Source organism: Engystomops pustulosus, chromosome 2 (assembly GCF_040894005.1).
Source record: "Engystomops pustulosus chromosome 2, aEngPut4.maternal, whole genome shotgun sequence".
In the NCBI taxonomy this organism is placed as follows: domain Eukaryota; kingdom Metazoa; phylum Chordata; class Amphibia; order Anura; family Leptodactylidae; genus Engystomops; species Engystomops pustulosus.
This window is the reverse complement of record NC_092412.1, coordinates 105,711,639-105,783,727: the sequence shown is the minus strand read 5'-3', so window position 1 is coordinate 105,783,727 and position 72,089 is coordinate 105,711,639. Positions and strand designations below refer to the sequence as shown.

Sequence of the window (72,089 nt, the reverse complement as noted above, 5' to 3'; positions counted from 1 at the left end):
AAATAATACCCCCTTTATAAATTAATGCTCCCAGTCCACAGTAATCCCCCCTTTATAAAATAATGCCCCCAGTCCATAAAATGCCCCCTTTATAAAGAAATGCTACTAGTCCACAGTAATGCCCCCTTTATAAAATAATGCCCTCAGTCTGTAGTAATGTCCCCTTTATAAAGTAATGTCTCCAGTCCATAGCAATGCCCCTTTTATAAAGTAATGTTCCAGTGCACAGTAATGACCCCTTTGTAAAGTAATGCCCCTGGTCCCTAGAAATGCTGCCTTTATAAAACCTGCCCCCAGCCCACAGTAATGCCCCCTTTATAAAGTAATGCCCCAAGCAACACCCCTTTTATAAAGTAATGCCTTCCATAGTAAATCCCCCTTTATATAGTGATAGTTCCACTGCACAGTAATGGCCCCAGTCCATAATTATGCCCACACTGTCTAATAATAAACCAAAAAAATACACCAATACTCACCAGTCTTCCCTCCTTACCCTTTCAGTCTTCTGTGCAGGAGGATCGGCGGTGACGTCATCACATCGCGTCTCCTGCTCCCGGCTGCTGTCTTAAGCTGCTCCAAGCAGGAGACGCGATGTAGTCACATTATCGCATCTCCGGTTCTGTGTAGTGTTGCACGGAGCTGACAGCTCAGTGCTCCACTACACTACTCATCTCTGTGTCCTGATGACACAGATAGGGATGAGAGTGAGGAAAAATCCCCGGTCAGCGGGACCAGTGACCTGCTGATCCAGGGCACAAGCCCCGGATCTTTTGACATAGTGACGCCCCTGGTCCTGACTAAAGATAAATGATCCCCATAGTAAGACCATGTTCTCAAGATGCAATTGAATTGCGTTTTAAAATGGATTTTCAGTGCATCTCGAGAACCTTCTCAGTGACCACAGATGTTTACAGCTAAACACTTGTGTTTGGTAAGTAGCAACAAGGGTTTTTCCATGTAAAAAAAAAAAACACTTGTGCTTGAATTGCATTTTAAAATGCAACCCAATCACAATCTGTGATTATAGACATAAGGCAGGACCTCTTAATAAACTCTTTTCGCAAGCTCCCCTTCACATTGTGGTTTTTATCTACTCCTCATATTGTGGCCCCCTCATATTGTGCCCCTCATTTCTCCCTCTTTTTGTGGCCCATCATCTGCCCCTTATATTGTGGCATCTTCTCTTCTCCTCATATTTTGGCCTCTCAACACCCGCTCATATTGTGGCCCTATATATTGTGCTTCTCATTTCCCCCTCATATTGTAACCCCTCTCATCTGCTTTTCATATTGTATCCCCTTATCTCCCTTTCACATTTTGGTCCCTCATCTCCCCCTCATCTTGTGGCCCCAGTCACCCACTTATATATTGGTGCCCCTCATCTTATGGCCCCCATCATCTCCCCATAATATTCTGCCCTGTCTCAACCAGTGCGTCCCCTCACCCTGTGGGCACACATCTTCTCTCCCTCATATTGTGGACCCCCATCACCTCCTCATATTGTGGGCCCCCATATCCCCTTCATATTGTGGATCCCTCTCATCTCTCACTCATATTATAGATCCTCATCATATTATAGATCCTCATAATCCTCATATTGTTGCCCCCTTCAAATCCACTCATATTGTAGGCGCCCATTACATTACACCAACCCTCATAATGCACCACTCTATACCCCCTATATATTGTAGCCCCCTCATTTGTGGCCACCCTCAACCCCACCATGTGGCCTCTCATGTCCCCCTCATATTGTGCTACGTTCACTCATCTCCCACTCACCTTCTGGCCCCTCATATTCCCCTCATATCATGCTACTCTTATGCTACTCTCACCCCCCAATATTGTGGCCCCTTCTTCTCATCCAGCTCTCGTCTTCATTCTGTCTGTGTGCAGTAATGCAGGCAGACGTGATGACATCACCACACAGATGCAGCAGGTGAACAGTAAAGATGCAGAGAGCTCATAGCTCTCTGTGCCGCCAACCTAATGAACTCTATTTGTGTCTGGAGAAGGGATATGGAGTCATCGGCGACAGGGGCAGGGCCGAAATGAGTTGGATCCCACTGGTGTTTTCTTCGATATACCGGTTGGCTAGTCTGACCCTATTATCACCCCTCCTGAATTATTTTGAGATAATTAGCAGCTACAAACCAAATGCAAAAAAGATACATTACTTGTATGACTGCATGTTGCAGACTGGGCCACATTTCAAGATTTTATGAAATTCCTAGGCATATAAAAGTACAATGGAAGTGAGCAGTAGGAGTTGTGCTCCGATAAAAATAACACATAGCTGAAAACCATACATAAAATTGCTACATTTTTCAAAATTCTTTTTTGCTTTTTAAATAGGACCTTGCACCCGTTTTATCTATTTCAACTCTTTTATAAGGTGCCAATACCTAGCCCCATACCTTTTCCAAGCAATCAACATAATTTTTTTCAAATCTCTACCATCAGGTGGACAGGACCATAATTTAAACAGAATATAAATTACAGACTATAAATTTAACAGAATATCTAATATGCCAAAATATTACACCGAATGAACATGTTGGGGACATGTCCTATTGTGGCTCCATTTTTAATAGGACCACCTAACTAGTATAGCATTACCACACACTAAGATACTGGCACAGTACTGTGGCATACATAAACATTTATGAATATGATTACAGGTATTGTTTAATTGGACATAGGGTGTTACCACAGTAGAGCGTAAAAGTCTTCCCTATTAAATGGCCATCAGAAGCTACTTTTGGGTATGTGCCTCTTTGAGAAAGATCATTGACTGCTAACCATGCTTCTATGAAGACTTAAAACCAGATGGGTGCATCATTGGACTGAGAGAAACAAGACATTTTGACAAATTGGACATGGGCTATAGCATTCTTACCGAGCTGTTGGAAGAAAAAGGGCAGTAGTTACGTGACGGCACTCAAAGCAAACAACCATTGGAACAGTCCAGAGGATTGTTTGATCAGCTGATAAGCAAGAGCTGCTTTGTTGTTCACAATCTACACACAAGTGGCATCTCCATTACACACTGCAATGAATGAAGGATGAAGTAACGCTTCATACAACCAGAATATGAAAACGATCTTTATTACACATACAAGTATAAAAACATGTCATAAAATTAAGTGCATCTCAAGAAGAAAAAGTAAATGCACGCCAGGTAATAGGTCCAAAAGTAAATGTACAGTACTATGATATAATAGTAATGAAGTACTGTAAGCCAAAAACACACAAAGAGTAATAAATAAATACAAAAGTAAATAATAACATAAAGTGTGAATGGCAAAAAGAATAAAGTGGCCCACAAAACACTAGAGTACAGAAAAATGGGTAATGGGAGTCAGCAAAAAGACAGCGGTAAGTACTGTATATGCACATAAGATAAATGAAAAGGGCCGAGAGGACTAGCTATTACCTGGCATGCAAACCCCGACGCATGTTTCAACAACAGCAGGTCTTTATCAAGGGATAGTAGTCAGGAATGAGAAACTGGTCTGCTAAAGGCAGCAAATATATCGTTTTTAGGGACAAATTCAGGTTCTACTTGAGATCCTATGATGGTTGAGTTTGAATATGGGATAAGTGTTTCTTTTCTGCCTTTTTTGTGCCTCAACTGCTGTGATGATCTAGGAAACAATTCCATACTACAGTTTGTTGCCCCACAACTACCCACAAAAACATGGCTAACGCCTTGGTAACGTCTGTCCCATATACTGTATAGAATATATACTATGCACTATACATCTGTCTCATATACTGTATAGTGTACTGCTGCCATTGCGTTAGTGTAATACATCATACATGTACATAAAGATAATAAACACACAGAATTGGTAGTGGGTCTCATCTGTCTTGTAGCACTCAGCTGTCATTACAGTAGTTAGGATTTTTAGATACAGGTTTGCATTTTCACTTGTGTAGCACATAGTATATTTATTTGTATGACATCTATGTCAAAAAGTTAAAGTAAACCAGTCAACAGGAATGTCATTTTTAGCTGGTGACAGGTTCCAATAGCCTGTTTATTTCTTTTATTTCACATTACCTGGCTCCTTGCCAGCAGTGTGTGGTGAGTTCTAAGGGAAGAGTGGCAGCTGCACCAGACTGTTTCAGTCTCATCGATGCATTCTTCCTCTGCTCCTCTCACATCCAGATCCCACCACCCCCTCTCCCTCTCCTGCCTGATCAATGCACATGACCTGAAAAGAGAGATTGTGATGGTGAGCTGAAGGGGGAGGGGTGGAGGGAGCTGGAAGAATATGGAGGAGAAGAAGAATGTATTCAGGAGACTGGTGCAGATGCCCTCACGCTGCAGGCAGGGAGCCATGTAATGTGAAATAAAGTTTTATAAAGTTCTGAAAAAGGCATTTTTTTAAAATCAGCATAGCATAGGCTAATGGAACCTGTCACAAGCTAGAAATGACATTCATGGTGACAGGTTTTCTTTAAGTACATATATAGATATGATTTTCAAAATAATTTAATTTAAATCCCTCTTTGCAATAGAAACATTTTTCCAGTTACGCGTTGTAAGATTATATTTAGTAGTGCAGGCTTCAACAATAATACTTTATAATACACCCTTATTGTGGTCCTCACATTTTATGAATAACCTTCCAACCCCCCCAGTAGTCCCATACATTATATTACCCCTCTCTCTTGTGTTATTTGCATTTAATAATGTCCCCTAATTGTGCCACCCACCCAATTAATGTTCCATTAATATGTCCAGACATGCTATAACGCCATCCACACTTAATCCCTGTGGACCCCACTAATGTCCTCTCACTGTGACCCCTACACTAAATAATACCCCCTCCACAATTGGTTTCACCTTCCTAATAATTCCCCTTCCCCAATTGAGGCTCCCATCCTAACATTGTCCACTGAAAGGAGCCCCCTGCCTAATAGTGCCTTCACACCAAATAAGTCCACACGCCACAGTAAAGCCCAGATTAATGCCCAGAGTCCACATAAAAATGCCCACAGTAATTACCTGCAGTCCACATTATTATCCACAGTCTACAGTAATGCCCCCTCTATATAGTAATGCCTCCAGGCCAAAATAATACCCCCTTTATAAATTAATGCTCCCAGTCCACAGTAATCCCCCCTTTATAAAATAATGCCCCCAGTCCATAAAATGCCCCCTTTATAAAGAAATGCTACTAGTCCACAGTAATGCCCCCTTTATAAAATAATGCCCTCAGTCTGTAGTAATGTCCCCTTTATAAAGTAATGTCTCCAGTCCATAGCAATGCCCCTTTTATAAAGTAATGTTCCAGTGCACAGTAATGACCCCTTTGTAAAGTAATGCCCCTGGTCCCTAGAAATGCTGCCTTTATAAAACCTGCCCCCAGCCCACAGTAATGCCCCCTTTATAAAGTAATGCCCCAAGCAACACCCCTTTTATAAAGTAATGCCTTCCATAGTAAATCCCCCTTTATATAGTGATAGTTCCACTGCACAGTAATGGCCCCAGTCCATAATTATGCCCACACTGTCTAATAATAAACCAAAAAAATACACCAATACTCACCAGTCTTCCCTCCTTACCCTTTCAGTCTTCTGTGCAGGAGGATCGGCGGTGACGTCATCACATCGCGTCTCCTGCTCCCGGCTGCTGTCTTAAGCTGCTCCAAGCAGGAGACGCGATGTAGTCACATTATCGCATCTCCGGTTCTGTGTAGTGTTGCACGGAGCTGACAGCTCAGTGCTCCACTACACTACTCATCTCTGTGTCCTGATGACACAGATAGGGATGAGAGTGAGGAAAAATCCCCGGTCAGCGGGACCAGTGACCTGCTGATCCAGGGCACAAGCCCCGGATCTTTTGACATAGTGACGCCCCTGGTCCTGACTAAAGATAAATGATCCCCATAGTAAGACCATGTTCTCAAGATGCAATTGAATTGCGTTTTAAAATGGATTTTCAGTGCATCTCGAGAACCTTCTCAGTGACCACAGATGTTTACAGCTAAACACTTGTGTTTGGTAAGTAGCAACAAGGGTTTTTCCATGTAAAAAAAAAAAACACTTGTGCTTGAATTGCATTTTAAAATGCAACCCAATCACAATCTGTGATTATAGACATAAGGCAGGACCTCTTAATAAACTCTTTTCGCAAGCTCCCCTTCACATTGTGGTTTTTATCTACTCCTCATATTGTGGCCCCCTCATATTGTGCCCCTCATTTCTCCCTCTTTTTGTGGCCCATCATCTGCCCCTTATATTGTGGCATCTTCTCTTCTCCTCATATTTTGGCCTCTCAACACCCGCTCATATTGTGGCCCTATATATTGTGCTTCTCATTTCCCCCTCATATTGTAACCCCTCTCATCTGCTTTTCATATTGTATCCCCTTATCTCCCTTTCACATTTTGGTCCCTCATCTCCCCCTCATCTTGTGGCCCCAGTCACCCACTTATATATTGGTGCCCCTCATCTTATGGCCCCCATCATCTCCCCATAATATTCTGCCCTGTCTCAACCAGTGCGTCCCCTCACCCTGTGGGCACACATCTTCTCTCCCTCATATTGTGGACCCCCATCACCTCCTCATATTGTGGGCCCCCATATCCCCTTCATATTGTGGATCCCTCTCATCTCTCACTCATATTATAGATCCTCATCATATTATAGATCCTCATAATCCTCATATTGTTGCCCCCTTCAAATCCACTCATATTGTAGGCGCCCATTACATTACACCAACCCTCATAATGCACCACTCTATACCCCCTATATATTGTAGCCCCCTCATTTGTGGCCACCCTCAACCCCACCATGTGGCCTCTCATGTCCCCCTCATATTGTGCTACGTTCACTCATCTCCCACTCACCTTCTGGCCCCTCATATTCCCCTCATATCATGCTACTCTTATGCTACTCTCACCCCCCAATATTGTGGCCCCTTCTTCTCATCCAGCTCTCGTCTTCATTCTGTCTGTGTGCAGTAATGCAGGCAGACGTGATGACATCACCACACAGATGCAGCAGGTGAACAGTAAAGATGCAGAGAGCTCATAGCTCTCTGTGCCGCCAACCTAATGAACTCTATTTGTGTCTGGAGAAGGGATATGGAGTCATCGGCGACAGGGGCAGGGCCGAAATGAGTTGGATCCCACTGGTGTTTTCTTCGATATACCGGTTGGCTAGTCTGACCCTATTATCACCCCTCCTGAATTATTTTGAGATAATTAGCAGCTACAAACCAAATGCAAAAAAGATACATTACTTGTATGACTGCATGTTGCAGACTGGGCCACATTTCAAGATTTTATGAAATTCCTAGGCATATAAAAGTACAATGGAAGTGAGCAGTAGGAGTTGTGCTCCGATAAAAATAACACATAGCTGAAAACCATACATAAAATTGCTACATTTTTCAAAATTCTTTTTTGCTTTTTAAATAGGACCTTGCACCCGTTTTATCTATTTCAACTCTTTTATAAGGTGCCAATACCTAGCCCCATACCTTATCCAAGCAATCAACATAATTTTTTTCAAATCTCTACCATCAGGTGGACAGGACCATAATTTAAACAGAATATAAATTACAGACTATAAATTTAACAGAATATCTAATATGCCAAAATATTACACCGAATGAACATGTTGGGGACATGTCCTATTGTGGCTCCATTTTTAATAGGACCACCTAACTAGTATAGCATTACCACACACTAAGATACTGGCACAGTACTGTGGCATACATAAACATTTATGAATATGATTACAGGTATTGTTTAATTGGACATAGGGTGTTACCACAGTAGAGCGTAAAAGTCTTCCCTATTAAATGGCCATCAGAAGCTACTTTTGGGTATGTGCCTCTTTGAGAAAGATCATTGACTGCTAACCATGCTTCTATGAAGACTTAAAACCAGATGGGTGCATCATTGGACTGAGAGAAACAAGACATTTTGACAAATTGGACATGGGCTATAGCATTCTTACCGAGCTGTTGGAAGAAAAAGGGCAGTAGTTACGTGACGGCACTCAAAGCAAACAACCATTGGAACAGTCCAGAGGATTGTTTGATCAGCTGATAAGCAAGAGCTGCTTTGTTGTTCACAATCTACACACAAGTGGCATCTCCATTACACACTGCAATGAATGAAGGATGAAGTAACGCTTCATACAACCAGAATATGAAAACGATCTTTATTACACATACAAGTATAAAAACATGTCATAAAATTAAGTGCATCTCAAGAAGAAAAAGTAAATGCACGCCAGGTAATAGGTCCAAAAGTAAATGTACAGTACTATGATATAATAGTAATGAAGTACTGTAAGCCAAAAACACACAAAGAGTAATAAATAAATACAAAAGTAAATAATAACATAAAGTGTGAATGGCAAAAAGAATAAAGTGGCCCACAAAACACTAGAGTACAGAAAAATGGGTAATGGGAGTCAGCAAAAAGACAGCGGTAAGTACTGTATATGCACATAAGATAAATGAAAAGGGCCGAGAGGACTAGCTATTACCTGGCATGCAAACCCCGACGCACGTTTCAACAACAGCAGGTCTTTATCAAGGGATAGTAGTCAGGAATGAGAAACTGGTCTGCTAAAGGCAGCAAATATATCGTTTTTAGGGACAAATTCAGGTTCTACTTGAGATCCTATGATGGTTGAGTTTGAATATGGGATAAGTGTTTCTTTTCTGCCTTTTTTGTGCCTCAACTGCTGTGATGATCTAGGAAACAATTCCATACTACAGTTTGTTGCCCCACAACTACCCACAAAAACATGGCTAACGCCTTGGTAACGTCTGTCCCATATACTGTATAGAATATATACTATGCACTATACATCTGTCTCATATACTGTATAGTGTACTGCTGCCATTGCGTTAGTGTAATACATCATACATGTACATAAAGATAATAAACACACAGAATTGGTAGTGGGTCTCATCTGTCTTGTAGCACTCAGCTGTCATTACAGTAGTTAGGATTTTTAGATACAGGTTTGCATTTTCACTTGTGTAGCACATAGTATATTTATTTGTATGACATCTATGTCAAAAAGTTAAAGTAAACCAGTCAACAGGAATGTCATTTTTAGCTGGTGACAGGTTCCAATAGCCTGTTTATTTCTTTTATTTCACATTACCTGGCTCCTTGCCAGCAGTGTGTGGTGAGTTCTAAGGGAAGAGTGGCAGCTGCACCAGACTGTTTCAGTCTCATCGATGCATTCTTCCTCTGCTCCTCTCACATCCAGATCCCACCACCCCCTCTCCCTCTCCTGCCTGATCAATGCACATGACCTGAAAAGAGAGATTGTGATGGTGAGCTGAAGGGGGAGGGGTGGAGGGAGCTGGAAGAATATGGAGGAGAAGAAGAATGTATTCAGGAGACTGGTGCAGATGCCCTCACGCTGCAGGCAGGGAGCAATGTAATGTGAAATAAAGTTTTATAAAGTTCTGAAAAAGGCATTTTTTTAAAATCAGCATAGCATAGGCTAATGGAACCTGTCACAAGCTAGAAATGACATTCATGGTGACAGGTTTTCTTTAAGTACATATATAGATATGATTTTCAAAATAATTTAATTTAAATCCCTCTTTGCAATAGAAACATTTTTCCAGTTACGCGTTGTAAGATTATATTTAGTAGTGCAGGCTTCAACAATAAATATTCATGTAAGGATTTTATGCTGAATGACTGAATTATTTCCAGCATACACAATGTAGCTATATACAGATACTGTCTTAGTGGAAGAGTTCTACTGTTTTAGGACTATTCATTGACTATGTTTAAAAATTGATGATAAATTATCAAGATACATTTACAAAAATGTTGCAATCTTTTAAACTGTAAAACTAACATGTTATTTTTACAAAATTGTACAAAAAGTTTTCAAACAACATGAACATTTTTTCAAGTTGAGAAGAAGCAGTAGGAAGCAAAAGCTGCAACATCCTTCTACTACAAAAGACCTACCTTCTACCTACAATTTTCATGCAGGACAATGCCCCCTGTCACACAGCAAAAAGGTTAAGGCAGTTAATTGAAACAGAAAACATTAAAACATCAGGCCTTCCCAGAGTAATGATCTAAACCCACAATAGCCACGTAACTGTGGAAGAGACTGGAACTAGAGTAAACCAAAATCACACCAGAACAATATGAGAGACGAGTGATGTCTTGTGGCCACAAATGTGCAGAAGTCATTCAAAGCAAAGACTTGTACACTTCCTACTGATTGGTGACTATAGTAAAAAAATTGTTATAATCTTTCTCTGTGCAACAGTGATTTCTTCTGTGAACCATACATTGTTCTCTGATTTTGATGTCTAGTGTATATATAACATATGACAATTGATAAGCACAGTTAAGGATTTTTCACGTTGGTCCGCAAGTTTCAAGTTGTGCTTCTAATAGGGTAAACCTTAACCCCTTACCGATGTGTGAATCCTTGAATTCCTAACCTTTATAGCATACCTGGAAGAAATCTAGAGTAAATAGGGCATCAGTTGGACTTCAGAACCAGAAAGTTAGATCGAAATAGTATATATAGCTACAGTAAAACAAATGCAAAACAAAAAGAAAGTCCAAGGCAACACAATGGGAGAATTTACTATGTGGTTTTGCCAGAAAAAAAAAAAATTCTGTCTCCCTCCAGTTCTGCTCTGAAAAGTGGCATGGTTTTCATGGTGTGGTAACTACACCAATGAGTATGCTTCTTTTTCATTTTTTTTACACTGTAAAGTGGCAAAGAGAAAATTGCTCTACCAGAATACAAACTTTCACTTGGAAGTCTGTCAAGTCACAGCTCTCCAAACCAGCGGAGGTAACAACACTTTAGAAACTTGTCCCCCAATGTGAATAAAGCCCTAACAAGGGGGGTGCAGAACCAGAATCCATCAATATTTCCAAATAAATACGGTAGCACTCTAATTCCATGATAAAATAATACAGGTGAAGTTTGATTCCATGAGAGACGTTTCTATGTAGCACCTTTCTCATGGAGTGTTGCTTTATTTCTTTTGCTATATATATATTTCACCGTCAGTTAAATCCTATTGAAATGCATTATGCTATATTTTCTTTATCAGATATACTATTTAGGATTTGGAAGAAGTCACATTAGTTTTCTGGCTAAACCTTTACAGTATCTCTACAGGTAGTAAATACCTTTACAATAATATTTGATGTTCTTATTTTATATATTTCCCATGGCATCACCAGTCATGCCATGCTGCTTTGCTCGTGCAGGGTTAACAGAGTATGCCACACAAGGGGTAAAAGGCATTCACATTATGCCATAGTGGTGGATACTGAACTTTCAATATTTCCTTATCCCTTTGTCACTCATATGAACTGCGGCTTATAGCAGTGGTAATCATTTCCTGTGTTTGAAAAAGAGATGAAAGCATTCATGGATGAAAGCAAGTTGGATTTAATCTCCTTCTCTCGCATCCAGTGCACTGTACTGATCATTCTCAAAAAAAAAAAAAAAAAAACAAGACTTAAGCTCATTTTTGTCATGACAAAACTAGCTTCATAATAATCAGATGGCAATACCTAGAGTACACAATTGTAATATAATTACCAGGAGGAAATGTAGAGGGGGTTGTAGGTCTGCGATAAAGGAAAGCCGGTGAATTTTGTATTAATGTCTTAGGTTCTCTTATTTGTGCAAGCAATCAATCTTTCGGTAGTAGAATAGTAATTCTTTGCAAAAAAAAATGACAAGAGTCTGAGGGAGAAAGAAGATAATCTGAGTTTCATTCTGCACACAGCGGGTCAACTGTGATTGACAAAGCTCATCACAAAAATAGAGCTCTCGGTATAATCCCGGTAGCTGAGTTCCATTTGTAGCTGTAGCAGTGCTAATGACATGTTTAACAGCTGCTTGTTGAGGCTCCAAATCTGCATTAACCTGCAGAGTAGAGCATTGAGAAACCAAGTTAAAGAATTGAAATCAAACTCGCAATATGCTGATAGGATGGCGCTACAGAAATAAGGAGCTTGTTAGGCTAGGTGCTGAATCCGCAGTTCTAATATAAACAAGGGGAGAGCAGAGAGAAACAATATGTAGACAACAAACATTGCTTGTGTTTTGTGGAGGAAGCTATGTATTATAGGACATGGAGAGAATGATGGATTTGACTGTTAAAATATTTGTAATAACATTCATTAACTTAACAGTTTCCGGACCACTGTTCCTACTTCTGCAACTGGCTCTCCTTTCATCACATTGAGCACTAGATCCCACAATCTGTACACAGAGTTGACCACAGAGCATTAGCCAAAGACCAATAAGTCACATCTCTAAGTATGTGATCACCGTGACAGCCAGTTTATCATATTTACCATACTCAGCCTATGGATGAAGGAGAATGATGTGCCCAAGCAGCCAACCATGACAGGATATTAGATATAAGTGGGGTAATTCATCAATAAACTTTCATTAAAAGTTCTACACCACTTTATTATATGTAAAGTGAAGCCTCCTGTCTTTTACATCATCAGACAGACATTTCTGACCATAAAATGGCCACAGAGGGAGGGTCATGTGCTCTACCACTGTCCATGATCAATCGCCCTGCCAGGACCTTATGATTGTATTCGTGAATATAAGAGTAAGGTCCTGGCAGGGCGATTGTTCATGGACATATAGAGATCACATGACCCTCCATCTGCTGACATTTTATGGTCAGGAATCTCTGGCTGATGAGGCTTCACTTCACATATCAAGAAAGTGGTGCAGTTATTGGATGAATATTGGTAAATTAGCTAATATACTGCCCTACACTGGTATACACGCATAACAAAAAACAGTGGCCAACCCCTTTCACTGCTGGCTCCCTTCCAGCACAGTGTGTTGAGTTCCCGTGGAGGGGCATCTGCAGTTTATCCGTGCCTATGTCAGTCTCCTCGCCTCCACGCTCATCCAGCTCCCACTCCCAGTCATATGCATTGAGCAGGAAAGAATTCATGAGGAGACTGAGACACAAGCAAACACAGGTTGCAACTTCCCTGCCTCTGGGACTCACCACTGCTGCTGCCAGGGAGCCAGGTAATGTGTAGTAAACTATTATAAACTGCTGAAATGATTCAGAATGCTGACAGAGGCATTTTTAATAGAAGCACAGCATAGTCTATTGGAACCTGTCACCAGCTAAAAATCACATACCTGGTGACAGGTTCACTTTAAGTCAAGGTGTCCCTGCACTGGTGTTTGCTGCCTCCCCTTCCCCATAAAACGTCATAGCCTGTGCACAAACATTGTGTATGCCAAAATATGAAATATTTCATTACTCCTATGCTAGAAAACTGACATATAAAGCATAATAAATTGACACCAAAGAATTCAAAGCTACTTTCATTTGATGATGGATTTTTGATGCTGTGGGCTTTAAGGCTACCCGTAGTTATAGGGAATTTAACAGTATAATAAACTTTACTAAATAACAGAAGATTTCCCCTTTAACAAGGACAAAACTTACAGCAGGTGTAATATTATTTTCTGCAAGGAAACGCTGAGTAGACATTAAGAGTTTTATGCAGTTGGCTATTATAGTGCCAATAATTACATACCATCCAACGGGATGCCACAATAATTTCACACTATCCGTACTTAATTCCCAGTGTGGCTGGTCCATTTCATTGTATGAAGGCTAGTAGAGACTTTGCTGGAATGTCCAACATGAACGCTCATAAATGTTCAGGCTGGACATTGCAGCAAAAACATGTTGCGAGTTTGATGCGAGTTCACACATCAAGCTCGCTTGTGGGCCTAATAGTTCAGTCAGTGAAATAGATGTTACGCCATCAAACACCTTACAAGTGATGATCTGTTCCACCAGGAAGAGGACTGCATCTGCCTGATGCACATGTTTTTGACGGCAAAAAAATTTGAAAAAAAATCAAAACATGTGCTGCAGAGTATTTATTAATGTCTATGAACATGACGGATACGCAAACAGTGTACGTTTGTTGTCCTGTGTGACTCGATCCTTTTCTTTTTAGTTGAGAAAAATGTGGGCTGCTGCGTTTTCCATGTCCTTTTTGAAAACGTATTAAAACATGGGGTTTTTTTACCATTGGTGTCTATGGATGATACATGCAGAAAGTGTTAAAGCGTATGCAGCATCAATCCGTCATATCCGTTTTCAAGCCCATATTTGGATCTTAAAATTCTTTGTCTTGGAAGTATAATGTCACCTGGTTGATAATGCTTACATACATACCCCTTCCTATTATTAATATCTATACAGGCAGTCCCCGGGTTACATACAACATAGGGACTGTAGGTTTGTTCTTAAGTTGAATTTGTATGCAAGTTAGAACTGTATATTTTATCATTGTAATCCCAGCCAGAACTTTTTTGGTCTCTGTGAAAATTGGATTTTAAAAATGTTGGGTTGTCATAAGAACCAGGATTAACACTAAACTAAAGCTTCATTACAGACACCTTTAATAACTGATACAGCTGATCATTGTAGCCCAGGACTAAAGTACAATAAATTACCAATATCCAGAGGTCCGTTTGTAACTAGGGGTCGTATGTAAGTCGAGTGTTCTTAAGTAGGGGACCGCCTGTATATATGTTTTTAAACCTTGTGCAAACACAAAAGGCATAATTTATCACAAAACAGATGTGTAAGTTATTTATATAATAAATAACATGTGTTTTGTCTTGTAACATTGATAATAATATTGATTATGCAAAACACATGCTTCTACTTGATTATGCATTTGTGTTTCAAAACGCAATAGAAATCCATGATGTGACTGCAGTCTCAGTCTTTACATACAGCCCCCTAAAGTCTATATACAGCCCCCCTAAAGTCTATAAACAGCCACCCCACAGTCTATGTAGAGCCCCCCACAGTCTATATACTGCTCCCCAATGCATTCCATATACAGAATACAAGTCTATAAACAGCCCCCCACAGTCTACATACAACACCACCAAAGTCTATGTACAGACCCCATAGTCTATAATTATAGACACATTCATATTTATAAACCTAAAGAACAAGACAGGATGTATGCAAGAAATATATAAACTTTATTAAGCAAAAGAGTACATAAAACCAATTAAAAAGCACTCATGTGCTAATGTCCAGCAAACATCCCTTAGGTAGATATTAACATGAATACACAATGTTAACCAGGAACAAATACCTGGTATAGGTCAGAGTCACCAACAATATGATAGAACAATATTCAACATATAGAATATAGAACACAATATAATTAAGGTAGTTCGTGAAAACAGTGATTTGGATAGTTACCTAAAGTGCATAGTGTAGTCAGGGAGGAAGCTGGAGGAAGGATTCCCATTCCCATTCCTCCAGTTTATATATTTCTTGCATACATCCTGTCTTGTTCTTTAGGTTTATGATTTACGTTCCGGGATGTTAATTGTGTTACGGCCTCTGGGCCTATGTATTTTTTGGACCCTTCTTCTTGTGTAAGCACATTCATATTTATAGGGACAAGTCATAGCTATAAGCACATTCACAGTTAACATACAACCCCCACAGTCTATATACAGCCCTCTCATATGTTATATACAAATTCCCCACATTCTATATATAACCCCAACAATCTTTATACAGCCCACCCCCAAATTCTACATATATAGCCATTACAATTGATATACAGCCCACTACAAAGTTTATATATACCCTGCAATCTTTACATAGCCCACTCCCACAGTTTATATATAGCCCCCTAACAATCTATTCATATTCTGTCCCTTCATGGTTTATACAGAGCAGACTCCAGAGTTTATATACAACCTCACAATGTTTTTTATGCTGGCCCTTCCTCCCTAGTAAATGTGTATGATGTGGCTAGTAATAAAATAATAAAATTAATACTCACCTCCCTGTTCCCACACTGCTGCCATCTCATATTCTCCTGGCCCAGATAAACTGGTCTATTCTACATCGCTCTGTATATCAATGTCATCTGTGTCTAAAAGACACAGATGCATTTTATATATCTCATATACTACAGACTTTCCAGCAGCAGGTCCGTACTTTTGGTGGATGATTTGGGGACATTACCAGCAACAATTCTGCCGCCCCCCTCAGGGCTCAGTCATCTGCTGCCTGAGGTGGGTTTTTAATCCTGCCTTATGTCAGATGAGGCCATACTTTCTATCTAAAGTGGGAGGTGGAAGGGGGAAGACCATGTTCATGAATATGAGGGCTCAGCACTTGCCATTTACATCCGATGAGTGTCCTAACTTTCACATCTCACAATCTGACCTTGCAACTTCACAGATATAAAATGTTTTACTCTATCATAAAAGGCAAAGAAGACATACATGTCCCTGTTTTATTTTAAGAAGACTTTTGAAAGAACATAGAAACATTTTACATACACAATACTATCATACGCCTCTATGCAGTTACTCTTTCAGAGAAAAATATGCATCCAAATAGATAGAAGGTTCTTTCTTTTGCACCTGTGAATAGGCACGTGCAAGCAGCAAGTTAGCCCTCATCATTATTACAGCCAATCTATTCCATTGTTTCCATTAGAATTGTGTTTTTTTCAATTATGCCAGTCTATAGTACACAATATTCGTACTACAAGATCTAGTACATGGCTGTGCTTTTGTACAGTACTGCACCATTTTCCTATCAATTTAACTTAATTTAGTCAATGTATAAAATTGCTTCACTCGTCATTCTCATTTTTTCTCTTGCTTCAAGAAATGGGAGCAACATTACTTTAAATAATAGATCTCTGACTGCGATACTCTATTTACTTACTTTTAGCATGAGATTAATTAGTAATCAGTCAGAGTTGTGCTTTTTATGCCACCTTTGACCTTGATTGCAATAATGATCCAGTGCTAAAGACACAGCTGGCACAGTATTATAAGAATTGAAGCTTTAAAAAATACGAATAAATTACCATTTTTTTCCTCTTAGAAAGCAAGACCATTTTGTCATTTTCTATGCAAAAGGGAAAAAAAATTCTGGAAACATTGGTCTCTTTGTTGTTCTTTTTTGTAGACAGGCTAAGTAGCATAGCAGTGTACATCTGTGTAGGTTTTTCCCCTTCTTTACAAATACTCTTCACGTTTTACAACCACATTATTCTTACTACCATTACTATACAATCAGATCATACCCTACCTAAAAACAACTTTTTCACAAAAATGATTCTCAATTTCATTTGCTTTTATCTGTGACAGTACAGCTTTAGTCTGAGTCCGCCTGTTTCATTCAAGGGATAAAAGGATTTAGAGCACTTGCAAGGATATATCATCCACATATGTAATGTATTCCCTGTTCATTTTAATTTCAGGTGGTGCTAGTTGATGGGCTCATGAAAACTCTTCAGTGTTTCTTCTTTTTCTGCTTAGTGATTAAAGACTTAGTTTTTTTTCCTACTTTAAATTATCATACAGTACATTATTTCATTTGTACCATGTTTCCTGAAAATAAAACAGTGTCTTATATTAATTTTTGCTCCTAAAGAGGCACCAGGTCTCATTTTCAGGGGATGTCTTATGTTTTCATGACCAAGAACTCAAATTTATGTTGAACAAAAAAAATCTACATTTATTAATATACTGCAGTCATGTCATCACATACATCAGCATACAGTAACCATCTAAATTCCATCAAGAATGTCTTGTAACTCAACGTGTACAAATGACCACTTCTTGTCCAGGAAGCTGTTTGTAGAACAACTGTCAGTGATTTTATGCTATGAATATGTCACCCATTTCACTATCTCTTGCCACTAGTTCTTATATGGCCTTATATTTCTAAGATTGAAAATTGTACTAGGTCTTATTTTTGGAGGGTGTTATAGTTTCAGGGAAACAGGGTAGAACCAAGTTAAGTAAAGAAATAGTTCAAATAAGTAGCATTTTAAAGAAAATAATCGTTGCTAATATAAAACAAGACTTCTGGCTTGGTGAACATAACATTAAGTGGAAACAGATATTACAGTGTATCCAAAGTCAACCATATTTTCCATAAAATGACATAATTAGCATCAAAATAAAAAATGGCACAAAAAATAAACTATATGAAAGCAATTTTTTATGCAAGTTAAAAGGGGCTTATTAGTGAGGCCACCATTGGTAATGGTAGCTGCAGAGTAACCATCACTATAAAAATATGAATTCAGGGGTAATAAGACATGGGGGGAATTTATCATATGCCAGCATTTGTGCAGTGTCATATGCCCGCATTTGGCAAAAAAAGAAGGTGCTGTTTCACCACGATAACGCACCAGCACATTCAACCAGAGTTGCCACTGCCAAACTGCATGAATTGCATTATGAATTGCTGCCGTACCCCCACCTATTCACTCGATCTGGCTCCCTGCAACTTTTTCTTGTTGCATAACATGAAGAAATGGCTCGCAGGGAAGAATTTTAGCGCAAACGAGTCATTACCGAGACAGAGGCGTATTTTGGAGAGTTCGACAAATCCTATTTTTTAGAGGTGTTAAAAAATGTCAGGAACAATGGGAGAAGTGTATCTTTCCAAAAGGGGACTATTTTGGAAAATTGATGTCTTCATTTCAAACACGGGTATTTATTGAACCGCCCTCGTAGTATGCCCTGCCCCAGTATATAGCCAGCCCCCTGCCCAAGTATATAGCCAGTCCCCTGTTGAAGTATATAGCCAGTCCCCTGCCCTCAGTATATAGCCAGCCAGCAGTGCCCCAGTATGTAGCCAGTCCACCGGCCCTATATATAGCCAGCAGCCCCCTGTAATTGTATATAGCCAGCCCCCTGGTCTATATATACCCAGGTACCTGTAGAGAGAAGATTTGCCTGCATTAACATTTGCATTCACAAAACTAAATGTTTATGCAATGCATTAACATTGTATTAATAATCCATTAACATTACTTTTATAAAACACAAAAGTTAATGGAATGTTAACACATTCATGAACATCATGTTAACATTGCCTTTTGTAAATTAAATGTTAAGAGCATTGTAATTAAGCAAATCTCCTTTCCTCAGCTGTTGCGTTTGAAAATGCAATGTAAATGACATGTGTGAACGCAGCCTGTAGAAGGTAATAACTTAAAAAGGTGCCTGGGAATTAAGGTTTAAAACAGATGAGGGGATAGAATGTGGTAATCAAAATATTACATCTCTTATACCAAAAACACCTTATGGGTTGTTACTAGAGATGAGCGAACATGCTCGTCCGAGCTTGATGCTCGGTCGAGCATTAGGGTACTCGAAACTGCTCGTTGCTCGGACGAATACTTCACCCGCTCGAGAAAATGGCAGCTCCCGCCGTTTTGCTTTTTGGCGGCCAGAAACAGAGCCAATCACAAGCCAGGAGACTCTGCACTCCACCCAGCATGACGTGGTACCCTTACACGTCGATAGCAGTGGTTGGCTGGCCAGATCAGGTGACCCTGGGATAGACTAGCCGCTGCCCGCGCTGCTCGGATCATTCTGTGTCTGGATGCCGCTAGGGAGAGAGCTGCTGCTGGTCAGGGAAAGCGTTAGGGTGTTCTATTAGCTTACTGTTAGGCAGGAGTGATTCTCAAAGAACCCAACAGCCCTTCTTAGGGCTACAATAACGTTCTACTTTTTTTATTTTAATTTGCATCTAGTACCATTTTGTGAGGAATTAGCAGGGGGACTTGCTACCGTTGTGTTTAGCTCTTAGTGGCACACATATCCATAGCAAAGACCGAAGTGGGAAAATTTAGTAGGGGTTGGATTTCAATTAGGCACTAACTCAGTGTCATCTCATCTGGCATAGTAGTGTGCTTTGATACTTGGCTAGAAAATAGCCATAGGAGAATACAAAGAGCTTACTTACGCATACAGTAGCGTTCTATATATTTGATTTCTGGTTGATCTGCTGGTGGCTGTACTTTCTGCAGTGCATGTACTAGCCAATTCTGAGCAATTTGTAGTGAGACTTGCGACCGCTGTGTTCTGCGCTTAGTGACGCACATATCCATAGCAAAGACCGAAGTGGGAAAATTTAGTAGGGGTTGGATTTCAATTAGGCACTAACTCAGTGTCATCTCATCTGGCATAGTAGTGTGCTTTGATACTTGGCTAGAAAATAGCCATAGGAGAATACAAAGAGCTTACTTACGCATACAGTAGCGTTCTATATATTTGATTTCTGGTTGATCTGCTGGTGGCTGTACTTTCTGCAGTGCATGTACTAGCCAATTCTGAGCAATTTGTAGTGAGACTTGCGACCGCTGTGTTCTGCGCTTAGTGACGCACATATCCATAGCAAAGACCGAAGTGGGAAAATTTAGTAGGGGTTGGATTTCAATTAGGCACTAACTCAGTGTCATCTCATCTGGCATAGTAGTGTGCTTTGATACTTGGCTAGAAAATAGCCATAGGAGAATACAAAGAGCTTACTTACGCATACAGTAGCGTTCTATATATTTGATTTCTGGTTGATCTGCTGGTGGCTGTACTTTCTGCAGTGCATGTACTAGCCAATTCTGAGCAATTTGTAGTGAGACTTGCGACCGCTGTGTTCTGCGCTTAGTGACGCACATATCCATAGCAAAGACCGAAGTGGGAAAATTTAGTAGGGGTTGGATTTCAATTAGGCACTAACTCAGTGTCATCTCATCTGGCATAGTAGTGTGCTTTGATACTTGGCTAGAAAATAGCCATAGGAGAATACAAAGAGCTTACTTACGCATACAGTAGCGTTCTATATATTTGATTTCTGGTTGATCTGCTGGTGGCTGTACTTTCTGCAGTGCATGTACTAGCCAATTCTGAGCAATTTGTAGTGAGACTTGCGACCGCTGTGTTCTGCGCTTAGTGACGCACATATCCATAGCAAAGACCGAAGTGGGAAAATTTAGTAGGGGTTGGATTTCAATTAGGCACTAACTCAGTGTCATCTCATCTGGCATAGTAGTGTGCTTTGATACTTGGCTAGAAAATAGCCATAGGAGAATACAAAGAGCTTACTTACGCATACAGTAGCGTTCTATATATTTGATTTCTGGCTGATCTGCTGGTGGCTGTACTTTCTGCAGTGCATGTACTAGCCAATTCTGAGCAATTTGTAGTGAGACTTGCGACCGCTGTGTTCTGCGCTTAGTGACGCACATATCCATAGCAAAGACCGAAGTGGGAAAATTTAGTAGGGGTTGGATTTCAATTAGGCACTAACTCAGTGTCATCTCATCTGGCATAGTAGTGTGCTTTGATACTTGGCTAGAAAATAGCCATAGGAGAATACAAAGAGCTTACTTACGCATACAGTAGCGTTCTATATATTTGATTTCTGGTTGATCTGCTGGTGGCTGTACTTTCTGCAGTGCATGTACTAGCCAATTCTGAGCAATTTGTAGTGAGACTTGCGACCGCTGTGTTCTGCGCTTAGTGACGCACATATCCATAGCAAAGACCGAAGTGGGAAAATTTAGTAGGGGTTGGATTTCAATTAGGCACTAACTCAGTGTCATCTCATCTGGCATAGTAGTGTGCTTTGATACTTGGCTAGAAAATAGCCATAGCAATAGGATAGCATTGTTTGGTTTTAAAAACTCAAAAAAAAACAAAAAACACAAAAAAAAAAAAAACACAAAAAAAAAAAAAAAAAGTAAAAAAAAAAATAAAGTTATAACTCTCATTTTAAAAATGTTTAACCCGAGGGCTAGGGGTAGAGGACGAGGGCGGGGACGTGGGCGTCCAACTACTGCAGGGGTCAGAGGCCGTGGTCCTGGGCGGGGTGAGACACCACCTGCTGATGAGGGAGCAGGGGAACGCCGCAGAGCTACACTCCCTAGGTTCATGTCTGAAGTTACTGGGACTCGTGGTAGAGCACTGTTGAGGCCAGAACAGTGCGAACAGGTGATGTCGTGGATTGCTGACAATGCTTCGAGCAATTTGTCCACCACCAGTCAGTCTTCCACGCAGTCCACCCATGTCACCGAAATCGCCACTCCTCCAGCTCCTGCACCTCAGCCTCCTCCCCCCCAGTCTGCCCCCTCCCAGGAAAATTTGGCATTTGAACCGGCATACTCTGAGGAACTGTTTTCTGGACCCTTCCCACAGTCACAAACCACTTGTCCGGTTGCTGCTGAGCAATTTTCCGATGCCCAGGTTTTCCAACAGTCACAGTCTGTGGGTGATGATGACCTTCTTGACGTAGTGGAAGTGTGTAAAGAGGTGTCCGACGATGAGGAGACACGGTTGTCAGACAGTGGGGAAGTTGTTGTCAGGGCAGGAAGTCCGAGGGGGGAGCAGACTGAGGGATCGGAGGATGATGAGGTGACAGACCCAAGCTGGGTTGAGAGGCCGGGTGAACACAGTGCTTCTGAGACGGAGGAGAGTCCTCGACCAGAACAGGTTGGAAGAGGCAGTGGTGGGGCCAGACGGAGAGGCAGGGCCAGAGCTGGTGCATCAGCGCCAAATGTGTCAACTAGTGAAGCTCCCGTGGCGAGGGCTCCTGCGGCGAGGGCTAGATCTTCAGAAGTCTGGAGGTTCTTTAAGGAAACACCGGATGACCGACGGACTGTGGTGTGCAACATTTGCCAAACCAGGCTCAGCAGGGGTTCCACCACTACTAGCTTAACTACCACCAGTATGCGCAGGCATATGAATGCTAAACACCCCACTCAGTGGCAACAAGCCCGTTCACCTCCGGCCGTGCACACCACTGCTCCTTCCCCTGTGTCAGCTGCTAGTCAGCCCCCTGCCCAGGACCCTGCCACAAAAACCCCATCGTCGCCTCCACGATCCTCCACAGCATCCACCAGCGTTCAGCTCTCCATACCCCAGACGCTGGAGCGGAAACGCAAATATAGTGCAACCCACCCGCACGCCCAAGCCCTTAATGTGCACATCTCCAGATTGCTTAGCCTGGAGATGCTGCCCTATAGGCTAGTAGAGACCGAGGCCTTTCGCAACCTCATGGCGGCGGCCGCCCCTCGGTATTCGGTCCCCAGCCGCCACTACTTTTCCCGATGTGCCGTCCCAGCCCTGCACCAGCACGTGTCAGACAACATCATCCGTGCCCTGACCAACGCCGTTTCTGACAAGGTCCACCTGACCACGGACACGTGGACGAGTGCTGCCGGGCAGGGCCACTATATATCGCTGACGGCACATTGGGTTAACTTGGTGGAGGCTGGGACCGAGTCTGACACTGGGGCTGCTCATATACTGCCGACGCCGAGGATTGCGGGGCCTACCTCGGTCCAGGTGTTTCAGGCCTACTATGCCTCCTCCTCCTCCCACCCCTCCTCCACCTCCTCCTCCGAACTACCATCCGTGGGCACGGCGCCATCAGTCGGTAGCTCTAGGCACAGCAGCAGTGCCGTCGCTAAGCGACAGCAGGCGGTGCTCAAACTGCTGAGCCTAGGCGACAAAAGGCACACCGCCCAAGAGCTATTACAGGGCATCACGGCGCAGACTGATCTGTGGCTGGCACCGCTGAACCTCAAGCCGGGAATGGTTGTGTGTGACAACGGCCGTAACCTGGTGGCGGCTCTGCAACTCGGCAGACTGACACATGTGCCATGCCTGGCCCATGTGTTAAATCTGATAGTTCAGCGTTTCCTCAAGACATACCCCAATCTGTCTGATTTGCTCACGAAGGTGCGCCGCATCTGTGCGCATTTCAGGAAGTCCAGCCCAGATGCTGCCACTCTCAGGGCAGCGCAGCGCCGCCTCCAACTGCCCGCTCACCGACTGTTGTGCGACGTGCCCACGAGGTGGAATTCAACACTGACCATGTTATCCAGAGTTTACCAGCAGCGCAGAGCGATTGTAGACTGCCAGATGTCAACTTCCACCAGAACTGGTAGTCAGGTCAGTCAGCTTCCTCAAGTCTACAATGAGGAGTGGATGTGGATGTCTGATATCTGTCAGGTGCTGAGTAACTTTGAGGAGTCAACACAGATGGTCAGTGGCGATGCCGCCATCATCAGCCTCACCATCCCGCTGCTTGGCCTGTTGAAAAACTCTCTGGTCAGCATGAAGTCGGAAGCTTTGCGCTCGTCACAAGAGACAGGGGAAGAATATTCCCTTGTTGATAGCCAAAGCACCCTCAGGTCTGTTTCTCAGCGCATATCGGAGGAGGTGGAGGTGGAGGAGGATGAGGAGGAAGAGGAGGAGAATGTTGGTGAGACACAAGAGGGGACCATTGTTGAGTCCTTTACTGTTCAGCGTGTATGGGCAGAAGAAGAGGAGTTGGAGGAGTTGGAGGAGGAGGAAATGGACAGTCAGGCCAGTGAGGGGAGTGAATTCTTACGCGTTGGTACTCTGGCGCATATGGCAGATTTCATGCTAGGCTGCCTATCCCGTGACCCTCGCGTTCAAAGAATTTATTCCAGCACCGATTACTGGGTGTTCACTCTCCTGGACCCACGGTACAAGCAAAATCTTTCCACTCTCATCCCTGCAGAGGAAAGGAGTGTGAGAATGCATGAATACCAGCAGGCCCTGGTGCACAAGCTGAAACAGTATTTCCCTTCTGACAGCGCTAGCGGCAGAGTGCGTAGTTCTGCGGGACAAGTAGCGAGGGAGAGTAGGCGAGCAGGCAGCTTGTCCAGCACTGGCAAGGGTACGCTTTACAAGGCTTTTGCCAGCTTTATGTCACCCCAGCAAGACACTGTCACCTGTCCCCAGTCTCGGCAGAGTAGGGCTGATCTTTACAGAAAGATGGTGAGGGAGTACGTAGCTGACCATACCATCGTCCTAAATGATCACACAGCTCCCTACAACTACTGGGTTTCAAAGCTGGACATGTGGCACGAACTGGCGCTGTACGCCTTGGAGGTTCTTGCCTGCCCTGCCGCTAGCGTCTTGTCCGAGCGGGTTTTCAGTGCAGCTGGTGGCATCATCACCGATAAGCGTACACGCCTGTCGACTGACAGCGCTGACAGGCTGACGCTTATTAAAATGAATAAAGGCTGGATTTCTCAGAATTTCCAATCTCCACCAGGTGAAGGAAGCTCAACCTGAATAATTGATCCACTCCTCCTCCTCCTCATTTTCCTCCTTCTCCTCCTCTTTGTACAGTAAAGCAGAGGAAAATGGCTATTTTTTGACAGGGCCCACTGGCTCTTGCTATAGTACTTCATGCATTTAATTTTTCTGGAGGGCCACCTACCCGGTCCTCTGTTTGAAACAATTTTTGTGAGTGCCACATACAGGCACTCAATCTATTCCATTTTACTGCAGGGCCACCTACCTGCTCCTCTGGTTTGAAACATTTTTGTGACTGCCACATACAGGCACTCAATCTATTCCATTTTACTGGAGGGCCACCTACCTGCTCCTCTGGTTTGAAAAATTTTTGGGACTGCCACATACAGGCACTCAATCTATTCCATTTTACTGCAGGGCCACCTACCTGCTCCTCTGGTTTGAAACATTTTTGGGACTGCCACATACAGGCACTCAATCTATTCCATTTTACTGGAGGGCCACCTACCTGCTCCTCTGGTTTGAAAAATGTTTGGGACTGCCACATACAGGCACTATCCAAATTAAATTGTCTCCATAGCAGCCTCCACACGTTGTCTCCATTGCTACCTCCAAAAGTCGTCCATATAGCTGCCTCCATACATCGTCCCTTTATCAAACGAGGTGTGTCAGGCAGAAATTTGGGTTGTTTTCATGGATTCCACATCAAAGTTGTTAACTTTGTCGGCACCCTGCTGTGTTATCCACAAAATATACTGGCAAACTTTTACCATTTAGGGATATTATTTCAGCGCTTCTTGCGCATCTGTTTACATTCCCCTCACCCGGCATATCCTAAACTTATAAGAACGCTACTACACTTGATCTTATACAAAAGGTTCTTAGAAGTGCTGTTTGGGGAGTAGCCTAGAGACAGGGGCTTGAATTGGCGAAAGCTCGCCTGGCAGCGGAGCGCCAGCTCCATGCGCATCATGCGCTTCTTGCGCATCTGTTTACATTCCCCTCACCCGGCATATCCTAAACTTATAAGAACGCTACTACACTTGATCTTATACAAAAGGTTCTTAGAAGTGCTGTTTGGGGAGTAGCCTAGAGACAGGGGCTTGAATTGGCGAAAGCTCGCCTGGCAGCGGAGCGCCAGCTCCATGCGCATCATGCGCTTCTTGCGCATCTGTTTACATTCCCCTCACCCGGCATATCCTAAACTTATAAGAACGCTACTACACTTGATCTTATACAAAAGGTTCTTAGAAGTGCTGTTTGGGGAGTAGCCTAGAGACAGGGGCTTGAATTGGCGAAAGCTCGCCTGGCAGCGGAGCGCCAGCTCCATGCGCATCATGCGCTTCTTGCGCATCTGTTTACATTCCCCTCACCCGCCATATCCCAAACTTATAAGAACGCTACTACACTTAACTTGGTGCAGGCTGGGACCGAGTCTGACCCTGGGGCTGGTCATATACTGCCGACGCAGAGAATTGCGGGGCCTACCTCGGTCCAGGTCTCAAAGGCCTACTATACCTCCTCCCACCCCTCCTCCACCTCCTCCTCCTCCGAATTACCATCCGTGGGCATGGCGCCATCAGTCGGTAGCTCTAGGCACAGCAGCAGTGCCGTCGCTAAGCGACAGCAGGCGGTGCTGAAACTGCTGAGCCTAGGCGATAAAAGGCACACCGCCCAAGAGCTATTACAGGGCATTCCACATCAAAGTTGTTAACTTTGTCGCCACCCTGCTGTGTAATCCACAAAATATACTTGCAAACTTTTACCATTTAGGGATATTATTTCAGCGCTTCTTGCGCATCTGTTTACATTCCCCTCACCCGCCATATCCTAAACTTATAAGAACGCTACTACACTTGATCTTATACAAAAGGTTCTTAGAAGTGCTGTTTGGGGAGTAGCCTAGAGACAGGGGCTTGGATTGGCAAAAGCTCGCCTGGCTGCAGAGCGCCAGCTCCATCCCAAGATCCAACTAACATAGTTGCAGCACCTTTAATCTACTACTAGTTCACTGCCTCCATAATAATAATAATAATAATCTTTATTTATATAGCGTCATCATATTCTGTAGCGCTTTACAAATCATAGGAAACAAATACAAATGTAATGTAACAGAGCACAACATTTGTATGGAACAACAGGAGTGAGGTCCCTGCTCGCCAGAGCTTACGGTTTATGAAGATGATGGGGTAACACGAGGTAAAAGAATATTTAATGGTCAAGCCATTCTTCTTAGGGAATAGAAAAAAATATAATAAATGGAATTGCTGTCGCTTGAACCACTCAGCCGTCATCTTATATACCAGGTCCAGGGTGAATGGGACTGCAGAGAAGTCTGGTGCCTGTTGGTTGCTGGATAACAGATGGGAGGACGACACAGGACGGGTTAGTAGAAGAGTTAAAACTTCATGCAGTTAATGAGTGTTATAGGCTTGCCTAAAGAAATGGGTTTTAAGAGCACGTTTGAAACTTTGGAGGTTAGGTATTAGTCTGATAGTCCAGGGCAGAGCATTCCATAGAATTGGTGCAGCTCTAGAGAAGTCTTGGAGACGCGAGTGGGAGGTCCGCACTAGGGTAGAGGTTAATCTAAGATCACTGGCGGATCTAAGAGCACGGGTTGGGCGATAGACTGAGATAAGAGAGGAGAGGTAGGGGGGTGCAGCATTATACAGAGCTTTATGGATGAGGGTTATTATTATTTTAAACTGTATTCGAAAGGAGACTGGCAGCCAGTGCAGCGACTGGCATGAACTGTAAGCATACATGGTCCCCTTATCAAACGAGCTGTGTCAGGCAGAATTTTGGGTTGTTTTCATGGCTTCCATGTTAACTTTGTCGCCACCCTGCTGTGTAATCCACAAAATATACTGGCAAACTTTTATCATGTACCGATATTATTTGAGCGCTTCTTGCTCACCTCCTTTGGTTCCTCTCTGACACCCATTGGTTTGAAGCCTGAGTCCAATTAGGGTATGTCGCCATGCCACTCTCTAGCCTGCTGCCGCTGCCTCTGCCTCTGCATGCCGTCCCCTATAGTGTCAGGGTCAATTATTGGATGTTTTACATGCTATCTAGCTTCATTCTGTCACTCTGTCATGGCCATGCTGTTGCCCATAATTTCGGCATAATGGTGCGATTAAGCAGCCTCAGAGGCATCCATGCATGCTGCCCCTGCTGTTTCCTGTCCATTTCCGTGGTGTTTCCATCCTTTTCTGAGGTTCCCAGGTGTTTGGCCAAGCTTCCCTGTGCAGAGCCTTGGTCCCCTTGAAAAATGCTCGAGTCTCCCATTGACTTCAATGGGGTTCGTTATTCGAGACGAGCACTCGAGCATCGGGAAAAGTTCGTCTCGAATAACGAGTACCCGAGCATTTTAGTGTTCGCTCATCTCTAGTTGTTACCATTTTGAAAGAAACTTATGTTTGCACCAACAGAAAAATATCCATATTTTTTTTAAAGCGAAACCTCTTCATTAATTCATTATTATAGTGAATCTAACAGATAACAGGTTTCCACACTTTGCCATGAACTATAACTTGTATCGTGTAAACAAAGTGAGGGATGAGGTCATAGAACAACTCCTGGTACCAGGTCCGTATAGACGAATGGTGTTAGACATGACACACTCCCATGTGTTGGGTGGTCAATTGGGAATAGATAAAACCTAGGAGCGGATATTGCAAAGGTTTTACTGGCCAGGCTGTTATCGGGAGATATCTAATTATTGTCAGTCCTGTCCAGTATGCCAATTAACTGCTCCAGTCTCTCATTTCCGTAGCCCTTTAGTACCTCTACCCATCATAGAAACTCCATTTGAGCGCTTAGCCATGGATCTGGTAGGTCCACTAATAAAATCTCCTAGAGGGCACCAGTATATCTTAGTCATCATGGATTATGCAACATGTTACCCAGAAGCAGTGCCTTTAAGAAATGCCTCTTTAAAATGTACGCTCACCGACCACTGTATTAGGTACACCATGCTAGTAACGGGTTGGACCCCCTTTTGCCTTCAGAACTGCCTCAATTCTTCGTGGCATAGATTCAACAAGGTTCTGGAAGCATTCCTCAGAGATTTTGGTCCATATTGACATGATAGCATCACACAGTTGCCGCAGATTTGTCGGCTGCACATCCATGATGCAAATCTCCCGTTCCACCACATCCCAAAGATGCTCTATTGGATTGAGATCTGGTGACTGTGGAGGCCATTTGAGTATAGTGAACTCATTGTCATGTTCAAGAAACCAGTCTGAGATGATTCCAGCTTTATGACATGGTGCATTATCCTGCTGAAAGTAGCCATCAGATGAAAGGAGTGGCACCCGGTGTCGTCTCCTGCTCCTGTAGCCCATCTGCCTCAAAGTTCGATGTACTGTGCGTTCAGAGATGCTCTGCTGCCTACCTTGGTTGTAACAGGTGGCGATTTGAGTCACTGTTGCCTTTCTATCAGCTCGAACTAGTCTGCCCATTCTCCTCTGACCTCTGGCATCAACAAGGCATTTCCGCCCACAGAACTGCCGCTCACTGGATGTTTTTTCTTTTTCGGAGCATTCTCTGTAAACCCTAGCGATGGTTGTGCGTGAAAATCCCAGTAGATCAGCAGTTTCTGAAATACTCAGACCAGCCCTTTTGGCACCAACAACCATGCCATGTTCAAAGGCACTCAAATCACCTTTCTTCCCCATACTGATGCTCGGTTTGAACTGCAGGAGATTGTCTTGACCATGTCTACATGCCTAAATGCATGTGATTGGCTGATTAGAAATTAAGTGTTAACGAGCAGTTGGACAGGTGTACCTAATAAAGTGGCCGGTGAGTGTATAGCACGTGAGTTGTTCAATATTTTTACCAGAATAGGTCTGCCTAAAGAGATCTTGACTGATCATGGAACACCCTTCATGTCACATGTTATGAGGGAGCTTTGTAAAATACTAAATATCAAACAATTACGCACTTCAGTATACCATCCTCAGACTGATGGGCTAGTAGAACGATTAAATAAAACACTGAATGGGATGTTAAGAAAGGTAGTGGAAAAAGATGGACATGATTGGGATTGGCTGATACCCTACCTATTGTTTTCCATAAGAGAAGTACTTTAAACCTCCACAGGGTTTTCTCCCTTTGAACTGTTGTATGGATGACACCCTCGTGGTTTGCTTGATATGGCTAAGGAGACTTGGGAAAGTGGGGTAACTCCATACAAAAGCGTAATTGAGCATGTTGCAAAAAAAGATAGCAGATGTCATGCCAATTGTTAAGGAACATCTTCTTCAGGCCCAAGAAGCCCAAAGAAGGGTATATAATAGATCAGCCAGAATTAGGCAGCTCCACTTGCAAAGTGGCAGGGTCCATATGAAGTTCTTGAAAAGGTGAGTGAGGTTAACTAAAAGGTTACACCAGCCAGTAAAAGGAAGCCTATACAGTTATATCTTGTAAACCTTATAATGCCCTGGAGAGATAGAGACACAGTGGGTTCACCTTGCTTACTTTCCCAATCAGAGGTGGATTTTAGCAATATTTATATTGCAAGCACCCTCTCACCATCACAAAAGCAGCAGTGCAAGGAGTTGTTAGAGAACAATAAAAGATATGTTCTCTGAATTGCTTGGTCTTACCTTTGGCATTGAACATGAGATTGTTACTGAACCTCATGTTAGGGTAAACCTGAAGCCATATAGAATCCCTGAGGCATGTAGGCATGTGGTTTCCCAAGAGGTGATATGAATGCTAAAGTTAGGGGTTACTGAGAAATCTAAGAGCGGATGGTCAAGTCCAATAGTGTTGGTACCCAAACCGAATGGGGAGTGGCATTTCTGTAACAATTATAGAAAGCTTAATGAGGTCTCCAATGTGGACGCCTACCCAATGCCAAGGGTGGATGAACTAATAGAAAGGTTAGGGCCAGCCCGTTACATTACTACATTGGATCTCACAAAGGGGTATTGGCAGATCCTACTGTCAAAGGAGGCCAAGGAAAAGACTGCCTTTTCCACCTCTGAAGGATGTTACCAGTATATAAGGATGCCTTTTGGGCTGCAGGGGGCTCCTGCCACGTTTCAAAGGGTAATGGATCGCATACTGATTCCTCATAAGAAATATGAAATAGTCGTGATTTGGAAAGTCATCTTAATAAAGTACAAGCAGTTTTAGATGCTTTAAGGAATGCCGGGTTTACCATCAACCCAAAGAAATGTGCCGTTGGTATGGAGGAAACAAAATATCTACATTATATCGTAGGAAGGGGCTCAATTAAACCCCAAATAAGCAAAGTTGAAGCCATTCAAAATTGGCCACGCCCACTATATAAAAAAAAACAAGTGAGGGCATTCTTGGGAATTGTGGGCTATTATAGGCGGCTTGTCCCTGACTTTGACACCATTGCTGCCCCACTAACGGAGCTCACAAAAGGGACAAAATCAGTCATGGTGAAGTCATGGACCTCGAAGGCTGAAAGAGCCTTTAATGAGCTTAAACTTGCCATGTGTAAACAGCCAGCCCTGGTAGCACCTGATTTTACAAAGGAATTTGTAGTACAGACAGATGCTTCTAATGTAGGGTTCGGTGCGATATCGTCACAGGATATAAAAAAAATTATTCCATAGTAGAAAGAAAATGTCTGGCCATTAAGTTGGCATTAGATTCCCTCAGGTATTACCTACTGGGCAGAAAGTTCAAATTGGTCTCAGATCATGCACCACTGAAGTGGATGAGAAGGGAAAAGGAAAATAATGCCTGGATAACACGCTGGTTTCTTGCATTACAGGACTTCAGGTTTAATGTGGAACACAGAGCTGGCAAATTGTATGGAAATGCAGATGCACTATCAAGGGTGCACTGTTTGCTGGTTCAAGGTGCCCAGCCTCTTGGCTTTGGGCAAAAGAGGGGGGTATGTGATAAGGCACAGGGTATTGTGGTTGAGGGCCGATACGTGTCACCGAGGTGCCTGGCCTCAGTGAAGTAAGCCGCTAACATTTGTCAGGAACCTTAGGTTTCGGACCCTTATTTAAAAGTAGTATAGCTACTCCAGGATGGCATTTACTGGAGTAGTCTGAGAGCTGGGTGGGATTACTACTCCCATGTATCCAGACCAGGTCTTGCCTTGCCTTTATTAGCTTGGAGGTTTAGCAGAGCTGAGAGTGTGTGGTTCAAAGCCTGAAATGTTGGTCTGGTGTCTTTCTCCTGCTGTTGCCTCAGGACTGGGTCAGAGATGCTGGAGGACTCTGCTGTAACTTTACAGACTGTATGGTAAGGATAACCTGTCTTATGTTAAAGCCTTTTGCCTGAAGAAAAGTCAATGTTATGCCTTCATTTTGCACCCTGCTGAAGAAAGCTGTTTATTTTCATTAGTGACTTTGTTTTAACCAGTTCGCGACCGCCCGCCGTGTATTCACGGCTAAGCCCTCTCCATAGCTGGTAAGTCTTTGCTGCATATTGCAGCAATGGCTTACCGGTAACACCCGCGTTCGGTGCTAGCACCGATCGCAGGTGTTTTCACAGCGATGGCTGCCGGCAAAGCTCCGCCGCCATCTTACCTGGGATCGCCGCTCCTCGTGACGTCGTCGGGGGGGGGGGGCGATCTGTCTCCATGGTAGCCTCGGGTCTTCCGAAGACCCGAGGCTATTTCGTTTTAACTCCTTCATTACAATGTGCTGATACTGTAGTATGGCAGTATATGATAGGATCGATCAGACAATCTAGGGTTAACGTACCCTAGGGACTCTGAAAAATAGTAAAAATAAAAATAAAAAAAGGAAAAAAAAATTATAATAAAAAAACTTAAAATTTCAAATCACCCCCCTTTCCCTAGAACTGACATAAATATAAATAAACAGTAAAAATCATAAACACATCAGGTATCGACGCGTGCAAAAATGCCCGATCTATCAAAATATGATAACGGTTTTTCAATGCGTTTAACCCCGTAACGGAAAATAGCGCCCAAAGTCGAAAATGGCACTTTTTTTGCCATTTTGAAAAATATAAAAAAATCTATAAAAAGTGATCAAAAGGTTGTACAGTCCTAAAAATGATATCATTGAAAATATTATCAAATTTCACAAAAAATGACACCACCCACAGCTCCGTACACCAAAGTATAAAAAAGTTATTAGCGCCAGAAGTTGGCAAAATCAAAAAAATAATTTTTGTACAGGAGGTTTTAATTTTTGTAAATGTATGAAAACATTATAAAACCTATACAAATTTGGTATCCCCTTAATCGTACCGACCCAAAGAATAAAGTAGACATGTGATTTGGGGCGCTCAGTGAAAGACGGAATATCCAAGCTCACAAGAAAATGGCGCAAATGTGTTTTTTCACTGCATTTGGAATTTTTTTCCCGCTTCCGAGTACATGGCATGGAATATTTAATACCATCATTATGAAGTGCAATTTGTTACGCAGAAAACAAGCTGTCACACAGCTCTTTACGTTTAAAAATAAAAAAGTTATAGATTTTTGAAGGTGGGGAGTGAAAAATGGACATGAAAAAACAGGAAAGGGCCCGGTCCTTAATCGGTTAAATAAACCTTCCATTATTGGACATTACTGTTTTGGTGACCTGTGTGACGAAGCATAACCCCCACAATATATATATATATATATATATATATATATATATATATATATATATATATATACCGGGGCGTTGCTAGGGTGGTAAAAGATCCGGGGCACAGGTCAATGCAGTAATGCCCACTCCTGTACATGTGTGGTTGGACCTAAAACTACAGTAACTAACATATACAGCTACAGAAACCTACCTGTTCCAACCAGTGACTGCAGGTGATATGTTCTCCATCTTCTCCATTAGGCCCGGCATCACCACGTTTCCTCAGCCACGTGTCATCCTTGTTGAGTTCACATCACAGACATCTTATGTTCTTCATTGTCCCTACATCTTGGCCCGCTAACAGTGTTATCTTGCTGCTACCCCTAACACTCTACCGCCTTTTTTGTAAGGCCCCTTTCACATACATGTATGCTGGCTCAGGCCAGGACTGCTTGATCTTTCGTAAGAATGTGAGGAGCGGTCAACCCTCAAACCTCCCCCGGTAGAGGGTTGACCGCTCCTCACATTCTTACGAAAGATCTTTTTTCTGGTGACACACAAGTGTGCTCACTGTACTGTGAACAATGCTCTCCTATGGTGGCCGTATGTTCGCTACTGATCATATAGCTAGCATACGGCCACCATATACAATCATGTGAATGGGGCCTACAGATACACAGAAAGTCCTCCTTAAAATACTGTTAATACAGAAATAATAAATGCTTCCTAATATAACATATTGTAAAAGCCACAAAACCTATATATATATCTTTAACTGTGGACCCCCACTAATTTGCCCTCAATGTGACCCTAAACTAAATGATGCCCTGCCTAATCATGCCCACATAAAGGAAGAGTCTGCACACTCCCCACTAAGAAGTTCCCCACAGTGCCCCAATGTCCTCACAGCCCCCAATAATGTCCCCCAAAGTCCCCTCGAATGTCCACCTGAGCCCCCTGCAATGTCTAAAGAGCCCCCCGTTATGTCTTCCACAACTCCTGTGATGTCCAAAGAGCCCCCTGTTATGTCCACAGATACCACTCAAATGTCCCCCACAGCCCCCCTGTAATGTTGAAAGAGCCCCCTCTAATGTCCCCCACAGCCCCCCTGTAATGTTGAAAGAGCCCCCTCTAATGTTCCCCACAGCTCCCCTGTAGTGTTTCCAGAAGCCCCCCTGTAAGGTCCCCCACAGTTTCCCTGTAATGTCCCTAACAGCCCCCACTAAGAAGACCCATCTCAGTGCCCAGTAATGTTCCCCCACAGACCACTAATTACCTCACAGGCCCCAGTGATGTCCCCAGTGCTCCCTGTTATGTCCCGCACAGCCCCTCTGTAATGTTCACAGATGTCATCTAATGTCCCTCACTAAGAATACCCCCACAGTTCCCAATAGTGCCCCCCCCAGCCCCCTAATTTCCTCACAGGCCCCAGGAATGTCCCCAGAGCCCCCTGTAATGTCCACCACGGCCTGCTATAATGTCCTCCAGAACCCCGACTAAGAAGCCCCCCAGCGCTCCCTGTAATATCCCTACAGCCCCCTAATTTACTCACAGGCCCCAGGGGTGTCCCCAGCGCTCTGTGTAGCCATCAGCAATGTCAGCCACAGGACTAAGTAGCCTGCCCCTCCCCCCTCCCCCACTGCATAATGAAAAAAAAAAACACTGCCACTCACCTCAGTATCCTCCAGCTTCTCGTTGTTTACTGCAGCACTGAGGTGACGTCATCACCCGGCGTCTCCTGCTCCCGGCAGCTGTACTGAGCTGCTTGAAGCAGGAGACGCTGTGTGATCGCGTCTCCTGCTCTCTGTAGTGGAGAACAGAGCTGACGGCTCTGTTCACCATTACAGGGTACAGAGTGGGGAAATCTGCCCGGGCAGCAGGAGAAGTGTCCTGCTGACCTGGGACATTCGGGGCACCTAGCGATGCCCCTGTATATACATATACATACATATATATACACATAATTTTAGAGGGAAGTTGCATTTTATATCTAAAAACAGAGTGGGTAATAGTTTGCATTGTTCTATGGGAACCTGTCATTAGGTATCTTAGTGAAAATCTGGTGACAGATCCCCTTTAAATTCCCCCAAAAAATCCTTTAATGAATGTCCGACTATCAGGATTTGTAGATTAAATTTGAAACTGGAATCTGATTTCACTTAAGTAACTAACTAATAAACACATGAAAACCTAGAATACCAATAACAGACAGAGCTCAATTATATTAGCATCCCAGAATGTGTGATTTTATTCAAAGTTGCTTTTCATTTATAAATGTCTTATTTATTTTATATGACAGGTATAAATGGAATGCTACTCAGTCAGGCAGAGGAATATACATTTAACAATAGTGACAGTTAATAATTTCACTTTGAGATTACCTGGCAGGTACACCATGAAGTAATCATAATGTAATTGCAAGAGACAGTGTCTATCCAACAAAGAAAAATAAATTAAAAGAAAGATAACTAAAGAATAAAAAACACTCATGATTGCTTCAGGACAGAATTTCTATCATGACTGAATAGTAATAAATCTGTCATTACTTTATATATAAAACCTATGATTGGGGAAGTCAGTTAATGTATTAAATGTTAATGCAAAATATAACATTTGTCTCTTTTTAACGAGTGACTCAAGGAAGGAGTGAATGGTGACACAAACTGCTAAAATAAAAAAAGAATCATTATGACAGTGATATGATGAATCAAATTGCGTAAAACGCCTAGTGCATAAGTTATCATGTCTTTGTGCCTATATTAAAATCGACGCAATGATATAAAAATAAGTCGTAAAGTAGTAACCTCCTAGTAACACATCCGATCAGTAAAAATGATCAAATATTCTGTAATACCTTTAATACACTGTATTTCTGATAAGTTTTCAAATGCCTTACAATAAAAGCTAAATATTCCATAATGTCTGATATTGTTATATACAATGACAAGAAGATGCAGTAAAACTCTGTGCAAGCAGTACAAGACAGGTTCAGAAGGTTTGTTCTAAATTCACTTTGTACAACATACATTTAACTCCAGACAAATTAAATTTTTTCCCCGTGACAATTGGATTCTCCAAATTTTGTGTTGTCAAAGGAACAAAGATTAACAATAAAGCTTCATGGAAGATGCCTTTGATAATTCTTACAATTTATCATTGCACCTTGGGGCTAAAGTATCGTAAATTACCTGCATTAGCAGCATCCAGAGAGCTTCACCAGAGGTCACAGCGGGCAAAGAGGTCCACCTCTAACTAGGAGTCTATGGGAAGATGGAACCTGCCTATATATGTGGTTTAGTGTCAGCAGTGTGGTAATAGAGATTAAAATGGTGAGACACATACTTTTACTAAGCAGTCCGTGCTAGTATTCTGCTAGGGAGATGGTCAACAAAGAGTACAAAAGTAGCAAATAGGTAATCAAATATGTAGAACATATAGTAAACAATCACAAATAAAGAATTAGAAATAAAAAATATAATAAATATTAAAAAGCATTGTCCGCCTGCTAGTCAGAGAGTACTGAGATATGTAGGGTTCATATAGACATAATTCATACAGAAAATTTCATTGTGATGAGTCTCTGGTTACTTGTTTAACTTGTTTAGGGAAGACCATCTCCCTAGCAGTGCGGTGCCAGCCTTTTTTGTTTTTTAACCCTTTTCTGTGCTCTATAAACCGGTTTTCCATCTCAACTGAGGGATGGCGCCGGCAAGCTGATGGGCAGCTGTTAATTGCTTTGGATGACATATATGCTTATATTAAGATATCTAAGGTGAGCGTATTTCTAGGGGGGGTGTATCTTATAAACTCCCCTCTACAGGTATCTCCTTGGTAATTGTTTTTTCTTTTCACTTATCTTACAATAATACACGAGGCGTCATCTGCTTGTTTGCCCTTTTTTGTGTTCTCTTCTTTAGTGCTTGTATTCTGGCATAGACTGCACATAAATACATGTGCAAACTGCTTGCACATGTATTTAGGAAGTGTTTCCACCAGTATTGTGTCTCGGCTGCACTATGCAACCCACAATACAATACTGTAAGGGGCGTTCCAGTGCGTATTCTCACTGTGCACCACATGTATGCCTGAAATCCGATATAATTGTGGTGCAGGCCCGTTAAACTGAGTGCACCAGAAAAAAACTGTTCATGCACTTTGGGTTCATGCACTTTGGGTTCACCGGATTCATTAAGACCATACACTTTGCACGCTAGTGAGCCAAACTGCACATAGTGCAATTAGCCTCACTAATAATAAATGTGGCCCATAGTATCCCAGGAAGGTGGTCTCAACTTCTACAACAACATAGATGATAGAAATTTCTTTTAATGAACAAGTATGCCACAAGACAGAACTGTAGTAGCAGGCACATCACTACCTAGTAATACATATTTGACCCCATATACAGTGTAAGCCACTGGACCCTTTACCCCTTCATGCTCACCGATGGGAATATCCCTCAGCGAGCTATGAAGGGTGTATGAAGAGAGCTCATGGGCTGAACCCTCTTCATACAGAGATGGGTTTTGCTGCATATTGCAGCAAAGACCCATCGCTAACACACTCGGTTGGTGCTAGCACCAATCGCGGGTGTTAACCCCTTGTGTACCGCTGGCAAACACGCCGGTGGCATTTAAATGACCATCTTTCTTGAGATGGCCGCACCCCCGAACATCATCTTCGTCAGACCCGAGGCTGCATGGTTTCGGAAGATTTGTTACAATGAGCCAGTAAAAACACCATATACTGCAATGTAGTAGTATTTCAGTATATAGTTGGAACGATCAGGCCATCTAGGGTTAAAGTACCCTAGAGGGTCTAAGAAATAGTGAAAAAAAATTTTTTTCAAGTTTAAAAAATTTATATAATATTAAAATTTCAAATCAACCCCTTTTCCCTAGAACTGATATAAAACAAAATAAACAGTAAAAAATCGCAGACACATTTGATATCACCGTGTCCCAAAATGCCGATCTATCAAAATATAAAAATGGTTATTTTTGGTGGTGAACCACACAACAGAAAAAAGCGCCCAAAATGTCCGAAAGCAACTTTTACATCATTTAACATCACATAAAAAATGTAACAAAAAATAGCAAAATGTCACACAGTCCTCTAATTGGTATCGATTAAAACATCAGCTCATTTTGCAAAAAATTACTCTTCACACAGCTCCATACACCAAAGAATTAAAAAGTTATTAGCATCAGAAGATGGCGAAATTTTTTTTCTTTTTCGTTTCATTTTTAAAAAAGTATTAAAACGCAATAAAAAAATTAAAACACAATCTAAATTTGGTATCACCGTGCCGAAGAATAAAGCAGAGGTGTTATTTGGAGTGCACAGTGCCTTCTCCATAGCCTTCTTCCTTTTAAAATCAACTTTTACAATTATGCTGAGACGGGAGAGCCCCTGGGGGAGGGGGCATTGCAAGGACCCTCTATCCTTTGTCTCACCCCTCTCCCTGTTCCTCCGCATTTCCCTCCTCCCTCTGTCTGCTGTAATCTCACAACTGCAGAGGAAGTTTCAGCACGCAGTGGAATGGGAAAGGGCTCCTGCACACTGTAACAGCCTGTGAAGCTTCAACAAGGAGGGTCTCCAAAGCGCTTCAGTCTCTTTAGCGTAAAAGTTGATTTTAAAATGAAGAAGGCCATGAATAATTTATATATAAAAAGATTAGCATAGTCACAGTGTCTGGATCTATGAGTAAGTGCCAATGGTTTATTGCCTATCTTTTGGGTACATTGAATGTGGTATTGTTTTCCTAGCAAGGTACTGTAGTAGGTGCTGTGCATTAAAATGGCTTATCAGATTTCTGGGGGTTGTGAAGGAATATCACAGTCACATGCCTGGATTTAAGAGTAAGTGTCCCCGGTTTATCATGCTTGATTTTGATGGTAGATTTCCTTTAATCATCTAGTTTATTTCTCCTCGGATTCACGCTCTTTCACAAAGCTTCAAAATTTTATCTGCATTAGAGATAAATTACAGTTACAGTTACACAGATCACAGTATTCACCATCACACCATTAACAAAGTCTATATGGCTCTAACAAAGGAATATGATTGGAAAGAAATGATTCTAACAAAGCTATATATGAATTAACTGTTTGGAAATTGGATTTTTAAGATGAATAATCATACATATAGAATCTAAAACACTCAATCTATTTCTTTTAATTCACCCAGAGTACTTTGAAGAGCTATGTGCAATGAACCGTCCTGCTTTATGTGCAAATGGGAAGTAAAATTACATATGCATCAAAATTAGTAATGGTAAAAGTTCCGAAATGTTAAAGCTGTGTTATTTTATGACTCTACTGATGTATATTCGGAGAAAGAATATCCATAGTTTATGGTTCAAAACGCTTCACTCCAACCAGCATACAGAAGTCTTTTATCATGCAAGTGTGACACCTACAGGACAAACAGGGAGTTACCCACTACTCATTTTACTAGTAATGGAACAAAACCTTTTAACAAAAATGTTTTGCAAAAAAGTTAACAATAGAGATTACTCATAAATGTACACAATTTGTTACACAAATGTTACAATAATTACATCATGAACAGTAAACTGAATGTAATAACAAAATATTTCCAGTTTTACTGCTTGAAAAATAACCTAAGTTGTCTGTGTGTGCATAATGATGGAGGTGGTTTTTCCACCTACCAGGTTGTTGTTCACATTTTACTGCAGAGGAATGTTAATAAAGGAAGGGTTGATGTTTAAAATGACAAACAATAGAGGGCAAAAGATCTTACAAACTAAAATAGGATCCACTTAATTTCAGTTCCAGTGTCATTTTGCCAGAAATTGTGACTCACAAGCACTAACTTCTATGTTAGTTTGCAAGATCCAGCAATGCAGAAGGTGGGACTAGTTCAATGGGATTTGAGATTTTAAAGCTGTTACAAGTTTCCTCATTCCTTACAGAGATATAAAGCAGATATATTCGCCCTTAATATGCAACAAGTAAGCAAATCCAGGAATTTTCTACATTTAGTTTAAAAAATTTTTTCAGTAGAATACAGGCAATCCCCAAGTTACATACAAGAAAGGTTCTGTAAGTTGGAACTGTATATTTTATCATTGTAACCCCAGCCAAATTTTCTTTTGGTCTCTGTGACAATTGGGTTTTAAAAATGTTGGATTGTTATAAGAACCAGGATTAACAATAAAGCTTCATTACAGACACCTGTGATGGATGTTGTAGCTCTTTATTGTAGCCTAAGGTTAAAGTACAATAAATTACCAACATGCATAGGTCCGTTTGTAACTAGGGGGTTTGTAACTAGGGGTGGTACCAGGTCTGGAGGAGATCCCGAAAGTACATTTTCCGACGACAATGCACCATGCCACGATTCAAGAAGATCGCACGCCCAATATCCTCCATGTGTCGCTTTCCCAATCAGGTCTGCCGGAGTTTAGCAACTTCCTCCCGATGCATGTAAGTGCATGGTTTGCATCACAATTTTTAAGTTAAATCCTTTGGGTTGTCCGAATCCGTCGGATTGTCTGACGGCCCGCCCACCGATTTGCGACTAAATCCAATCGCGTACAACACAATCGACTGGTAAATACTTGTCCCAGCATCGCAATCCCCGAAAACGTCGGAAAACCCGATGGAAATGCAGCCGCGGGACACTTAGTAAATAAACCCAAAAAATTATAGTTACCTCCCGTTCACCACCACTGCTGTGCTTGCTACAGATTCAGTTCCAATGTGTAGCAGGCGTGCGTCAGTGGTCAAAATGGGAGCACTGCTCTCTATAAACAGAGACCGACATTGATAGGCAATTGCCAGTGGAGGTAAGTACATTTATCTTTTGTTTGTATAACCCCGAAAATTTTCAAAAAGCCCAGAAAACCGCTGTAAGAAGAAGAGGCAGGAAGTGTGAGTTTCACAAATAAAAAGGTCCGTTTACTGAAACATCTCATTTGGGAAATGTTGCTCATTTTTGCACAGAAAAACACTCTTCTGCTGGAGTAGGAAAAAGTGGTTGCTCAAAATTTTATGACTTTTGTCGCCATTTTGAGTCATTTAGGGCACATGATAAGGTTACACTAAGAGATATAATGGTCAATAGTAACTGCAAAAGACCTACATGACACTCTACATATTGTCACAACCTCTGTGTACCTATTCACTATGACACAACACTCAAGAAAAAGGAGTGATTCTGCACACCAAATACTGTTTTCACCTTTTATCTCAGGGATAAGCAACTAGCTCTAAGTTTGGGTATTTTACAGACAGATGGAAATAGGAAAAGTCGCTGATGCAGGTATTTATTTATATGATGTGCTAACATTCTGCATCATAGTATATGATGTATATTTTAACAACAATCTTTAAGGAATTAATAAATTTCACATTATAACCATTGTAAAACAGTGCAGAGTTAGATTAGACAGTCTTATGCTGCGCCAGATTTATCAGTGTCTGATGCTGGGGGAGAAATCTGGGGTAGTTTAGGGCCTCTTGCCCACGAACCATGTTTAAAATCGTATCACTTTTCTTATTGGTCAGAGTTTGATCACAATGTATTCAGAGTTTTACATAGTTCATTCACTTATGTCCGAGTGTGATGCAACAATGCTTCTTTTTGTAGCAGAAAAATCATCTTTAAACTGTTTCCCATCTTCTCTGCTTTCAGCGACTTCCTGAAACTTGTGCATGAAAAACTGACCGCACTAATAATTATAATCTTTATTTATATTGCACCATCAAAGTCTGCAACACTTTAAAACACTAGGATAACCCTTGTGCTGTCAGTTTTTTTTCACATTTTTTCCCCAGACTCGCATCAAAGCAAGAAAATAACTGATGTGTGTAAAGATCTATTGAATAGCTATGTGTCAGTTTAGTGCAAGTCCAATGGGATGATGGATTTACACAAGAAAAAACACTTGTGGGTGAAGGGCTCGAGACTGTGGAGTCATATTTTGCCATCTTTTAGTTTAGTTTTTAGTTCTAACAAAACTGTCCCAAAATTTTGACACATTTGTATAATTTAGGGTGCACTTTTCAATAAAGCCAAAAACTTCTTGTTGAACTTGTTGGAAAAAGTGTCTTAAAACGATCACCTGTCCCTTCTTCACCCGGCTTGCGGCTCACGACTTCTGTTTGTTCACACGGACATATAAATGGAGCCTAATTGTGAATCATGGTGGAACTTCACTGATTATAGGCTTCACTTTATTTAGTAACTTTACATATAGATTTAAGGCTCTGGTAACCATACAAACAAAAATTGTTTATTATTTCTTATACGGTAGTAAACAGATAGTTAACACTGCACAAATAAATACATAAAAAAATTCTGCAATCCAAATATTTGTTACATCACTGAAATGTAATAACATGTTTATTATTCCTCTGTAGTACACACACCTTCATGTATACACTGTTTTATAGCTGTGCATATATGACAGATTATTTAAGACCTATTGCCATAGTTAGTATGGGGCCAGTTGTTTCTTCGATTAAGCATACAGGCTTCTTTGTATCAAATAACCATGTTTTATATTATTTAAACATAAAAAATGTACTAAAGCATGACTTTGTGGTGTAGTGAAGGTGGAAATAATTACAATGAAACATGAATCATTATGTCTGGCCAGTTTAGAATTTTCCATTAAGTAAAACAGCTTTTGGCAGTTTACTGTGATTAGCATTCTATTAAAGGATGTGCTATGCTGTCACTTACCTCTCAGAATGGTACATGGAGACACAAGTATTGTTACTGCTGAACTTTTCATGCCTGGCACAAATGCTTCATTTTCTTAGCAATGTTATTTAATAAACAAATTAAAATATACACAGAAACATAAAGAATCTAAGGAACAGAAGCAGTATTCTTAGCATATCCATAAAAGAATAAAATTGGTGAGGCTCTGTGTGAACGGAACAGGAAGCAAATAAATAACTCCTTACTCTCTAGTGGTCACACCAGGTTACTACACATAAACTTCTATTTATTTAAACAGGAGCAAAGTTTCAGTGGCTCATTCAGCCAATACAGAGAGAACGGACATGTCAGCCTACTGCTCTACTGTCTGAGAAAAGCAGATCTTTTGGGGTGCTGTGTGTTAAACTCCCATCAATCTGTAACTGATGACCTATCCTTATGTTATGGAATCTTCCTGACCTACATCTATGGCCTCTCATCTCGCTAAACCAGTTCCCGATACTATAATGACAAGATGAAAAAATAGTGCTGCCTATAGATATGTGACTTTTCCTCTTGGAAGATATTTACTGGTTTGGCTATTATCTTAAGTGACAAGGCTTCTTAAAAGTCAGACACTGATGTGATGGGAGTAAGCATTATTACGGTAACACTGAGGCATAGTTTTTCTTTTTCCACCCTGGAAAATGTTAAATTAAAACCTTAAATTAAAGTAGAAACAATATTTTACTGAGGCTTCACAATTTGGCACCTAATAGATTTAATTTCTCTAATAAACCTGTGCTGATTTACAATCTCCTTGCAGAAAGAATACCCACACAGCTTACTTCCAACAGCCCAGGAAATGGGAACAATCAACGCTGAACCATTATCTTTGAAGGTCTCAATAATGCCACATGGGCTGCATGTATTTGTTTCTTTCACTAAAGGCCAGTAAATGTAGCTTCTGCTTTACATGCCTGTGATGTGACATTCCTCAGTCACATGTCCTGAACGGCATACTTCTCTCCAAATCAAGTGATGACTGAGCTGCAATACCAAACACAGCCACTATACAATGCACTACTGTTGGTACACTGTGGAAGCTGCCTGTGAAGTTAATTTTAGAAGCTGTGGCACTTCTGAATGCAGTAGTCTCTTCTAACAACTGATCATGCAAATGGAAGACACCTGTCTATGTGATATTTAATTATCTTTCCTAAATTAATTAAAAATCTTAGAATGTCCCCTTTAACCAGGTTTATTAATTCAGACAATTTTATATGTTGTACTAGACAATTCATTAAAATATCTGACATTCATGATAAAATATATAAACACTTTAAATGTTAGTATTCTATCATTATATTCTATACTGCTGAGACACTCATTGTGGGAGAAATTTACATTCATGTTATATATACCCATGCATGTTTATACATACAAAGCTATATATTCTTTATAACTAGAACTTTGTTATGTAGATACAATACTAAGCACACATACTATCACATTGTGTATTTTGCACATAAGATGCTTTGGCATTCCTGGCAGAGAAACACTACATATGTGGATCATGACTGTTGGAGTTGAATCCAAGTGAACAACTGTATTCTATTTTAGGCACTGACAAGTATGTCCATGAGAACGTTGAGAGGAGAACAAGCAGCACATGAGAGTATGAAATTACATCCCCGACTCATTCTCTATAATGTATTAAACTCATTTCAATACTATTCTCCCTTAGTCATTAGCCCGGAACTACTGTGTTATTTGGTTTTAGACAGACAACAAATAAAGTTGGAAGTGACAAAACTTTTTACAGTACAAATTCATGGAAAAATCTCCAGATATGAGAAAGCTGGGTCCACTATTGTAAAAGATAACTGAAAATGTGAAGAGGTTTTAAGCTTAAAACGTGCTTATTAAGTGTTTATTTAGTGTGGACCACAATGGTATGTCCTACTAGAAGAAACAGAAGTCCTGCCAACAAAGAAAAGAATATTCCAAATGGTGCCAGCATGAATGACCAGCCATAGCGAATGTCCACAGAGTAACCAGGGCAATCTTCTTGTTTCATGTCTTGGTAACTCCTCACATCAGATACGCTTTGTACCCAGATGACATGCATCACCACCACAAATGTGAAAAATATACCTAAAAATAAAGATAAACGTTAAGCTGAAGATATTCTCCATGTCGCTAATACAGTATTGTGGTTGTAGGTGGTGCTATTTTTTCACATAAATACTACAATCATCTTCACATATGGGCGAAGGGCGTGTTGTGCTGCGACAGGGCGGGACCTAGTGCAGTCTATTGGACAATTCTATGCCAGACAAAACCTGGATTCCTAATACATCCAGTATACCCATCACAATACAATCATGTATTAAATTCTTAAAGGGGTTGTCAAGGACTAAGTATTTTTAAATATATGACCGGGGGTCTGTAAAAATAACTAACTAATAACTAAAATAAAAAAAAGAACTTTTACTTACCACTCTCTCCACTCCCATTCTCCAACAGCGCCACACGTCCATTGCCGGCTTCTCTATGTGTACAGAGGCTGTGATGACTTGTGTCTACAGTTTCACTCCTGCTACTGCATCAACTTTTTTATTTTTAAAGACTTACCCGCTATACGTGACTATGGTAGTCTTCTTATACTTGTTATCAATTGCCTCTTTCTTTCTAAAAACAACTTTTTACATTATGCTAATGAGCTTGAAGGGCTATGGAGTGTACCAGAACCCCTCTGTGCTGCAGATTCACAGGCTGTTAGAAAGAGTAGAACATGTCTACATCTGCTTGTGTAATCTAGCAGCAGCAGGAAAGACCTGCTCTGCTCATTGTAGCAGGCTGTGAAGCTACAGCACTGAGACTTTCTGTAAACACCACCAGAGCCCTTCAGGCTCATTGGCATAATTATAAAAGTTGATTTTAGAAGAAAGGAGGCCATGGATAATAAATATAAGAAGATTACTACAGTCACCGGTACCTGGATCTATGAGTAAGTGTCCCTGGTTTATCATGATGGTTTTTTTCAGATTTCCTTTAAGCCTTGACAAATATGACATAAGTTCAGTATTAGTTTTCAAATGAATCATAAAAGATTTTTGTGGGATCTAGTGGACTAATTATGTTGTCAGCAAAACGTCCAATGAGATTATGTTTGACACGTCAAATAATGCCTTTAGACTATGTTTTTCTTGCTGTCAAAAATGGTAGAACATGCAGATAATATAATTCAGCATCAGTGTGAGCAAACGAGTGACAACAATATGGAAGGATGATGAATCACATATCTGCATTCATACATTAAAGCTCACACATGAAAAGAATAAAAGGCTATCTAAGGGCGCCTCAAGCAGACAAAATGTGTGTTTAGTCAAAAATGTGTTTCATGAAACACATAAATATGAATGTGTCCGTCAACAGCCCTTTGATTCTTGAAGTTTAATACCATCACTATTAATTAAAATTGATATTTAGAAGAAAGCAATCAACTGTACTTTTTGAACAGACATTACAGAGGAAGTGTAAAATATTTGGAGGGGGTTAGAAATCTTTAATGAGAACGGCTTTTAAGTAAATTTCTTTTCATATGAATTAGCAAGTTTCCCTTTAAAAAAAAAAACATCACTAACTGCAAAGGTTTTCTTCCTGTCAAGCCACAGCTAGTGGAAACATGTCTAATGAGCCGAGACCCCAAAAAGATGTTGACATTTGATTAAAAAGGCCTAAGATGTAAACAGATAATTCATTAATGATCTTTCATGAAATGTTAAAGACTTTAATAAAGTAATGAGAGTGAACTTTAAGTCCTCAGTTTTAAAATCAATGTGTCACTTTCTGCTCTGTTTAGTTTCTAGGCATTTATATTTTATGAGTCTCTAATGTACATAGTGACATTGCTAAGTTAAGGAAATTTTCAAGTAAGGCGTTTAAGGCACATTCAAGAAAACCCTGCACATTATATTGTGATTGTGTAATATGTCAGTGAAAGATTAGACTCGACCCACTTAAAACTACATTATTATCACTTTAAAGTATTCTATAGCATTGTCTAAAAATCTCAGTGGGCTTGGATGTAATAACACAGCTTTATTCCTTTATTGTCCCCTTGCAATGTGAATACCTAACCAATATTAATAAAGCATGTTGATTTGTTAAAGGGAACCTGTTATGAGGATTTTACCCTATAAACCAGCACAAACCCATTATCTGGTTACAGGATAACAATGATATCCTAGACAGTGATTGAGCATCATGCAGAAAAAGATATCTGAACTCTGTATACAAATCACCTATACAGAGTCATGAAGTGGAGAAAAGTCACACTGGGATGTCCCATCACGGCATGAATCCTGTCTCGTAGGACAAATGCATCGTCTTTGGCTCTACCATCAGCAGCTGCCGACAACAAAGCATCAACAAAGTCAGAAGGGGGCATCCCTGTGTGAGTCTTCTCTAGCCCATGACTATTTACAAGTCATTCATATACAGCCTTTAGATGCTGAATCTCCCAGACTTTATAGAAGGACATCATTGTGATCCTCTTATACTCATGTTTAACATGTTGGCAGTTTGTGGGCCTTAATCGTTTAAAAACTTATTGGTGGCTGATTGAGTAGCACTTCTGCCTGGGTTCGAGTCCCACCCAGGTAAACAAAGAGTTTGTATGTTCTCTCTGTGTTTGCGTGGGTTTCCTCCAGGTCCTCCGGTTTCCTCCCACACTAAAAAACATACTGGTAGGTTGTTTAGATTGTGGGCCCCATGGGGACAGGGACCGATTTGTCATGTTTTGTTCAGTGCTGCGTAATCTGTAGGCGCTATATAAAGAATTATTATTAAATTATGATACTTTCTCAACTCTGTTATACACGCTGCTTATGTACACAGAGCCAAACGATGTGACACAGTTCATTATGTTCTCTGATATGTTCCCCGATACAGGGTTGAGTAAAAAGCACTGTGTGTGGAGGTATAAAGGTGATAAAACGAGGCTCAAAACATTGCCATTGCATGTAATCATAAAAAAGACATACCTACTGTGTGGGGGTCACAAAAAGAAGACATCCCTGCTGCAAAGGGAACAAAGGTGAAACATACAACTACATGAGGGCATAAAGGTGACTGAGTATCACTAGTAGTTTCAAAATGGGAATATTATTACTGCATGGGGATTTCTAGGAAACTTTAATAACATTGTGTGTAAATCAAAGGGAAACTGTCAACAGCTTTTAGTCCAATAAACTACTAGCCCTCTCAGGCAGGGTATGAAATACCCTTTCAAGAAAATTCTATTTTCAGTGAAATCTCACATAAATCTCTCAAGATTACCTATAAAAAATCTCCTCCAATGTCATGTAAAAAAGGAGCTGAAAACTGTCATTTTTTCTACCTTAGATTCACATTATAGAAGAAATGCTAGAAAGGAATTTTGTATACCCTACCTGGGGGATGGCTAGTAGTTTATTGGCGTAAAAGCTGGAGACAGGTTCCATTTCCAATAACTTGGACAATGACCAATGACAGTGAATAGTACTTCCCCAAATAATATTTCTACATTTTCCACATTTTAATTTTTTACACTTTCATTTTCTACAATTATGATTACCCCATTGATACTAGTGTACTTTTTAGTGCCTCTGGTGCTGTACACTAGTACGACAGTTGACTTTTCTCCAATTTGTTTCCAATAGCTATATTAATAAATACAAATGTTAATCTGATCTATGCCCAGATTGCTGCCACAGGCTGACAGTGTGTCATAAAGGAGGGGCAGCCCAGTGAGTGAGTGGAAGAATGGGAGTTATAATACTGTATATATGGATGGGAACACAGAAGTAAGTTAATGGTCTCTAGAAGTAGAGTCAGAGGGGTCATGGTATTTAGGAGTGAAGAAACAGGAGGTAAAGTCTATAAAAGCTGGGAAACAGGGATTTATAATATACTAGCTATAACCCCAACGCTGCCCGGGAAAGTAAATAACTGCTCTTAGTTATAAAAAAATAGAATGGGTTAACAAAAAAGATTTTATAAGTATCTATTTATGCACAAGGAAAAAGGCAGCACTGCAATGCAAGTAGGCAAGTAAGGTAAAAAGGTGGTGTCTATATTCCATAGTGATTAGTGGCCACTTATCACTATGGAGTAAAGACACCACCTTTTCACCTTACATCTACCTACATTGGAGTGGTGCTTTTTTCCTTGGACATATTTTGAAGGACCTGTTCTCCTTGCTCTGGTAGCCTACAACTGCCTTTTTTTTTAACAATTGTGCTGCTGAGAACTTTCCATAATTATCTATCTATATCTATGTACGCCTGTATCGCTCTGTCTGTCTCTCTGTCTTTCTCTCTCTCTGTCGCTCTCTGTCTGTCTCTCTCTGACTGTCTATCTGTCCCTCTCTCTCTGTCTCTATTAATCTCTGTCTGTCTCTATCTCTGTCCGTCTGTGTGTATGTCTCTGTATCTGTCTCTGCCTTTCTCTCTGAATCTCTCTCTGTCTGTCTGTCTCCCTATCTCTCTGTCTGTCTATCTCTATCTATCTATCTATCTATCTCTATCTGTCTGTCTCTCTCTCTCTCTTTTTCTCCCTGTCTGTCTGTTTCCCTTCTCACTCTGTCTGTCTCTCTCTCGTCTGTCTGTCTGTCTCTCTCTCTCTGTTGTTTCTGGTGCTTTCTCATAGGTCTTGATGTATCTTAGAGTGCACATTGAGGTTTGGATTTTGAGGCATGAACAGTTTTACTGGAAATCTCCATCACATATTGGTAGTTTGTCTATTGTACATACATTCTTTTACAATTGTGCTGCTGAGAACTTCCCTTAATTATCTATATCTAGCTACGTCTTTAGCGCTCTGTCTGTCTCTCTGTCTATCTCTCTCTGTCTTTCTCTGTCTTTCAGTGTCTCACTGTCTATGTCCCTATTACCTCACACATAAGCTGTCTTAGGGTTCATTCACATCCTGGGTGAGCACAGTGCTGGGGTAAGGGAGAAGCGCTCTTCACCCCTCCTCCCTCCAGAGGCAGACAAGCAGCCGTGGTGCAAAGGACAAGTTCTATACTTGGGGCTACCTGACTTGGTCACAGTGTGGTGAAGCATTTTGTGCTCACCACACCGTGACCGGGAGCCATAGAAGTCTATGGGAACTGTGATCTGGTCACAAATTATGCAACGAGATCACGGCCCCAATAGCGGTCGTGTGAATGTACCCGTATACTCATTGCCTATAGTAACTAATCAAAGCTCAGAGCTCATATTAATGACCTGTGGCAAAATAGAAGATTAGCTATGATTGGTTGACAACTGCTACAGCAGCGACAGACAGTGGCTCCAGTGATGTGAAAACGATGGCCTAATAACCAGTAAGGTTAAGAGGGAACTCAGTCCACAACCTGGAATGGAGTTTACTACCTCCTACATCACCCACAAGTAAAAAATAGTTTGTGTAGGGCACTTTAGAAGCTTTCTACATATGCAATTCCAGTGCTTTTTATGCGACCCAGAACACCACCGCTTAACCAGATTTACAATCCCTTGCAAAAAGGTGTCGAAAAAAAATGTGCACCAGCAGACAGGACCTAACCTAGTGATCTAAAAAGATAATTTACATAAATGTAGATAGAATTTTCCGAAGCCTGCTATGCCGAAGCCTGCTATGGGGCCCTGCCACTCCTAGTTACGCCACTGGCTCCAGTCACTGTCTATGAAAGCAGTGGGAGATAGCTAAGCACAGCACTTGGCTATTTCCATTATTCCCAAAAAATTAATGAAGCAGGAACATGCTCATTCTGCTGGTCTGTGACAACAGGATTCCCTTTCTCATGATTGGTGGGGGTTCCCAGCATTTGGACCCTTAGGATGCGTTCTCATGGTATGTTTTGGTTGTGCTTTCATTGCGTTTTGAACTGCAACAGCTTAGGAAAGGTGATTTGCCTAATTACATTATTGTTAACACTTGCATTTACAAAACGCATCGTAAACACGATGTTAACACATGCTCCCCTTAGCTATTCTAATGTATTTCAAAAAGCAACCAGAACGCGCCATGTGAACGCGCCCTTACCGATCAAGGATAAAATACCAGAGCGCTTCATTATATGAACAGATAATAAGATGTTCCTAAAAGAAAGCATACGTTAGGTCTTCTTAAACAGGCCACTACTGCATTTAAAGATCTAAAGAAAAAGTTGAGAGCCCACTGCTATAATTGCTAGGTTTACACTTATTTGTTCTACTAAAGGTGGAGACTAATTCCTACATTCATTGTTATTCCTTAACCGTTGTATTACTGAGTATGTGTAATGTACTTGCTTGTCAGTGTACTGCAGAGCATCTCAACACAGTGATTTAAAGATAATTAAGCAGATAATTAGACAACATCATTGTTGTCACTTGCCAGTTGCCTTCTTTCAATATGTCATCAGTGTCCTGGTAATTAGGCACAACACCACAGGGGTGATCTAAATGTAATTTAAGGAGAATTTAGAAAAAAAACCATAATAGTCAATGTCAGATTGCAGGAAACAATCTGACATTTCTCCCTTAAATCTAAACTACTAAAAAAGTAACTTGGTAAAAACTGTTCTGTGTATACAGATATAACTCAGAACTATATACACCATATTGAACCGATGCTGCTAGTCACAGCCATCACTGACTACAGAGATGATGTCTGCATGTACAGTATAGTATGCATACAAATAAATGACCGATTTCTGTCAAATCAGACCAATATTCAATAAAATGGTATGTGATCATGAACATCCTAGTGTCTACAGGCCAATTCTTGGTATTGTATCATTATTCTGGAAAGCATTATTTTTCTCACTCACAGTTGGGAATCTACTTTTGCATGTGGGATTTGCTTACTGTTACCTGCAGTCACAGTATGTTGAGAGGGGTGTCTGGGCTAACACCAACACCAACACGATACCGCGGTTTAAAACGGTAACTAAAATAAGCTCCGGCACCAGCTCACCCTGAGCTGGTGCCCGGTATTGCCATCGGAAACCTGCCACTTCAAGTGGTAGGTTTCCTTTAATCTTCCCGCAAGCTCCATCGCTGAGGAGAGTAGTTGGGGTTCCCTTCCCCCATAATTGGCACTTTTGTGCTGCTTCTTTTTTTTGGGGGGGTGGGGTCGCCGATCTTTCTAATTCTCTTGAATTCAGATAATGCTTTTTTGTTTTCATGAAAAGTATTGTATTGATATTGAGCATTGTGATACTTTTCCAGGCATCATATTTCACTCAAAATTCAGATATCAGTGCAACCCTATAACAGTGTTAGTGGAGGGTATTTTCTGTCTGGTAGCTCTCTTCATATCAACTTGGGAACGTCATGGTTAGGGGTTATTTTTCATCCTGAGCTTTTAACATGATGCACTCAAAAAAAGGAAAGAGAAATGTAAAGTGACATACTGCTAACCACTGTTATTTCCTTTAAATTATTTGACCAACAGTACATACATAGCATCAAGGTAAAGCATGTGTGATGTGCTGACAAGATTTGCTTACCAGCTGTGATAAAAAGGCCACCTCCTGCTTTATAGAGTCTGTAGTTCACAAAAGGAGCTGCACAGATGATTATGAACCCTCCAGCAACAACTGTGACCACACCGAGGAGCATAAAAATGTTCCAAAATCCTCGATATACTAAAATGAAATATGAAGCATGTCAGAAAAAAAACGATTTTATAAATGCAGCTGAAAAAAACAACATATCAGGTGGAATAAAGCACTTCTGTTGCTAAAGAAAATCCACATGTGCAATGTTAGAAGGCAGACAAGTTTAAAGGAAACTTACCATCACGGATCTGCAAAAGGCTTCGCCACACCCCAGTAGCCTGTGTTGATACGCCTACCAGTCCTATTATCACACTCCCTCCTTCAGCTGCCGGACTTCATCCCAAAGCCGGAGATATCCGTATGTGCAGTAGAAAATAATGAATCTAACGCGTATGCATATAGAAGATGAGGCCGCGCAACTGAAGGGGGAGTGCAATGAAGTTGTGGTAGGCGGATCAACACAGGCTACTGGGGGATAAAGTAGCCTTTACTCCCACTTCACGGCGAAGTTACTCCACGCCCCAGTAGTCTCTGCGGATCATTTACATATATCAAAGAAAATACTGAATGTAATGCTTATACAAAAGCATTATGGAGGTGAGAAGTATAACAGGAACTTACCATCAGATCTACCTTACTAGGTAGATTCATGATAGTAGGTTTCCTCTAAAGACAAAGGGGGGGAATTATTTTGCCCCCAGTTTTCCGGCAGAGATCTCTGCCAGTTCAGAGAGTTTACTGGTCTGCACACATTTTTTGGAGGTGCCAGGGCAGAAAATGGAGTGGGTCCAGATTGGAAACCTGACGGAGACTATAGTTTGAAACCTCAGTCTGGACAGACTTGGTCTAAACAGCAGAGCAACCTGGTCTAAATGCGTTTGTGCCTGCATCTACGGGACAAAAAGGGGGAATTTTAAGACTGGTGTTTTAAACGTCATTGTTAAATTACCCCTAATGCATTATATAAAAGTATAAAAAATAGGTACTTTTGTCTGAAGTGGGAATTCTGTCAGCTTTCAATATTTCATGCTTATGCTCTTTCATGGTCAGCCACAAAAATGTATTCTACAGACTTCAAGGGAACCAGTCACCATTTAATCTACAAGCAGTATGGTATAGAGCAAGGGAAGGTGAGCGAGACGTAGGCCTTATGCACACTAATGCTGATTTTTCTACAGCTAGCACACCTCTCGATTCAATTCTATGGGCACATGCCCAAGGTGATGGATTCCATGGCCCGGTGTATGAGCCCTCTTTCCAAGAGATAGAGCAGGTCCTATTCCTAATGTGGCCCATGCAGTCTTTTGTCATTGGCAGGTGAGCAGTACACGAGACACAAGAATATAATACAGTTATGTCATGTGTTGTTAAGGTGTTTAAAAAGGGTTGGCCCCTTATATATAATCTGCTTTGGAGCATAAGTAAATCACACCTTCATGTTTGCCCATATGAGAGAGCTAACAAAATTAAAAAATACTGCATGATGATGGAATTAAAAAGAAACCAGGATCGATATACATACCAACTGCAGAATGATACGCTGTAGAGTTATTGTCATCTCTGCTCCTTGGAAATGGAGAAAGGTAGGCATGTGTGCAATTCTTTGTTGGAGCTTGATTGGCTAAAGAAAATATGTAACAATTTTCAAATGTATCAACAACACCATTTGATACGTAAATTATATATATTTTGTTAGTTTACAAGTTTCCATCATAGAAAGTAAAGGGTGATTCTCTTACCTAAATTCTTTATCCCCCTACAACTCCACTAAATGCATATTTAATTTGTGCAGAATAAAACCACTAATGTACCATTTATACTTGAGTATAAGCCGACCCGGATATTAGCCGAGACCCCTAATTTTGCAGCAAAAAACTGGGAAAACCTATTGACAGGAGTATAAGCCTAGGGTGGGAAATGCATTGTAGTATATAGCTAGTCAGCCCCCTCCCCCCTAGCATATAGCCATCCAGCCCCAGCCCTCAGTATATAGCCAGCTTTCTGCCCAAGTATATCGCCAGTTCCCTGCCCAAATATATAGCCAGACCCCTGCCACAAGTATATAGCAAGCCCCCCGCCCCAGTAGTTAGCCAAGTTAGCCAGCCCCCTGCCCCAGTAGTTATTCTGCCCCCTGCCCTAGTAGTGAGACAGCCACCTGTCCCAGTAGTTAGCCAGCCCCCTGCTCCTGTAGTAAGTCAGCCCACTGCCCCAGTAGTTAGCCAGACCCCTGCCCCAGTACTTAACCAGCCCCTTGCCCCAGTAGTTAACCAGCCCCCTGCTCCAGTAATTAGCCCTCCCCCTGCCCCAGTAGTTAGCCAGCCCCCTGCCACAGTACTTAGCCAGACCCCTGCCACAGTACTTAGCCAGACCCCTGCCTCAGGACTTAGCCAGCCCCGTGCTACTGTAGTCAGCCAGCCCCCTGCCCCTGTAGTAAGCCAGCCACCGTTTGTCTAATGACGAAGAAAAGGGAATGCGGTCCAGCCAGGCTCCAGATACAAATCGTTTCTTTATTCAGTGCAAAATAAAATATAACAATCCACTCCTGGTAGGCGTATAGCCTACGCGTTTCGGACGCTTGTCACGTCCTTAATCATGGCTATAGGGTACTAACACAGTAAGACTTATATAGCTTGGTACAAACAAGGGCACCTCCCCTCTCACGCCCTCATAAGCATTTCCGTTTCCGCCCATCTCCGGTCCATTAAAACCTCTGAACTATTACAATTTCTGTATGTGAAAAATAACAACATTCATCATTGACAAAAATCAGTATGATTCCTGTAAACAGCACATTGATCAGACCAATAATACGAGACCCAAGCAATATATATGCAATAGTCCGTGCAAGATCGTATTGCGTCACGTGACTTGGATCACGTGGTTGGTCACGTGATCCATCTGGGTCACAGAGGTGTATAATGTGATTCATTGCCCGTTGCTTGGTAACCCAACAACAGAAAGAGGGATATAGACAGGGTAATGGAAGTTCGTCAACGAAGAGAAAACCAGGGGTGTTCGACAATATTTTTTATTTACAGACAAAAGGAGTGAGTATGGGGGCCAAGTTTTCCCCATCCCTGGCCAACCTCACCATGTCTTGGTGGGAGGAACTCACTATTTACTCTCCCGACAACCCTTTTTTGAGCGACATTGAGTGGTATGGCAGGTACATAGACGATATTTTGATCGTCTGGCGGGGGGATGTGCCTGCCATACCACTCTTTATTGATTACCTGAATAATAATTTGTTCAATCTCAAATTCACTTTTATTGCTGATCCACACGATATTTCGTTCCTCGACTTATCTCTTCATGGTGCCACTGGTGAGAATATTAATGCCAGAACTTACCGTAAACCAACGGCAGGTAATACGATCATGCATGCCCAATCCCAACACCCACGTCACACGATCCAGGCCATCCCCGTAGGGGAATTAATAAGAACTAGGCGGAACTGTTCCAATATTTCTGATTTTTATGAAGAAGCATCTAAGGTCTGTGGTAGGCTTAGAAGTAGAGGTTACCCGAATTGGATACTGGAAAAAGCTTATAATAGAGCCTCTAACAAAAACAGACAAGATTTACTATATCCGCAACATTCTAAAACTCCCAAAAACCATCCCAAAATCCCCACTCTGGTCCTCCAGTACAGCCCACAGTTTAAAGCCATTTCTGACATCGTAAATCGCCATGTCCCCCTCCTAAAAACAGATCCTATATTGGAAAACATCCTTGGCAATGGATGCCGTATAGTTTCCAGACGAGGCCAGAGTTTAGGGAACTTGCTTTCTCCTTCCCTTTTCTCTACACAATCTAAATCTACGTGGCTTTCTACTCAGGGCTTTTTTAAGTGTGGAGCAACCCGGTGCCAAACCTGTAAATACGTAGCCAATAAAAAGAAGGACTTTATGTCAAGTGATGGCATGAAATGTTTTGTCATCAAAAAATTCTTAAACTGTAATACGGATAATGTAGTGTATATTATCCAATGTACCATTTGTAACCTTATGTATGTTGGGCACACTTCCCGCAGATTCAAGATACGGTTCCTAGAACACTTACGGGATATTTCCATCCCTACGGGTCGCAATCTTTCAGGCGCATCACAACATTTTGTTACATGTCATAATGGAGATGTACAATACTTGACTACCTTTGCTATAGAGAAAGTCCATGTGAATGTTAGAGGTGGCAATATGGCAGCTCGTTTGGCTAGCAGGGAGGCTTATTGGATTTTTTCTTTGGGTACTCGTCTCCCACAAGGTCTCAATATGAGAAGAGAAATTATGTACCATTATTAGCCTTACCATGCGTGCCATCCGAGTTTCCTTTTCACTACCTGATGTATGACTAATGCCACCATGTCATTTGATACTTGCTTATTTTGCCACTTCGCTTTCTTTCCTTCCATTTTTAATATTTAAATTACTGTACTATATTCACAGAATTGATCCATTGTTGTTTTTAATGTATTATAGCGCATATTTTGGTCTAATATCTCTTTCCTTGGATTTAGACAAAGTTGCACCTACCGTGTCGTTGGAGAGAGCCTTGTTCGGTGGCGCCGCGAGGATCCTCGCCGATGCCCGGATCTGTCGTTTCTGTGGTTCCCGTCGGGGGTCCCCGCTGCGGTGCCGTCGGGACTCTTCTTCACCCCTGGTTTTCTCTTCGTTGACGAACTTCCATTACCCTGTCTATATCCCTCTTTCTGTTGTTGGGTTACCAAGCAACGGGCAATGAATCACATTATACACCTCTGTGACCCAGATGGATCACGTGACCAACCACGTGATCCAAGTCACGTGACGCAATACGATCTTGCACGGACTATTGCATATATATTGCTTGGGTCTCGTATTATTGGTCTGATCAATGTGCTGTTTACAGGAATCATACTGATTTTTGTCAATGATGAATGTTGTTATTTTTCACATACAGAAATTGTAATAGTTCAGAGGTTTTAATGGACCGGAGATGGGCGGAAACGGAAATGCTTATGAGGGCGTGAGAGGGGAGGTGCCCTTGTTTGTACCAAGCTATATAAGTCTTACTGTGTTAGTACCCTATAGCCATGATTAAGGACGTGACAAGCGTCCGAAACGCGTAGGCTATACGCCTACCAGGAGTGGATTGTTATATTTTATTTTGCACTGAATAAAGAAACGATTTGTATCTGGAGCCTGGCTGGACCGCATTCCCTTTTCTTCGTCATTTGATGTACCCCAGCAGCAGGGGGGGCCCGTGCCGGACTCGATACTGACGGGGAGGTGAGCTGGCAACTTTTTTTTTTTTTATACATTACCGTTTGTCTAATTCCTAAAACAAATAAAGTCAAAACTCACCTTTCCAGTGCCCCCCATGTCTTCTCTTCTTCAGTCCAGGAACAGCATGTCCGTGTGACTCTCCGGCCCACAAGCTGTGACGTCAGCCGCTGCTGACAAGAGAGTGTGTGCTGGACGGCAACACAATGTGATGACAGTGGCGGCACGAAAAGAAGAAGAGAAGACCAGAAGGGGAGCCGGAAAGGTTAGCTTTGAATTTTTTTTTTTCCTGGCATGAGTATAAGCCGAGTTTCAGTTTTTCAGCAGATTTTTTGTGCTGAAAAACTCGGCTTATACTCATTATACTCGGAAAAACAAAAGACAGTATTTTGTGAATTTTAAACAGTTGTTCAACATATAAAATACCTTTCCTACACCAATCAAGTGAATTATCCAGAGTAAAGGGATTTCAAAAAGTTTAAACACTTTTATGAACCCGATAACAAGGGGGTGTGGTTTCACAGGAATGTCGTCAGAAGAGATACACTAGTGTTTCAGACAGTTTTGCCCTGAGAGAAAGGCTTACTGCTTAAAGGAGTGTGGCCTAAGAAGCCATGCAATGAAAAACTGCTAAATCTGGGACACAGTTGTCAGGCATAAACTCAGTCATTAATTAGAGATGCAAATTAGACTAGGCCGTGTATAGAGCAAGTTATATCATTAGCATAATGGAAGTGTGATATATCTGGTGCAATATAATATTGTCTAGTCCATCATTGCACTGCCTAGCTGTAATATTTTGGCATGAACTAAGCCAACAAATAGAAGGTATAAAGTAAGACTAGACTATCATACATCATTCAGTACTAGACACTGTCTAGCCTAGCTTTTACACCGCACTAGTAAGTCTACGCCACTGTATCATGAATATATAACAGTGAATAATAGTGAATATTATGTTATTTATAATAAGATGTTTTTATCTAACAATATAAAAAAAAATCTTAACATCTTCAAAGCATTAAAAATATGTATTAAAATGTATCTTACTGATCCAAAAAGCTGACATGGTGCTATTATCTGTTCCTATTTCCCCATTAAACCAGCATCTCCAAAAGAAACCTTCATGATGCAATAGGATTGGTGCAACAACCTATGGATGACATAGAAAGAAAAAACATAAGATAAAATACACTGATATATTCATACTCTAAAGCAATATAAATTATAATGGGACCCCAAGACAATAAAAACAAAACTAACCCCATCTGTTTGGTTTTTCGAGCATTTTTCAACCTCCCTGGCAAGAAGCCAATAATCTGATCCAAAGGCCACCAAAAGGACTAAAATTCCCAAAGCACCAAAAAGACCACCAAAAAATATTCCAATGCTGAGCTTCATGCTTAAAGTGGGTTGAAAATGTTTAGCATGAACAATCCCTTCTAGATAAGATATTCCTCTTCTGTTTGTTAAGTAGTTTGTCTTCTAGCAGTTTGCAGGCAGCTAACTAGTAGAGTGAAATACGGGTAGGGCTTCTATTTTGGGATTTTGATTAAGCATCTCTGCTATGTTGCTATGACAGGGAGTGTCCAGTCCAAAATAACTGACCTTTGCGAGAAGTCAGGGAATAGCATGAAGACTAGTTTCACTTCATCCACTGGTAGAACATATTACACAAAGAGGTCAGATTATATACTTCATTGTTTATTTGGTATATATTGACAGCATAGCCACTTACAGTATATCCAATACAATTCCATAGGGACTGCCACCCTAACCAAAAGGCAGGTTATTCTGCTGTCTTATGAAACAGTTAGAAAAGTAGGTCTGCCAATGATGTATCCTAGAAATTTTTTCAATAAAATGGGATTCTATAACACTAAAAGTTAATCCATTTTATCATGTATTGTGTAATTTATTGTATCATGAGCTGATCACAGCTATTGTGAAACAGTCCTAAGGCTCACTTCACATGTCCCTAATAGGCTATTGTTATGTTCTTCAGTTGCTGAAGAACATAATGGAAGCTAAGTAGTGATGGTCAAAGAAAGCTTTTATCTCTCTAAATTCAGTTGGGAATGGATGCATAGTAAAAAAGACTCATCAATGAAAAGGAGAAAAAGAAAAGTTTGGCACTCACCACGTATTAAAAATTTATCTTCTTTATTTCTTTGCATCATAAAAAGACAGCATACACCACAGGGAGAAGAGCCTGGTTACACAGGAGCGTTTTTAAGGGACGAATCATTTCACGTACCTAGCGCTTCAACTTGCCTATGAAACCCGGCGTCCTCATTGGGCTTTTAAACCCTGGAGCCAGGAAGTGCTACTACGTAGCTCGATACACACCTACACCTTATGAAGAAACACCATTGGATAAAAACAATACCGGGGGCGGGGTCAGCAACTTTCCTTATCAGAATTTTGTGCCGATCGCCTCCGTAAAGTGGTACAGGGACCTGCTCTAAGCCTGCAAACGTTGAAACGCTGATGTCCCCTTTGTGTGCCTGATGAATATGATGAATAGAGTTTTTGTGTTTTACCTATATAGAACCGTTTACAACATGGGCAGAAAATGATATAAACAACGTAACATGACCTACATGTCAAAAATTGCTTGATGCGGTGGTCGAGACAACCTATGTTCAGATTTTTTCCTGTTAACATTTGGGAGCAGTGGTTACAATATCCACACTTATGGTTACTTATAGGAACACATTTATTAAGCCAGTTTTTTTCTTTAGGATGTTCCCTGAACCTACTTCATACCAGGTAGTCTTTCACCGTTTTACTTCTGTGAAAGGTTATCGAAGGACCATTATCGGCTATAGATTTCAATTGAGGGTCCGCTTTTACCATAAACCAGTTTTTATTAATGGTTTCTTTAATCCTTGGGGCCATTGCATTGTAATCGAATGAAAAGACAAAACTTTCAGCTCTCTCTCTTTTATGAGGGTTACTCAACAGTTGTTCGGGGGTCATTTTTGATGCTCTTTCCATTGCCTGCTTTAGAAGATGACGTGGGTAGCCTCTTTTTAATAGACTATGGGGCAGATTTATCAAGCTGTCTGAAAGTCAGAATATTTCTAGTTGCCCATGGCAACCAATCACAGCTCTCCTTTGAAATATTCATGAGCACTGGTAAAATGAAAGCTGAGCTGCAATTGGTTGCCATGGGCAACTAGAAATATTCTGACTTTGAGACACTTGATAAATCTGCCCCATTGTGTCAGATCATTGGCCTGAGCTGTATATAAATCATCATTATTTTTAATACGTCTGAGACGAATATACTGGCCATACGGAATAGCCCTCTTTACATAGCTCGGATGATAACTTGAAAATCGTAAATAGGAATTGGTGGAAGTAGGTTTTCGGGACATGGTTGTTACAATACTATTGTTCTCAATACGCACTTCTACATCTAGAAATTCTATTCTGCTGGAATTTTATGTGTGAAGAACATGTTCATTGAATTACCTTTAAGATAGGACATGAAGTCTAAAAATTCTTGCGAATTGCCTGACCATAGGATGAAAATATCATCCAGTTATGCGTATTTTAACTGTCTTTCTGCCTCTTTTACATAATTATCACGTGTCATTATAACTACGTTCTCCCCTTTGTCTGCTTTTTTAATTATTAATTCCCCATTTCTCTGTAACCGAATTAGGGCCTCTCTCTCCTTAGCTGAGATATTATCTTCATCATTTTTATATACTAATTAGAGATGAGCGAACATACTCGTCCGAGCTTGATGCTCGTTCGAGCATTAGCGTACTCGAAACTGGTCGTTGCTCGGACGAATACTTCGCCCGCTCGAGAAAATGGCATCTCCCGCCGTTTTGCTTTTTGGCGGCCAGAAACAGAGCCAATCACAAGCCAAGAGACTCTGCACTCCACCCAGCCTGACGTGGTACCCTTACACGTCGATAGCAGTGGTTGGCTGGCCAGATCAGGTGACCCTGGAATAGACTAGCCCCTGCCTGCGCTGCTCGGATCATTCTGTGTCTGGATGCCGCTAGGGAGAGAGCTGCTGCTGGTCAGGGAAAGCGTTAGGGTGTTCTATTAGAATAGTGTTAGGCAGGAGTGATTCAACAAGAACCCAACAGCCCTTCTTAGGGCTACAATAACGTTATACTTTTTTTTTTTTTATTTGCTTGTGGCTGGGCTTGCTGGCACTAGTAGTGCAGCTAGTACCATACTGTGAGGAATTTGCTGGGAGACCTGCGACCGTTGTGTTTAGCTCTTAGTGACACGCATATCCACCTCAAACACCAAAGTGGGACAATTTATTAGGGGTTTGATTAGAATTAGGCAGAGTCTGCTGATTTAATATTTTTTTTTTATCTTTATTTCATTTTATACTCAAACTCATCTTGCAAAGCAGTGTGCTTTCATTGTAGGCTACAAAATAGCCATAGGAGAACCCCAACGGCTTACTTAGGCCTACAATAGCGTTATATTTTCCTTTTTTTTGTTTGCTTGTGGCTGGGCTTGCTGGCACTAGTAGTGCAGCTAGTACCATACTGTGAGGAATTTGCTGGGAGACCTGCGACCGTTGTGTTTAGCTCTTAGTGACACGCATATCCACCTCAAACACCAAAGTGGGACAATTTATTAGGGGTTTGAGTAGAATTAGGCAGAGTCTGCTGATTTAATATTTTTTTTTTATCTTTATTTCATTTTATACTCAAACTCATCTTGCAAAGCAGTGTGCTCTCAGTGTAGGCTACAAAATAGCCATAGGAGAACCCCAACGGCTTACTTAGGCCTACAATAGCGTTATATTTTCCTTTTTTTTGTTTGCTTGTGGCTGGGCTTGCTGGCACTAGTAGTGCAGCTAGTACCATACTGTGAGGAATTTGCTGGGAGACCTGCGACCGTTGTGTTTAGCTCTTAGTGACACGCATATCCACCTCAAACACCGAAGTGGGACAATTTATTAGGGGTTTGAGTAGAATTAGGCAGAGTCTGCTGAGTTTTTTTTTTTTTTAGCTGTATTTCATTTTATAGCTCAAACTCATCTTGCAAAGCAGTGTGCTCTCATTGTAGGCTACAAAATAGCCATAGGAGAACCCCAACGGCTTACTTAGGCCTACAATAGCGTTATATTTTCCTTTTTTTTGTTTGCTTGTGGCTGGGCTTGCTGGCACTAGTAGTGCAGCTAGTACCATACTGTGAGGAATTTGCTGGGAGACCTGCGACCGTTGTGTTTAGCTCTTAGTGACACGCATATCCACCTCAAACACCAAAGTGGGACAATTTATTAGGGGTTTGAGTAGAATTAGGCAGAGTCTGCTGATTTATTATTTTTTTTTTATCTTTATTTCATTTTATACTCAAACTCATCTTGCAAAGCAGTGTGCTCTCATTGTAGGCTACAAAATAGCCATAGGAGAACCCCAACGGCTTACTTAGGCCTACAATAGCGTTATATTTTCCTTTTTTTTGTTTGCTTGTGGCTGGGCTTGCTGGCACTAGTAGTGCAGCTAGTACCATACTGTGAGGAATTTGCTGGGAGACCTGCGACCGTTGTGTTTAGCTCTTAGTGACACGCATATCCACCTCAAACACCAAAGTGGGACAATTTATTAGGGGTTTGATTAGAATTAGGCAGAGTCTGCTGATTTAATATTTTTTTTTTATCTTTATTTCATTTTATACTCAAACTCATCTTGCAAAGCAGTGTGCTTTCATTGTAGGCTACAAAATAGCCATAGGAGAAACCCAACGGCTTACTTAGGCCTACAATAGCGTTATATTTTCCTTTTTTTGTTTGCTTGTGGCTGGGCTTGCTGGCACTAGTAGTGCAGCTAGTACCATACTGTGAGGAATTTGCTGGGAGACCTGCGACCGTTGTGTTTAGCTCTTAGTGACACGCATATCCACCTCAAACACCAAAGTGGGACAATTTATTAGGGGTTTGAGTAGAATTAGGCAGAGTCTGCTGAGTTTTTTTTTTTTTTAGCTGTATTTCATTTTATAGCTCAAACTCATCTTGCAAAGCAGTGTGCTCTCATTGTAGGCTACAAAATAGCCATAGGAGAACCCCAACGGCTTACTTAGGCCTACAATAGCGTTATATTTTCCTTTTTTTTGTTTGCTTGTGGCTGGGCTTGCTGGCACTAGTAGTGCAGCTAGTACCATACTGTGAGGAATTTGCTGGGAGATCAGTCTGCTGATTTATTTATTTTTTTTACCTTTATTTCATTTTATAGCTCAAACTCATCTTGCAAAGCACAAAATCCAGTTGTGTGCTGTCAGTGTAGGTTAGAAACTAGCCATAGCAATAGGATAGCATCGTTTTGTTAAAAAAAATAAAAAACAAAAAAAATAAACACAAAATTTTTTTTTTTTCAAGTTTACACTTTAATTTGGAAAATGTTTAACCCGAGGGCTAGGGGTAGAGGACGAGGGCGTGGACGTGGGCGTCCAACTACTGCAGGGTTCAGAGGCTGTGGTCCTGGGCGGGGTGAGACACCACCTGCTGATGGGGAACGCCGCAGAGGTACACTCCCTAGGTTCATCATGTCTCAAGTTACTGGGACTCGTCGTAGAGCACTGTTGAGGCCAGAACAGTGCGAAGAGGTGAGGTCGTGGATTGCGGACAATGCTTCTAGCCATTTGTCCACCAGTCAGTCTTCCACGCAGTCCACCCATGTCACCGAAATCGGCACTCCTCCACCTCAGCCTCCTTCCCCCCAGTCTGCCCCCTCCCACCAAAATTTGGCATTTGAACCGGCATACTCTGAGGAACTGTTTTCTGGACCCTTCCCACAGTCACAAACCACTTGTCCTGCTGCTGCTGAGCTATTTTCCGATGCCCAGGTTTTCCACCAGTCGCAGTCTGTGGGTGATGATGACATTATTCACGTAGTGGAAGAAGTGTGTAAAGAGGTGTCGGACGATGAGGAGACACAGTTGTCAGACAGTGGTGAAGTTGTTGTCAGGGCAGGAAGTCCGAGGGGGGAGCAGACTGAGGGATCGGAGGATGATGAGGTGACAGACCCAAGCTGGGTTGATAGGCCGGGTGAACACAGTGCTTCTGAGACGGAGGCGAGTCCTATAGCAGAACAGGTTGGAAGAGGCAGTGGTGGGGCCAGACGGAGAGGCAGGGCCAGAGCTGGTGCATCAGCGCCAAATGTTGCCCGTAGTCAAGCTCCCGTGGCGAGGGCTAGATTTTCAGAAGTCTGGAGGTTCTTTAAGGAAACACCGGATGACCGACGGACTGTGGTGTGCAACCTTTGCCAAACCAGGATCAGCAGGGGTTCCACCACTACTAGCTTAACTACCACCAGTATGCGCAGGCATCTAAATGCTAAACACCCCACTCAATGGCACCAAGCCCGTTCACCTCCGGCCGGGCACACCACTGCTCCTTCCCCTGTGTCATCTGCTAGTCAGCCCCCTGCCCAGGACCCCGGCCCAAACACCTCCCGTGCGAAAACCCCATCTTCGCCTCCACGATCCTCCACAGCATCCACCAGCGTTCAGCTCTCCATACCCCAGACGCTGGAGCGCAAAAGGAGGTATAGCGCAAACCACCCACACGCCCAAGCCCTCAACGTCCACATCTCCAAGTTGCTTAGCCTGGAGATGCTGCCCTATAGGCTGGTAGAGACCGAGGCCTTTCGAAACCTCATGGCGGCGGCCGCCCCTCGGTATTCGTTCCCCAGCCGCCACTACTTTTCCCGATGTGCCGTCCCAGCCCTGCACAAGCACGTGTCAGAGAACATCCTCCGTGCCCTGACCAACGCCGTTTCTGACAAGGTCCACCTGACCACGGACACGTGGACGAGTGCTGCCGGGTAGGGCCACTATATATCGCTGACGGCACATTGGGTTAACTTGGTAGAGGCTGGGACCGAGTCTGACCCTGGGGCTGGTCATATTGCCGACGCCGAGGATTGCGGGGCCTACCTCGGTCCAGGTCTCAAAGGCCTACTATGCCTCCTCCTCCTCCCACCCCTCCTCCACCTCCTCCTCTGAATTACCATCCGTGGGCATGGCGCCATCAGTTGGTAGCTCTAGGCACAGCAGCAGTGCCATCGCTAAGCGACAGCAGGCGGTGCTCAAACTGCTGACCCTAGGCGATAAAAGGCACACCGCCCAAGAGTTATTACAGGGCATCACGGCGCAGACTGATCTGTGGCTGGCACCGCTGAACCTGAAGCCAGGCATGGTTGTGTGTGACAACGGCCGTAACCTGGTGGCATCTCTGCAACTCGGCAGACTGACACATGTGCCATGCCTGGCCCATGTGTTAAATCTCATAGTTCAGCGTTTCCTCAAGACATACCCCAATCTGTCTGATTTGCTCACGAAGGTGCGCCGCATCTGTGCGCATTTCAGGAAGTCCAGCACAGATGCTGCCACTCTCAGTGCAGCGCAGCGCCGCCTCCATCTGCCCGCTCACCGACTGTTGTGCGATGTGCCCACGAGGTGAGCAGCGCAGAGCGATTGTAGACTGCCAGATGTCAACTTCCACCAGAACTGGTAGTCAGGTCAGTCAGCTTCCTCAAGTCTACAATGAGGAGTGGACATGGATGTCTGATATCTGTCAGGTGCTGAGGAACTTCGAGGAGTCAACACAGATGGTCAGTGGTGATGCCGCCATCATCAGCCTCACCATCCCGCTGCTTGGCCTGTTGAAAAACTCTCTGGTCAGCATGAAATCGGAAGCTTTGCGCTCGTCACAAGAGACGGGGGAAGAAGATTCCCTTGTTGATAGCCAAAGCACCCTTAGGTCTGTTTCTCAGCGCATATCGGAGGTGGAGGAGGATGAGGAGGAAGAGGAGGAGAATGTTGGTGAGAAAGAGGGGACCATTGTTCAGTCCTTCACTGTTCAGCGTGTATGGGCAGAAGAAGAGGAGTTGGAGGAGGAGGAAGTGGACAGTCAGGCCAGTGAGGGGAGTGAATTCTTGCGCGTTGGGACTCTGGCGCATATGGCAGATTTCATGCTAAGCTGCCTACCCCGTGACCCTCGCGTTCAAAGAATTTATTCCAGCACCGATTACTGGGTATTCACTCTCCTGGACCCACGGTACAAGCAAAATCTTTCCACTCTCATCCCTGGAGAGGAAAGGAGTGTGAGAATGCATGAATACCAGCAGGCCCTGGTGCACAAGCTGAAACAGTATTTCCCTTCTGACAGCGCTAGCGGCAGAGGGCGTACTTCTGCGGGACAAGTAGCGAGGGAGAGTAGGCGACCAGGCAGCTTGTCCAGCACTGGCAGGGGTACGCTTTACAAGGCCTTTGCCAGTTTTATGTCACCCCAGCAAGACACTGTCACCTGTCCCCAGTCTCGGCAGAGTAGGGCTGATCTTTACAGAAAGATGGTGAGGGAGTACGTAGCTGACCATACCATCGTCCTAAATGATCACACAGCTCCCTACAACTACTGGGTTTCAAAGCTGGACATGTGGCACGAACTGGCGCTGTACGCCTTGGAGGTTCTTGCCTGCCCTGCCGCTAGCGTGTTGTCCGAGCGGGTTTTCAGTGCAGCTGGTGGCATCATCACCGATAAGCGTACACGCCTGTCGACTGACAGCGCTGACAGGCTGACCCTTATGAAGATGAATAAAGCCTGGATTTCTTTGCATTTCCATTCTCCACCAGGCGAAAGAAGCTGAACCTGAATAATGTGTGCACTCCTCCTCCTCATTGTCCTCCTTCTCCTCCTCTTTGTACACTAAAGCAGAGGAAACTGGCTATTTTTTTGCCAGGGCCCACTGGCTCTGGCTATAGTACTCTATGTATTTCATTTTTCTGGAGGGCCAACTACCCTGTCCTCTGTTTTAAACAATTTTTGGGAGTGCCACATACAGGCACTCAATCTATGTAATTTTTCTGGAGGACCAGCTACCTGCTCCTCTGGTTTGAAAACTTTTTTGGACTGCCACATACAGGCACTCAATTTATTTAATCTTTTTGGAGGACCAGCTACCTGCTCCTCTGGTTTGAAAACTTTTTTGGATTGCCACATACAGGCACTCAATCTATGTAATTTTTCTGGAGGACCAGCTACCTGCTCCTCTGGTTTGAAAACTTTTTTGGACTGCCACATACAGGCACTATCCAAATTAAATTGTCTCCATAGCAGCCTCCACACGTCGTCTTTTTAGCTGCCTTCACACGTTGTCTCCATTGCTACCTCCACACGTCATCGCCATAGCTGCCTCCAAAAGTAGTCCATATAGCTGCCTCCATACATGGTCCCCTTATCAAACGAGCTGTTTCAGGCAGAATTTTGGATTGTTTTCATGGCTTTCATGTTAACTTTGTCGCCACCCTGCTGTGTAATCCACAAAATATACTGGCAAACTTTTATCATTTACCAATATTATTTCAGCGCTTCTTGCGCATCTGTTTACATTCCCCTCACCCACCAGAACCCAAACTTATAAGAACGCTACTACACTTGATCTTATACAAAAGGTTCTTAGAAGTGCTGTTTGGGGAGTAGCCTAGAGACAGGGGCTTGGATTGGCGAAAGCTCGCCTGGCAGCGGAGCGCCAGCTCCATCCCAAGATCCAACTAACATAGTTTTAACTGCAGCACCTTTAATCTACTACTAGTTCACTGCCTCCATACATGGTCCCCTTATCAAACGAGCTGTGTCAGGCAGAATTTTGGGTTGTTTTCATGGCTTCCACATCAAACTTGTTAACTTTGTCGCCACCCTGCTGTGTAATCCACAAAATATACTGGCAAACTTTTATCATTTACCAATATTATTTCAGCGCTTCTTGCGCATCTGTTTACATTCCCCTCACCCGCCATATCCTAAAGTTATAAGAACGCTACTACACTTGATCTTATACAAAAGGTTCTTAGAAGTGCTGTTTGGGGAGTAGCCTAGAGACAGGGGCTTGGATTGGCGAAAGCTCGCCTGGCAGCGGAGCGCCAGCTCCTTCCCAAGATCCAACTAACATAGTTTTAACTGCAGCACCTTTAATCTACTACTAGTTCACTGCCTCCATACATGGTCCCCTTATCAAACGAGCTGTGTCAGGCAGAATTTTGGGTTGTTTTCATGGCTTCCTCATCAAACTTGTTAACTTTGTCGCCACCCTGCTGTGTAATCCACAAAATATACTGGCAAACTTTTATCATTTACCGATATTATTTGAGCGCTTCTTGCTCACCTCCTTTGGTTCCTCTCTGCCACCCATTGGTTTTAAGCCTGAGTCCATTTGGGGTATGTTGCCAAGACACTCTCTAGCCTGCCGCTGCTGCCGCTGTCTCTACATAGTCCCCTATAGTGTCAGGGTCAGTTATTGGATGTTTTAGATGCTATCTAGCCTCATTCGGTCACTCTGTCATTGCCATGCTGTTGCCCATACTTTTGGCATAATGGTGCGATTAAGCAGCCTCAGAGGCATCCATGCATGCTGCCCCTGCTGTTTCCTGTCCATTTCCGTGGTGTTTCCATCCTTTTCTGAGGTTCCCAGGTGCTTGGCCAAGCTTCCCTGTGCAGATCCTTGGTCCCCTTGAAAAATGCTCGAGTCTCCCATTGACTTCAATGGGGCTCGTTATTCGAGACGAGCACTCGAGCATCGTGAAAAGTTCGTCTCGAATAACGAGTACCCGAGCATCTTAGTGCTCGCTCATCTCTAATACTAATGCTTTGATGTCTTGGAGTACTCTTTGCTGGAAGATAACTAAAGAACTTCCTGATATAATTGGTGGGCTAAAGGACGATGTTCGTCCTGGTCCCTGCTGTCAACCTCAACTAGAGCAAGTAAGCATTCAACTTCTTGTGGTCAAAGGAGCTGATAGTGAAAGGGACTATTTGGTTGAAGTCTATGGGAACTGATGGTAAACAGAAGGCTTCCTTTAACCCTTTAACCCCTTCGTGTCTATGCCATTTTAGACCTTTAGGACCAGGCCTGATTTTAAAATTTTGCCCTGTGTCATTATAGGAGGTTATAACTTTTTGACACTTTAACATATCCAGGGGATTTTGAGATTGTTTTACCGTCACACATTGTACTTCAAAGTAATAGAAAAATTTTGATGATATATTTTGTGTTAAGTTATGAAAAAAACTTAAATTTGGCAAAAATTTCTAAAAATTCTTCATTTTCATAGTTCAAAATGTTCTGCTTTTCAGGCAGATAGTCATAGCACCCAAGTAACTTTATAACTAACATTTCACGAATGTCTGCTTAATATCGGCATAGGGTTTTATGCATCTTCTCTCTTTTCTAGGTTGTTAGGAGGTTCAGAATTTTGGGAGCAATTTTTCTCATTTTTATGAAAAACGCCAAAACCCTTATTTAGAGGCACCTGCTCAGCTTTAACTGACTTTGAGAGGCCTAAACAGCAGTAAACCCCCATAAATTATGCCATTTTAGAAAGTACACCCCTCAATGTGTAAAAAATCAACTTTAAGAAGTATGTTAACCCTTTAGATGCTTCACAGTGGTTAAAACAAAATGGAGGTCTAATTTACAAGCTGTCATTTTTTTAGACAATATATTCATTTTGGCCAAAAATTAAACCGTCACAAAGTATTAAATGACAAAAAACTCCACAAAGTTTGATACCCAATGTCTCCCGAGTATGAGGATGCCCCATATGTGGTGGTGACTGCTGTACGGGCGCACGGCCGGGCATAGAACGGAAGGAGGCGCCATTCAGAGCAGATCTGCAATGTCACATCTTACAGGCTATAAAATGTTTATTTTTTTTGTAATTTGGATATATGGGAGATTATTTTTTTGTGGATGAGATCCACTTTTCAGGTACATCATTTACAGGGGGGCTCAATAGCCAATAATCAGATTTTATTAACTCTTTCTTGGTGGTGGTTAAAAAAATCATTAATTCTTGTTTATGGTTTTTAGCATTTTTTTCCTCGGACGTTCACCGTACCATAAAAATAATGTGTTATTTTTATTCTATGGGTTATCACGATTACGGCGATACCCCATTTGTATGGCTTTTTTATGGTTAACTTGTTTTGCAGAATATAGAACTCATTTTGTGAGACATTTACTTGTTTTTGTATCGCCAAGTAACAATGGGCAGAACATTTATATTTTTTTGTTTACAGCGCTGGTTTAGAGCTTATTTTTTGCGGGACAAGCTGTACGTTTTCTTGGTATCATGTTGGGGTACATTTTACTTTTTGATCACTTTTTATGCACTTTTTATGCGGTCAGATGTGAAAATGTAATAATTTTTGTGAGGTTTTTTGTGTTTTTTTTTTACGGCGTTCACCGTACGGGTTCAGTAACCATTTTATTTTATTGTACGGGTTGTTACGGACATTGTGATACCCAATATGTTGTGGGTTTTTTGGTGATTTTCACTTTTTTTATGTTTTATATGATTACTGCATGGGACGGGACTTAAGGGGACTTTTATTCTTTTTAAATAAGTTTTTTTTAGTTGCACCTTTTTTTTAAACTTTTTTTTTACTGTTTTATTTTGTCCCAGGGTGGGACATGAACAAGTGATCATTTGATCACTTGTTCATTGTAATATGCTGCAATACTAATGTATTGCAGCATATTACAGAGTCAGCCTATGCATTCTGCATAGGCTGACAGCTGCACTGTTAGATCGTGCACAGTGCACGATCCTAGCAGGCAGCTGCCATAGGCAGCCCAGGGGACCTGATCGTGCCTCTGGGTTGCCATGGCAACGATCGGCACCTCCGTGCCCTGCACAGAGGGTGCCGATCGTCGCGCCGATACACCATAGACGCCGCGGTCACTATGACCGCGGCGTCTATAGGGTTAAACAGTCGGGATCGCGATAGTCGCGATCCTGGCTGTTACTGCGGGATCCCAGCTACCGCGTACCGCTGGGATCCCGCGGCGATCGCAAGGGCTCAGCTTCTGAGCCCGGGCGATCGCCATGACGTGATTCTACGTCAAGGTGCGGGAACTACCCGCATCCTATGACGTAGAATCACGTCAGGGTGCGGGAAGGGGTTAAGGACGCAGGCTTTGTTCGCTCAATTCTTGCTCTCCACCTTCAAAAATCCATAACTTTTTCATTTTTCCGTGTACAGAGATGTGTGCGTAACAAATTTTACTTTCCCGTGATGTTATTTATTATAACATGCCGTGTACTGGGAAGCAG

General features: G+C 42.0%; 1 protein-coding gene across 1 annotated transcript; it reads right to left on the bottom strand.

Annotated features, from left to right (window-relative positions):
* Positions 1-42,716: 42,716 nt before the first annotated feature.
* Positions 42,717-59,530, bottom strand: TMEM182 (transmembrane protein 182). The gene is made up of 5 exons (XM_072135886.1): positions 59,253-59,530; positions 59,040-59,142; positions 54,251-54,349; positions 52,678-52,815; positions 42,717-45,308 (listed from the first exon to the last, which is right to left on the bottom strand). Exons 1-5 carry the CDS (start codon positions 59,388-59,390, stop codon positions 45,085-45,087), a joined length of 702 nt encoding a protein of 233 aa, XP_071991987.1. The 5' UTR covers positions 59,391-59,530; the 3' UTR covers positions 42,717-45,084.
* Positions 59,531-72,089: the final 12,559 nt, after the last annotated feature.

Excerpts from the sequence above, each read along its gene's own strand:
- TMEM182 (XM_072135886.1), bottom strand. The coding sequence starts at position 59,390 with ATGAAGCTCAGCATTGGAATATTTTTTGGTGGTCTTTTTGGTGCTTTG. Across the intron at positions 59,143-59,252 it reads CGAAAAACCAAACAGATGGG|GTTGTTGCACCAATCCTATT; the intron begins GTTAGTTTTGTT and ends TGTCATCCATAG. Across the intron at positions 45,309-52,677 it reads TGGCCTTTTTATCACAGCTG|GTATATTTTTCACATTTGTG; the intron begins GTAAGCAAATCT and ends CTTTATTTTTAG.